Here is a 67,907-nt window from a genome sequence, read left to right as displayed (position 1 = left end):
GGTCGTAATCTCTGGATACAAGCAGTGTATAATGTGATGGAAAAACGGATACAGCCAGCAAAGGAGGCAATATGGACAATCACAATACATTAGTAAGTGCCTTGTATTAACTTCCTCTACGTGATAAATGCCATTGGCTGAAGAGAGACAACTCCTTTAAGGACCAGGCCAATTTTTTTTTTTTTTTTATTTCCTCCCCGCCTTCCAAATCCATAACTTTGTTTACTGTTCCGTTCACATAGCCTTGTGAGAGCTGAAAAATGGGGAAATAAATCTTTGTCGGGTGAAATGGAAAAAAAATGGGCTTTGTTTTTATGACATTCACTATGCGCTAAAAATGACATGACAAGCTTATTCCGCGGTTCACTACGATTACAGCGATACCAAATTTGTTTTTTGTTTTTACGACTTTGCATCGCCATGTTCTGACCGCCATAACTTTTTCTATATTTCTGTCCGCAGCCCTTTATGAAGGCTTGTTTTTAGCAGGGCAAGCTTTAGTGTTTTTTGGTACCATATTGGTGTACATACAACTTTTTTTTAAATCACTTTTCATTCAATTTTTTGGTGAAGTGCAAGGTGATCAAAGAAATGGCAAATTGTGCATTATTATTTTAATAGCATTCACTGCACAAAAATATTTTTGTGTTTTAATAGTTCTGACGTTTTCGGACACAGAGACACCAATTAGGTTTATTTTTTGTTGTTTATTTACTTTTTGATATAAAATTGGGAAAAGGGGGGTTATTAGAATGTTACATTTTTTTTTCTTTCTTTGTTTTTTATATCTTACTGTCATTTTTACATGTCACTTGTTTATACCTTACTGTCACTTGTATCCTAGACTGCAATAGAATATTATAGCATGAGATTTTGACGTGTTTCCTACAGGCTTAAGGCCTCTTTCACACGAGGGTGACGAATTGGCTCCGGATGCGTTCAGTGAAACTCGCACCATTTTGCAAGCAAGTTCAGTCAGTTTTGTCTGCGATTATGTTCAGTTTTTTCCGCGCGGGTGCGATGCGTTTTGATGCGTTTTTAACGCATGTGAGAAAAAACTGAAGATTTACAAACAACATCTCCTAGCAACCATCAGTGAAAAACGTATCGCATCTGCACCTGCTTGAGGATGCGATGCGTTTTACCTGAAGCCCCATTCACTTCTATGGGGCCAGGGCTGCGTGAAAAACGCAGAATATAGAACATGCTGCGTTTTTCACACAACGCAGAAATCATGCGTGAAAAGAAATGCTCATGTACACAGACCCATTGAAATTAATGGGTCAGGATTCAGTGCGGGTGCAATGCGTTCATGTCACGCCTTGCACCCGCGCGAAAGACTCGCTCGTGTGAAAGGGGCCTAACTGGTAACTTAATGTGACAGCCTGGGAGCCTTCACTACTGAACCGAGTCCCACAATTTCAGCACGGGGGGCTCCGATCTGAGGCTAACCACTCAAATGCCGTGGTTGCCTCTCATTATAAGAGATAACGCTAATCCCATTTTATAATCTGGTCGCTCACCTTTGAACCCTTTCCAGCTCTCCTATATACTTTTTTAGTATTGGTAGGCTGTAGATTCCGATAAACAATGTTCTACTTTATTGAAAATACATTATATACAGGGGCGGACTGGGAACTTAAAGTGGCCCTGGAAAAAATACTAAAAGTGGCCCCATTTTGTAGTCGGGTCCAAATTGATGGAAGGCAGGGCCAGCAATACCATATTGTGGCACCTTATACCACCCCAACAGAGCCAAATACCACAGTCCATCACAAAATTCTGCCAGCAGCACAAACTACATCCCCAAAAACTTCCACTGGCCGGGCCGTGAGTAGCGCTCAGGCGGCCCCCTGGGCATCGGCCCACCGGGAAATTTGCCTGTAAGGTTTATGGCCAATCCACCATAGTATGGCCTGGAGGTTGACTCTATAAATTATATGTATTCCAAAATATTCCTAGGATATGCCATAAATGTCAGATAGGTATTGGTCCCAACTCTGGGGAGCTGTTCCTATCTCCAGAACATCCCCGAAGTGAAGGAGAGCCCACCACACAAGCACAGCTACCTATACATTCACCGCTATGGGACTGCCAGAAATGGTGGAGTGAGTGGTCGGCAATTATCCAAACTCCTGTAGAAAGGAAAGAGAAGGTCTTTATGGACTTAATTAGAACTTTAGAATAAAAAAAAACTACTTGGTTCTGTTGCTCAGTGATGACTTATGACATTTATGACCTTTTGTTTATGATACTGAATCTGATTTGTTCTTGAGCTTGAACGGTAGCGGCACCACCCGATCTCTCGACTGCCCTATTACATACAGTAATTATTGCAAAAAATGATAGTAGCGTCACCTTATAAGTAGTGAACATTGAGGAACTGCAAGAAAACCTGCTGCAGCCTGCAAGGGAACTGAAACCTTGTAGGATTTATTCCCAACAACACGACGACACCAATCCTACACAGACATGGTTAAAACAACATTAATGACCTAGCGTAAGAAAAATCTATTTTACTTTGTGTCTGTTCTTGATGGGATAAACATTTATTTTTTGACACAGTGAAATGCAAGCTGAGTAAGTATGGTAAGTTTTTGTAAGAAGTCATATACTGGGTTGAACATTTAGTGTCAATTTTTTAAAATTGTGTCAATGCTATTTTCATTTTTTCATGCAAATAAATGAATGGCCACTACATGGCGCTGTTTACCTATAATTTTTTTTTATATTATATGTACTGGTACTATTGTTTTATAGTTCCCACACAGAATAGTGATAATTATGGTTTAGAGAGGAATAAACATGTCCAGGAAGGCAGAAACTAAAATAAATGATCGCCTCTTTCTGTATTGGGAGTCTGGTTGTCTCTGACAGTCACGGTACCTCTTCCCTTCAGCAGCACATATAGCACTGTAGAGAGCAGACCAGGTCGTAGTTTTACGTTAGACAGTCCATGTTAATGGGGTATTGTCAAGTATCCAATTTTCTCACATACAGGTCCTCAAACATCTTCTTTTATACCGTTTGTATACCCTTTTTTCTCTGCAGGTGAGTAGACAATACCAGTGGCCCCCAACCAACTGTTGCAAAACTACAAGTCTCTTTATGCCCTGATGCCCCGCATCCATAGGCTTCCTGAATAGGGGCAAAGATGGTGTCGGTCATGATGCATTGCATGGAATATGACATACAGTCAGGGGCGTAGCTAACAGCTCATGGGCCCTGGTGCAAGAGTTCAGCTTGGGCCCCCCTTCCCTCAGTGCGTTGTGTGTCTTCTTAAGTGGCACAAGGATCTTTGGGCCCCCTCAGGCTCCTGGGCCCGGTAGCGACTGCTACCTCTGCACCACCTATAGCTACGCCCATGCATACAGTCCTTAAAGGGATTATCCCACTAATAAAAAAATTTAAATCAGATATCATCTAGTACATGACAATCTTTTTCTAACAAAGCTAGAACCAGCCCTGTACCTCACATGGATCCAGAGATCTCCCCATTTATTGCTCTGCTAGATTTATATCAAGCTGGCAGCCCAGGGATGAAACTGAGCGTGTGCGGCCATCTCAGTGAGCAGGACAAACTAATAAGGGAAAAATAAACAGCAGGTGGCGCTATGAAGATACATTTTATTGAATAACGCAGTAGTTATGCAACATTTTTACTTGCATGCAATTACAGCACAATTCAGATCCACATTCTGCTTTGAAAACTGTTGAATATTTTTTCGTGGGCAAACCCCTTTAACCACCTCAGCTCCACTAGCTTAAACCCCCTTAATGACCAGACCACTTTTTACACTTCTGCACTACACTACTTTCACCGTTTATTGCTCGGTCATGCAACTTACCACCTAAATGAATTTTACCTCCTTTTCTTCTCACTAATAGAGCTTTCATTTGGTGGCATTTCATTGCTGCTGAAATTTTTTAATTTTTTTATATTAATCAAAAATGACCGAAATGTTTGCAAAAAAATTTAATTTTTCACTTTCTGTTGTAAAATTTTTCAAATAAAACTACATTTCTATATAAATTTTTCTCTAAATTTATTGTTCTACATGTCTTTGATAAAAAAAAATGCAATAAGTGTATATTTATTGGTTTGGGTAAAAGTTATAGCGTTTACAAACTATGGTGCAAAAAACTTAATTTACGCACTTTGACTTTCTGAGCACCTGTCATGTTTCCTGAGGTTCTACAATGCCTAGACAGTAGAAACACCCCACAAATGACCCCATTTCGGAAAGTAGACACCCTAAGGCAGTGATGGCGAACCTATGGCACGGGTGCCAGAGGCGGCACTCCGAGCCCTCTCTGTGGGCACCCGCGCCTTGGAAAAATCTATGGCGTACCAATATGCTTTAGACTTTTCCTGCCATTCATCAGCACAGGACGCACTATGAACAGCACAGGCAGCGCACTGAATGTAGGCTATTAAGCTGTTATAGCTAAATGATAAAGTACATGGAAGATATACTATATTGGTATTCAGGTTAAATTGCCGTGTTGGCACTTTGCGATAAATAAGTGGGTATTTGGTTGCAGTTTGGGCACTCGGTCTCTAAAAGGTTCACCATCACTGCCCTAAGGTATTCGCTGATGGGCATAGTGAGTTCATGGAAGTTTTTATTTTTTGTCACAAGTTAGCGGAAATGGAATATTTATTTTTTTCTTACAAAGTCTCATATTCCACTAACTTGTGACAAAAAATAAAATTTTCCATGAACTCACCATACACCTCACGGAATACCTTGGGGTGTCTTCTGTCTAAAATGGGGTCACTTGTGGGGTATTTATACTGCCCTTGCATTTTAGGGGCTTGGGAAGTAGTTTGAAATCCAAATGTGTAAAAATGCACTGTGAAATCCAAGTACTCATTGGAATTTGGGCCCCTTTACCCACCTAGGCTGCAAAAAAGTTTCACACATGTGGTATCGCCGTACTCAGGAGAAGTAGGGCAATGTGTTTTGGGGTGTATTTTTACATATATCCATACTGTGTGTAAAAAATATCTCTGTAAATGACAACTTTTTTCATTTTTATATACAAAGTTGTCAATTTACAGAGATATTTCTCTCACCCAGCATGGGTATATGTAAAAATACACCCCAAAACACATTACCTTACTTCTCCTGAGTATGGCGATACACTACAGAGGACAGTATACTCTCTCTCTATATATATATATATATATATATATATATTATAGTAGTAATATAATGTAGTAATAATATAGTACAGACCAAAAGTTTGGACACACCTTCTCATTCAAACAGTTTTCTTTATTTTCATGACTATGAAAATTGTAGATTCAAAACTATGAATTAACACATGTGGAATTATATACATGACAAAAAAGTGTGAAACAACTGAAAATGTCATATTCTAGGTTCTTCAAAGTAGCCACCTTTTGCTTTGATTACTGCTTTGCACACTCTTGACATTCTCTTGATGAGCTTCAAGAGGTAGTCACCTGAAATGGTCTTCCAACAGTCTTGAAGGAGTTCCCAGAGATGCTTAGCACTTGTTGGCCCTTTTGCCTTCACTCTGCGGTCCAGCTCACCCCAAACCATCTCGATTGGGTTCAGGTCCGGTGACTGTGGAGGCCAGGTCATCTGGCGCAGCACCCCAGCACTCTCCTTCATGGTCAAATAGCCCTTACACAGCCTGGAGGTGTCTTTGGGGTCATTGTCCTGTTGAAAAATAAATGATGGTCCAACTAAACGCAAACCGGATGGAATAGCATGCCACTGCAAGATGCTGTGGTAGCCATGCTGGTTAAGTATGCCTTCAATTTTTTATAAATCCCCAACAGTGTCACCAGCAAAGCACCCCCACACCATCACACCTCCTCCTCCATGCTTCACGGGGGGAACCAGGCATGTAGAGTCCATCCGTTCACCTTTTCTGCGTCGCACAAAGACATGGTGGTTGGAACCAAAGATCTCAAATTTGGACTCATCAGACCAAAGCACAGATTTCCACTGGTCTAATGTCCATTCCTTGTGTTCTTTAGCCCAAACAAGTCTCTTCTGCTTGTTGCCTGTCCTAAGCAGTGGTTTCCTAGCAGATATTCTACCATGAAGGCCTGATTCACACAGTCTCCTCTTAACAGTTGTTCTAGAGATGTGTCTGCTGCTAGAACTCTGTGTGGCATGGACCTGGTCGCTAATCTGAGCTGCTGTTAACCTGCGATTTCTGAGGCTGGTGACTCGGATGAACTTATCCTCCACAGCAGAGGTGACTCTTGGTCAGGGGAGGGCTGGCAGCCTTAGTCCTGGGGGGCAAATCCAGTCAAGTGGCCCATGTTTAGCCCCAATCATTATTAAAAGCCCCTCCTACATATAATAGGCCACTCCCAACAAACACTGTACAGCTGACATTCTATAGTTGAGGGCTGTCTCTACACATCATATGGAGAGGGGAGGACCTGTCCTGGCTGCACTGCCTGCTTCACATTATACAATAAACAGCAGGCTACAGCCAGGAAGCTCCTCCACTCTCCTCCCTCCCTCCCTAGATCCTGCTCAGGGCTTGTGGTTCCCCCCACCATCTGTCACCCGCCCGTGGCCTGCTGCCCCTTTGGCCCTCCTCACCCAGCTCTGAATCCTCCTTCTGCAAATGGCAGGGGGGGAGCCGGAGCATCTCCTCTCCTACATAGCACCACATACCTCTTACATCCAGTGATGTCACCTTTGTTGGATTCATTCTCCATTCAGACCAGACCGCCATGATGATTTTTCAGCCATCTCCCGTCTCTGCAGAGATTGACAAACAGACATTAGTTTCCCACATTTCCATCATCTTCACATCTTCTGAACACCCTTTTCTGCCACCCCCAATACTATACTGCAGAAACAGTCCCCCTGGAAATACTACTACCACACAGATAGTGCCCCCTTCAACAATTATTGGCCCACCATGCTCTAAAAAATAACTGCGCCCCGACACTAATAGTATAAAGATAATGTCCCTCAAAAATAATTGTGCTAAACTGATACTGTGCCAGGGTGCCCCCCAAAGTAACAGTCCTCCCCAAAATCCCACCAATAGAAATAATTCTCTGCCAGAGCACACTTAGTAGTAATAATGCCCCTATAGTGCCAATACTAGTAATTATGTTCCTCATAGCCCCCCCAGTAGTAGTAAAGCTCCCCATAATACCCCCTAGTAGTAATAATTTTCCCTATAATATAACAGTACATGAAATACCCCCGCTTAGTGCCCGCAGTTGAACTAATGTCCCCATAATGTATGCCAGTATAAAATACCCCTATATAGTGCCCCAATAAATGCCCTCATAGTGCTCCTCTCCCCCTTCCCCAAAGTGTTCCCCAGTAAAAAAAAAAATGCCCATTCTTAGTGCTCCTCTCCCCCATAATGTGCCAGTAAAAAATGCCCCTTCTTAGTGCCACCAGATGCCCCAATAGTGCTCCGATCCCCCATAGTGCCCCCAAATAATGCCCCATAGTGCCGTTCTCCCCTATAATGCCTCCCATAATGTGCCAGTAAAAATGCCCCCTTAGTGCCACCAGATGCCATAGTGCCCCTCATAATGTGCCAATTAAAAAGGCCCCTTTGGAGCCCCCACTTCCCCATAGTGCCCCCAAATAATGCCCCTATAGTGCCAACAGATGCCCCATAGTGCCCCTCTCCCCTATAGTGCACCCCATAATGTGCCAATAATAATAAAAAAAAGCCCCTTTAGAGCCCCAGATGCCCCAATAGTGCACTGCTCCTCTCCCCCATAGTGCCCCCCATAATGTGCCAGTAAGAAATGTCCCCATAGTGTACCCCCCAAATGGGCAAGAAATAAACGCCCCCAGAATGCCACCCCCAAAAAAATGGGGTTGTAAGAAATAACAGCTCCCCCCGCAAAGAAAAAAACACAAAAAACACTAATACTTACCTCCATCAGCAGCGATGTGATGCAGGCCTCTTCCAACCTGTGTCCCCCGCTGTGTGCTGCCTGGCTCAGGCGGCACAATGATAATGATGCCATCGCGCCGCCTGAGCCAGCCTCTGATAGGCTGCAGGCATTAGTGCCTGCAGCCTATCAGAAGAACAGGGAAGGGAGACGCCTCTCCTTCCCCTGCCGCAACACAGGCATCTGTATCGCTGTTCTGAGGACGGTGATACAGATGAATATGGAGATGAGCGCTCATCTCCTACTGCCCGCCACCACAATTACATCCAGGGCCGCGCCGCCTATGGTGATCGGCGGTGCGGCCCTGAGGGATAAAAATAAATTAACTTAAAAAATTATTTGCTAAAGACTGCCCAGCGGCCGTTTTGAGCCAGTTTCTTTGTAGCGCTTGATGGTGACTTTGTGACTGCACTTGGGGACACTTTCAAAGTTTTCCCAATTTTTCGGACTGACTGACCTTCATTTCTTAAAGTAATGATGGCCACTCGTTTTTCTTTACTTAGCTGCTTTTTTCTTGCCATAATACAAATTCTAACAGTCTATTCAGTAGGACTATCAGCTGTGTATCCACCTGACTTCTCCACAAAGCAACTGATGGTCCCAACCCCATTTATGAGGCAAGAAATCCCACTTATTAAACCTGACAGGGCACACCTGTGAAGTGAAAACCATTTCAGGTGACTACCTCTTGAAGCTCATCAAGAGAATGCCAAGAGTGTGCAAAGCAGTAATCAAAGCAAAAGGTGGCTACTTTGAAGAACCTAGAATATGATATATTTTCAGTTGTTTCACACTTTTTTGTTATGTATATAATTCCACATGTGTTAATTCATAGTTTTGATGCCTTCAGTGTAAATCTATCATTTTCATAGTCATGAAAATAAAGAAAACTCTTTGAATGAGAAGGTGTGTCCAAACTTTTGGTCTGTACTGTGTATATATATATATATATATATATATACACACATACACACACAATACAGAGGACAGTATACTGTATATATAATACAGAGGACAGTATACTCTCTCTGTCTCTCTCTCCATATATATATATATACACACACACACACACAATACAGAGGACAGTATTCTGTATATATAATACAGATGACAGTATATGCTACAGATGGATCTGGATATAATGGAGCTTGGGCAGAGAAGTAGCAGATGAGGTTTAACACTGACAAATGTAAGGTTATGCACATGGGAAGGAATAATGCAAATCACCAGTACATACTAACTGGTAAAACACTGGGTAACACTGACATGGAAAAAAAAGACGACTGAGGGGAGATCTAATTACTATGTATAAACATATCAGGGGTCAGTACAGAGATCTCTCCCATCATCTATTTATCCCCAGGACTGTGACAAGGGGACATCCTCTGCGTCTGGAGGAAAGAAGGTTTGTACACAAACATAGAAGAGGATTCTTTACGGTAAGAGCAGTGAGACTATGGAACTCTCTGCATGAGGAGGTGGTGATGGTGAGTTCACTAAGAGAGTTCAAGAGGGGCCTGGATGTATTTCTGGAGTGTAATAATATTACAGGTGATAGTTACTACAGATGGGTCATTGATCCAGGGAGTTATTCTGATTGCCTAATTGGAGTCGGGAAGGAATTTATTTTCCCCTAAAGTGAGGAAAATTGGCTTCTACCTCACAGGGGTTTTATGCCTTCCTCTGGATCCACTTGCTGGATAACAGGCTGAACTGGATGGACAGATGTCTTTTCAGCCTCTTAAACTATGTTAGTACGTTTGCTTGATTTTATCCACCTCTTTGCAATGTGGTAGCTGAAATGTCTGAACTCAATAATTTGGATGGGTGTGCACATACTTTTGCATATCTCCCAACTGTCCCAGATCTGGCCGGACAGTCCCAGAACAGTTTAAGTATTACCACCGTCAATAATCTCCGCATCTTTAGGACACAGAGACAGTTAACAGTGTGGGGGAGGGGCATAACTACTGTAAAGGGGGCACTACTGTACTGTGATATGAAACTGGCACGTGTGCACTACCATCAAGGGGTGCACACTGTGGGTATAAATACTGTACAGGGGCACAACTACTGTGAAATGGACACAATGTGGGCATAACTACTACAAAGGGGGCACAATTACTGTGAAGTGGGCATAACTACTGCAAATGTGACACTACTGTAAGGGGGGCATAACTACTCTGAAACAGGCACAATGTGGGCATAACTATGGTGTGGGGGCACTAAGGGGACTGCGTTGCATTGGGCAGTGTTAGAATAGAGGCTTAGTTCTAAAGAATTTGCCATGGTGCACTGCTGCTATTGTAGCTCTGATTTCCAAAAGTTGGGAGTTATGCCTTTGACCACCCAGTGTATGAGATGAAAGGACTGTACTGTGACTACTTGGCAATGTCAAGTGGACTTTTTAGGAAGCAAGTTTCTCCACTACATTTATTCTACATTTGGAAAATTCAGAGAATTATTTTATAAATGGCACTTCACAATGTATCATTCTGCTTTATAAGCGTTCCTGAGAAGTTCCTCATGCGGAGTGATGTCCTGAGCTTTTTTTGGTATGCTAGGAAATGGCGAGAGTTACATAGTTGTGCCTTTCCAGTTACGCAGTTATCTCATGGATGATGAATGCTTTAGAAGGAGCTTTCTGACCATGTTCCAAGCAGCTTAATCCACCTCTTCCAGGGGCCTTATTCCTCACACAATAAAACTCGTCTGTCGGGCTCTGCTTCTCATTTACAGTAATCGTGCAGGCTTGAAGTCACCATCTATCCATGTGATAGGTCTTCATGTTTATTCTATGCTGTTCCCAAAATGTTTTTTTTTTTTTTTGACAGATTACAGCCACCTTATTACAAGACGTATAAGGTCTATCCTATCTGAGGTTACATGCCAGCATCGCTAGACGGAGTCTATAATAAGAAAGCCTAGTACTTTATGGTCTTGAAAATTCAAAGTCTGATCGATCCTGCCAAACAGGATATGGGATAGCCCACATATCTAATGTGTGAGTGTACCTTGTGCAGACCTTCATATATTGCTATATCTCTACTCCCTTGAACCATGACAATATTGGCCTTAGAAAGAATGGAAACTTTTTTTTGTTTTGTACTAATGATTAGTGATGAGCGGCAGGTGCCATATTCGATTTCGACGAAATTCGCGAATATTCGATAGAATATTCGTCGAAATCGAATATTCGTCATTATTCTTGTTATCGCGATTAATATGCGATTTAAATAATCGAATTTCGATTTTAACTTAAAGGCTACTCTCCTATTGAAATCGCAATTCGATTTTTTCAAGTTATAATAATCGAATTGCGATTCCAACTTGGACCTGGTTTACTATATGGTTGGCTTCAATGGCTTGGTAGAATTAGCGAATTGACGAATATATTCGTTATATTCCACAAAACGAATATAACGAATGTATTCGTCATATTCCACAAAAGGAATATAACGAATGTATTCTGCATATTCCACAAAACGAAGATAACGAAGTATTCTGCATCTTCATTTTAGCTACCTATTCATCAATTTCGCTAATTCTAGCAATGATATAGGAAAGTTGACTATAGAGACAGCTAAGTATAATTCGCTATGCGATTATATGACTGCTTTTTTTTATAAATAGTATAATTATAATAATTATCAGGTATTATAATTATTCTATTTATTTTAAAAAAAGCAGTCATATAATCGCATAGCGAATTACACTTAGCTGTCTCTATAGTCAACTTTCCTATATCATTGCTAGAATTAGCGAAATTGATGAATAGGTAGCTAAAATGAAGATGCAGAATACTTCGTTATCTTCGTTTTGTGGAATATGACGAATACATTCGTTATATTCCTTTTGTGGAATATGACGAATACATTCGTTATATTCGTTTTGTGGAATATAACGAATATATTCGTCAATTCGCTAATTCTACCAAGCCATTGAAGCCAACCATATAGTAAACCAGGTCCAAGTTGGAATCGCAATTCGATTATTTCAAGTTATAATAATCGAATTTCGATTTTAACTTAGCACTGCTATATGCCATATTAGGCTAACTAATATGGCATATAGCAGTGCCAAGTTAAAATCGAAATTCGATTATTATAACTTGAAAAAATCGAATTGCGATTTCAACGTAATTCTCAAATCCGACAGTACATTCTAGTATATGGAGTCGTTCCCATGGTGATGGGGACGCTCCATAAGCATGGAATATGGCTTCAATGGCTTGGTAGAATTAGCGAATTGACGAATATATTCGTTATATTCCAAAAAACGAATATAACGAATGTATTCGTCATATTCCACAAAAGGAATATAACGAATGTATTCGTCATATTCCACAAAAGGAAGATAACGAAGTATTCTGCATCTTCATTTTAGCTACCTATTCATCAATTTCGCTAATTCTAGCAATGATATAGGAAAGTTGACTATAGAGACAGCTAAGTATAATTCGCTATGCGATTATATGACTGCTTTTTTTTAAATAAATAGAATAATTATAATACCTGATAATTATTATAATTATACTATTTATACAATAAAGCAGTCATATAATCGCATAGCGAATTATACTTAGCTGTCTCTATAGTCAACTTTCCTATATCATTGCTAGAATTAGCGAAATTGATGAATAGGTAGCTAAAATGAAGATGCAGAATACTTCGTTATCTTCCTTTTGTGGAATATGACGAATACATTCGTTATATTCGTTTTGTGGAATATAACGAATATATTCGTCAATTCGCTAATTCTACCAAGCCATTGAAGCCATATTCCATGCTTATGGAGTGTCCCCATCACCATGGGAACGACTCCATATACTAGAATGTACTGTCGGATTTGAGAATTACGTTGAAATAGCAATTCGATTTTTTCAAGTTATAATAATCGAATTTCGATTTTAACTTAGCACTGCTATATGCCATATTAGTTAGCCTAATATGGCATATAGCAGTGCTAAGTTAAAATCGAAATTCGATTATTATAACTTGAAAAAATCGAATTGCGATTTCAACGTAATTCTCAAATCCGACAGTACATTCTAGTATATGGAGATGTTCCCATGGTGATGGGGACGCTCCATGAGCATGGAAGTCGGCAGAAGCGGCAACGGGCACTGACTGGAGCAGCCAGGAAGCCAGGAATCCAAAGGACAGGTAAGAACAACTTTAGGGAAGTGGGAAAGAAAAAAATATAACATTAAAAAAAAAAAAAAAAAAAACACGAATATTCGAAAAATCGAATTTATATCACTATATTCGAAATATTCGCGAATTAGCGAAGTGCCGATATTCGCGAAAAAAATTCGATATTCGAATATTCGCGCTCAACACTACTAATGATGCTACCTAAAGATTTTTTTGCCTACAGTATATGTTGCAACATAGGCTATTATTAAAAATAAGGCAGAATCTCTTGGGTATTCCTGTTTTAGTTGATGTAATGTCTGCTTTCTTGATTCCGTCGTCTTCTCTGATGGGTCCCCGAATACATGACATTTCCCGTCATGCCTCTGGAGTTGTAGAAACAGAGGTGGCAGTATCCTCAAACTGCACTCGATCTGCATCAGTGACACAGAAATGATGTCCCCTTACACTGCAGATTCTCTGTGTATCCAGCTTGATGCTGCTTCAGTATGAAGCTGTGTATCTTATGACTGGAGATGAGATTCAGCATATAGGACACACAGATAATATAGATATAATTAGAGCTCATTGGGGGAGTTTTATAAATGCATAATAATTATTGCATGGGTTCATTTTTTATGTATCATTCCACCCCTGGTTCCCTAGATAGGCCAAAAAAAGTACAGTTGCAAGAAAAAGTATGTGAACCCTTTGGAATGATATGGATTTCTGCACAAATTGGTCATAAAATGTGATCTGATCTTCATCTAAGTCACAACAATAGACAATCACAGTCTGCCTAAACTAATAACACAAAGAATTGTTAATTTCTAACAATTTGTTTTCCCTTAGTCCTAACAGCAGCACAGATGGGGTTAACTGCCCCCCGTGGACTGGTAGGACCGGCTGAATTTTTATTGAGCCCAAAGATAAACCAATGAAAGAACTCCAGCTCCCTTAAAGGGAGGGGTTCGCCCCCCAGCCCACCGTGTCTATAGCAAGAAGTACTTAGGGTGGGAAAATTTGTGTGCTGCTCTTAGGACTAAGGGAAATTATCGATAGAAATTAACGATTCCCTCACGTCCTACCAGCAGCACAGATTGAGAGATAGGAAGAAGAATCCCCTAGGGAGGGTCCTCATGCCTGGCAGAAGTAAGAACGGTCTGCCCAAAGGCCGAAAACTCTGCCACCTTAGCATCTATTCTATAATGAGAGATGAAGGTTGACTCAGAGCTCCAGGAAGCCGCCTTACAGATCAACTCTAGGGGGGAGAAGACTTCTCTCCGCGACAGAGGTAGCTACGGCCCTAGTAGAATGGGCCCTCACAAACTCCGGAGGATCTAAGGATTGGGAGGTGGAAGCTTCCCAAATGGCTTCCTTGACCCAGCGACTAATAGTAGTTTTAGATGCCTTACGGCCTTTAGACTTACCGGCAAACAGGATGAAGAGGTTCTCATCTATCCTGAATTCTCTGGATCTATCCACATAGATCTGGAGGCATCTCAATATGTCCAGTGGATGTCTAACTGGAACATCAGAGGAGGAGGCGGAAAATAATACAGGTAGGGAAATTACCTGATTAAATAAAGGTAGAAATTTTAGAAGGACTCTGTCCTATAAAAAAAATAATGTATGGGTGTAAAGCGGAAAAGGCTTGCAGCTCAGAAATTCTCTTGGCTGAGGTTACAGCCAGAAGAAAAACCAGCTTGAGTGTTAGAAACTTAAAGCTTGCCTCCTCCAAAGGTTCAAAGGGGGGAGATGCTAACCCCTTGAGAACTACTGACAAGACCCATTGGGGAACGGGTTTCAGTATTGTAGGCTTTAATCTTTCTGCTCCCTTAAGGAAGCGTTTGATGAGCGGGTACCGAGAATATGGTCTGTTGAGACAGGCCGAGATGGCAAAAACTTGAACCTTCAGGGTAGATGGGGAGAGACCTCTTTCTAACCCACCCGGGAAGAATTGTAAGATCGCAGAGAGGGGCGGATCTGCAGACGCCACCTGAATGGAACTACACCATGAGGTGAAGATCCTCATGATCCGGGAGTAGGCCTTCTTGGTAGACTCTGCTCTGGAATGCGACAGGGTTCTCAGAACCGACTCAGAGAGCCCATCCACTCTGGGAAGGGACTGATCAACCTCCAGGCTGTCAGGTTGAATCTGTGCAGAGATGAGTGTCCCATGACACCAGGGTCTGCTCTGGGGGGTCTCCAATATTGTCCCTGACTCATCTGAATGAGCTGGGTAAACCAGGATCTCCTGGGCCAAAATGGTATGATGGCTATTACCGAGGCCTGATCCTGACGGATTTTCATCAATACCCTCGGAATCATGGAAAAAGAAGGGAAGATGTAAGCCAGCCTGAACCTCCACGGTATTGTCAGAGCGTCTATCGCCAGGGGGTTGTCCTCCCTGTATAGGGAACAGAATCTCTGCACCTTGGCGTTGAACCTGGTTGCCATGAGATTCACCTCTGGCATACCCCATCTAAGGACTAGCTGGCTGAAGATCTCCGGATGCAGTGACCACTCCATGGTCGGTAAGCCGCGACTTAGGCGATCTGCAATGATGTTGAGGGAGCCTCGGATGTGAGTGGCAGATAGATGGGATAGGTTCAGCTCTGCCCACCGCAGAATTACCCCAATCTCTGAAAGAAGGGGTAAGGATCTTGTGCCTCCCTATTTGTTTATGTAAAGCACGGCAGTCATGTTGTCTGACTGGACTTTCACTGCTTTGCCCTGAATCTGAGGGGCGAAGAGTGAAGGAGGGCTAGCCGGATAGCACGCATCTCGCAGAGATTTGAAGAAAGATGCCGCTCCTGAGGAGACCAAGATCCCCGAACTGGGGATCCGTCTAAATGGGCGCCTCAGCCTACAAGGGATGCGTCTGTAGTCAATATGAGCCAAACTGGTTGGGTCATAGACTTCCCTGCTGGTAGATGGAACCACCATCTGAGGGAATTCCGGGTTTGGTTGGACAGGGAGCACAGGGAATCTAGATCCGTAGGGCTGCCGTTCCATTTGTCTAAGACCTCCGACTGAAGAGGCCGGAGGTGCCATAAAGCCCAAGGGACTTCATCCGCAGCCGCTGACACGAGCCCCAACATCTTCATGAGAGTCCATATGGAGACTCGTGGGACGGAAAGGAACCTTGCCAGGTCCTGAATCCGCGCTCCTCTTTCTGGCGTCAACTGGAGGGACATCTCCAGAGAGTCGACTACAAATCCTAGATAATGGATAGAAGTTGAAGGGCTCACATTCGATTTGTGCCAGTTGATGATCCAGCCTAGGCGGAGCAGAAAGGAAATTGCGACATGAAGATGATGAGAATGTAATGGGACCGAAGAGGCTAAAAGAAGCCAATCGTCCAGGTAAGAAACAATGGTCAGTCCCTGGAGTCTCAGAGCTGCTACCACCGATACTACCACCTTGGTGAAGATAAGGGGGGCTGATGAGATTCCGAAGGGGAGGGCTGCAAATTGTAAATGCCTGCGCACTCCTGAAATCTGGACCGCGATCCTGAGAAATTTCCGAGATGAAGGATGGATCGGGATGTGGAGGTAAGCATCCTTGAGGTCCAGAGTAGCCATCATGTCCCCAGGGCTGAGGAGGTGGCTGACTAACCTTATGGTTTCCATCCGGAACCTGGTTCTCCTTACGAAACGATTGAAGAATCTCAAATCTATGATCATCCGGAGATCCCGTCTTCTTGGGTACCAGGAATACTGGAGAATAAATCTCTAGACCCCTCTCCCCTGCCAGTACCTCCTCCAGGGCTCCCTTGGAAATGTAGTCCTGAATATAGGATTCTAAGATCTTTTGTCTGGCCGGCAAAAAACTTTGAGTGGCGATGAATCTTTCTGGGGGGGAGAGAAACAAGGTCTATTAGATAGCCTGTAGCTACTATGCTTTGGACCCAGGGATCTGAGATTTCCTGGGCCCATACGTGCTTGAAAAAAGAAAGACGACCCCCTACAGGGAGGTGATTAAATGGCCAAAAAGAAAAGGGGAGAAGGCGCTCATAGGTGGTGGTTGACAAGAAATGTTGTTATTTGTTCCTAGCCAGGGTGAGTGGTTGCTACTCACCTTGGTTAGATTGTACTTTTGGTAGTACAGTTCTGGTGAAGGTAAAATCGTGGGGTGATGTGGGTTGGTGCAGCCGATTGACGTCCAAGTTGACCATGGGCGGGAGCCAAGCCGCCACCAAAATGATTAATTATATTATGTAGGCATAAATCGCAGTATAGGGATTATAAGTAAGCAACAAAAAAACAAAACGGTTTAGTGGGGTGACAGAAGCCCTTTAAGAAGGTAAAAGCTCCACCCAGGGGAGGGGGCCCTGTAACAGGCCCTCCCCCAGAAGTCACTGCCACAGTTATGTTATAAAACCTTACTGTGGTAACGAAGGAATACCATTTCCCTATCTCTTGACCCCCCCCCCCCCCCCCCCCCCGGTGGGAACAAAACCCCGGCTGGCAAGACCTAGTTTGCTTTACTAACAAAAAAACGCTGTCAGCCGAGAGACCGGAAGTGATGCTGCAGCCGGCTGCGCGTCACTTCCGGTCATGGCGGCGCCCATGCCACGCCAAAATCAGAGCGCAGCCATGTCCAGGAGGGGAGAGCTCAGCGGAACACATTACCCCCAGGTATCGCTAACCCAGGCCAGCTAAATGGGGGAATAAAACAATAGAATTAAGCGCATAGAAAAAGCGCTTAATCCTAAAAAAGAAAAGAGACAAATATACTCATAGAGTAAAATGGTCTCCAAATCCCAGAGAGGGAGAGACTCACCAGTCCAAAGGACAGAAAAAAACACGGTGGGCTGGGAGGCGAACCCCTCCCTTTAAGGGAGCTGGAGTTCTTTCATTGGTTTATCTTTGGGCTTCTTAAAAATTCTGCCGGTCCTACCAGTCCACGGGGAGCAGTTAACCCCATCTGTGCTGCTGGTAGGACGTAAGGGAATTAAATGTTACCATGTTTTTATTGAACACACCATGTAATCATTCACAGTATAGGTGGAAAAAGTATGTGAACCCCTAGACTAATGACATCTCCCAGAGCTAATTGGAGTGAGGTGTCAGCCAACTGGAGTCCAATCAATGAGATGAGATTGGAGGTGTTGGTTACAGCTGCCCTATAAAAAAAAAAAAACACACCAGTTCTGGGTTTGCTTTTTACAAGAAGCATTGCCTGATGTGAATGATGCCTCGCACAAAAGAGCTTGCAGAAGACCAACGATTAAGAATTGTTGACTTGCATAAAGCTGGAAAGGGTTATAAAAGTATCTCCAAAAGCCTTGCTCTTCATCAATCCACGGTGAGACAAGGGATTGGGAAGGGAGATATCCATATCTCCCCATAGAAACAACATAACGGTACCAGGTTTGGACTCTACTTGTAGCCGGAAACCCAGGCAGATCCGTTGGTCCCAGAACCATCTCCCTGTGACCCTCTGGTCTGGAGCTATGAACCCTAAAGAGTTTTGTGGGTCATTTGCTGCCAGCCCAGAAGAGGAGCATGGACCCCTCCCTGAGGCCGGCTACAGGTTAAAAGGCTTGTGCCAGCGAGCGGGGGCGTGTCTTTCTCGGAAGAAGGGTCACATCGTGTCATGTGTTTAGAGGGACCCAGGAACTAGCTGAGATCAAGGCCCTTCATGTGGGCTGCAGCAAAGAACACCTCACCGCCAAAAGGAACTTTCATCTACCCGGTAACTGACTTTTATACTGCTTAACCCCGTTGTAGCCATATAATCTGTATCTGTAACCTCAGACCACTGTATATATTCTCTGTGCATATTGTGTTAAATCTAGTGTGCCCTTACGGCGATTAAATATATAATTTAATCTTGTATCTCGATCACGAATCCCCACGTCAGTGTTTTGGCCTAGTTATAAGCTACCACGGGTTGGTTTCTGACCCTATATAATCCCGTTAGCGGACCGGGCCTATATCAAACAAGAAGCTGGTGGCAGATTTCCAGGGCTGTGACAGCGCTGTTTTCACTGCGGCAGTGAAAAGGCTCTCTCAGCTTGTTGCCTCTCTGTGCCCGCGTGGACAGGAGGGGTGTGTGTGTAAACTGTACCAACCTGACCTTACCTGCTCCTCTGGAGGGCGTAACGTCACGTTTTGGTAACCAGTGACAATACCGCATCTCGTGAGCTCGACTTAGTTGACGCCAAGCGGGCACGAGGTGTGGTATTTGTCACAGGTGTGTTCAATAAAAACATGGTAACATTTAATTCTTTGTGTGTTATTAGTTTAAGCAGACTGTGATTGTCTATTGTTGTGACTTAGATGAAGATCAGATCACATTTTATGACCAATTTGTGCAGAAATCCATATCATTCCAAAGGATTCACATACTTTTTTTTGCAACTGTATCTTCATCAACACTCCACGCATAGAGAAAAATACAGACAAAGGAGGAGCACACCTTCTCCAGCAGAGTGGGTAATGTCAGGAACCGCTGCAACCCAAAAGTCGGAATTTATGCCAGAAAGCAGATGGTTTCCACTGCAGTTAAGGGGGATTCAGTCGTTCCTGCCATTATCCAGTCATGCTGGATACGTTGAACTCTGGCAGGCTGTTCCTCTGCCAAAACAGCTTACTGGACTTCAAACTGCTGATGTGAACGTACCTTGACTTCACACCCACCTATGTGATACAGTTCTATACTTTGAAGAATTGATGTTTTATCTACTGTAGGCTCTGCTGTTGTGGGTAACCATCTTTAGAGTACATGTACAAGATACCACAAGAAGCACAAACTGCTATACAAGAGACTACCTCTCCCTAAAAACGCAGGCTGGTTTAGGCCCTCCTGATGAGACAGCATAAGAAATCCTTCTAGCTGTGTGATGAGTATTTTTTTGTTTAGTTTTCTGTCCACATGCACGGGCAGCACGGTGGCTCAGTGGTTAGCACAGGTGCCTTGCAGCACTTGGGTCCTGGATCTGAATCCAACCAAGGACAACATCTGCATGGAGTCTGTATGTTCTCCCTGTCTTTGTGTGGGTTTCCTCCCAAAGATATACCGATAGGTATCTTAGATTGTGAGCCCCATTGGGAACAGTGTGATGCTAATGTCTGTAAAGCGCTGCGGAATATGTCAGCGTTATATATGAGTAAAATAAATAATATGCAGGCTGTGTTTTGTACACAGGCTCATGAGCCCTCGATTGTGCCAAAGCATGCCTTCAATTTCATATGGAGGCCTTTATGTTGGGTTGGACTATGTATGTATAGAGGTTGTCTGACTAACAAATAGCATTTATCATGTAGAGAAAGTTATTACAAGCCATTTACTAATATATTGTGATTATCCATATTGCGTCCTTTGCTGGCTGGATTCATTTTTCCATCACATTATACACTGCTCATTTCCATGTTTACGACCACCCTGTAATTCATCAGTGGTGGTCGTGCTTGCACACTATAGAAAACAATGCCGATCTTTCTGGTGGCTGGGATCATGGAAGCGCACATAGGCTAGTGCTTTTTTTCTGCCAAGTGCAAGCACTACTGATGGATTGCAGGTTGGTCCTAACCATGGAAACGAGCAGTGTATAATGTGATGGGAAAATAAATCAACTCAGCAAAGGAAGCAATATGTACAATCACAATACATTAGTAAGTGCTTTGTTGTAACGGCTAAAGGGGAAGGGGAAAACACAGATACACACAAAAGGAAATAGACAACAATCTAGGCCTCAAAAGCTAAGGAAGAGGGATGGTGACCTCCTAGTTATCCCTAGGCCTTTCCCTAACTCCTGCCAATATGAGCAGATCCCGACGGTGGAAATGCTCATACACCGGATACCTATGCCCTGCTAAAGCTGACGAGCCCTAGGATGGGTGGCAGGAGTCGAGACAGCAGATTCCTTTCCAGATCAAGAAACCCACGTCTCCCTGACGCCTAGAACCAAAACACACCAGAGCACAACAAACAGAAAAGGCAACTAGTACTTAGCTTTGAGATGTATGGAGAAGCAGGAGATCCAAGACAAACAAGCACTAGTAACTCCAAAAGGAAATATCAACCGCATGGTCAGCAGTGTGAGGCGGACCTAAACAAAGCCTCATCACTGATAACAAGCAGAACCTGAGGAGAGGTGAGATCCTGCCAAACAACATACAAAGAGGAAATTAGAGAGACCTGTCAGATAGCCTCACGTGCAGCAAGTCTATCCGATCTTCTCACCTCTGTCACGGGAGGGACCAGGACACTTGTATTCACTTTATCTACATAATAAATGCTATTTACTGAAGTCAGACAACCCTTTTAAGGCTCTCCAATATATAGCCTTCCCACAGAGAGTAGATATGGCCAATTGACCCTGAAATCCTTGTATTGGGTCTAATCCGAAAAGGGTTTGAAGATAATACCAACTGTACTTGTGAGCTTTTCTGGAATTTAATATTGATGACCTATCCTCAGGATACAATGGGCGAGGGTCTGACTCCCAGACAACAGTCTGTTTGAAGGGACCCCAGCGCAGCCTGCCTTTTGTATAAAATGCACAGCACCAGACATTGTACAGCAGCTGCGTTTGGTATTGGCAGCTCAATTCCATTCTCTTCGGTTTAAAATTGTGTCAGGGTTCTGAAGCGTTCAGAGTCTGGCTTATGAAGACATCCATAGCTCACACAGCGATGTCACTAAAAGCACTGTCACAGAGCGCAAGCTTTTGGTATAGGGAAGGAGTATGGTCACCGTCCGGGGTATACTCTGAATACCCCCTTACCTGCCTTGCCACCCTGGATTTATACTGCCACAAACAAGAAAGCACGTGCCCTAGGAGGACAGTGCTAAGAAGAAGCCAGGTACTTGCTTGTTTCTACGTATTGGGCTGCAACAGTACCTCTTAGTGGATTGCGGCGGCGGGGAGGGGAGACAAGTACTTAGTGATTATGTGGTGCAAGCAGTTGTTTTATTTTGTTAATTATCCCTATTGCAGCAGTGGCGGTATTACCGCAGGACTGCAACGTCAAAATAGTGAAAGGTGTGACAGTATACTAGCGCCACGGCACCGCAGCATCAGAGTAGAGAAAGGTGTGACAGTATACTAGCTCTGTGGCACCGCAGCATCAGAGTAGAGAAAGGTGTGCCAGTATACTAGTGCCGCTGCACCATAGCCTCAGAGTAGAGAAAGGTGTGACAGTATACTAGTGCCGCTGCACCATAGCCTCAGAGTAGAGAAAGGTGTGCCAGTATACTAGCGCTGTGGCACCATAGCCTCAGAGTAGAGAAAGGTGTGCCAGTATACTAGCGCTGTGGCACCGCAGCATCAGAGTAGTGAAAGGTGTGCCAGTATACTAGCACCTGTGACAACTGGGAACTGACAGGGCTCAGGACATGCCGTGGTGCAAATTTCAACCACACCATTACATGTCCTCATACTCTAAAATATGCAAACCCATTGAGAGGTTAGAGATCAAAGGTGACAGTGAACATCATTTCACCAAGAGACACAACTCTGGTCAATTTCCAGATCTACTTTATAACATCCCTCTGATTCATTAGTACCAAAAACCTGCTGACAAATATATCTAATAAAATTCAGCCCATCTCTTCACAGTAATAAAAAAAAAAAAAAAATTATAATAAGATGGGACTGATTCTTCCAGGGACGGTCCATGAGGAGACAGTAGTGTCAGCTTCAGACTTCAGTGCAGGGTCCTTCAGCTCAGTGCATACATGGGAGGTTAGAGTTCTAGAGCAGAGATAGGAGGGCAGTAAACGACCAGCAAGGAGGAGGTTCGAGATCACAGGATGAAGGGGATGATGGGCGAGCGGAGAGGTGGGTAGTCCTTAAACTCCTTCAAGTAGCTGCGATGTTTTCCTTTGGCCCAAATTGTCATTTGGATGAATCCAACCAAGCAGAATAGAGCGACTATGACAAAATAGAGGGCGGGAGTTAACATGTGACAGTCTTAATAATGTAAGTAGATCAATGAGAGCCAGATGAGGCTGCGTGCAAAAAAGACAAAAAAAAAAAAAGCCTAATAATAATTCTTGGAAACACAAGGCAGACCAAACATCATCTTAGAAGTGAATCTGTGTCTGGTATTCAATTGAATGCGGCTAAGCTGTAATACCATTGAACGAATGTGAACGTACACCAAGCCGACACAGTTTTACCACACGTCACTGCAGACTGAAACTACAGTCACTAAGAATCATTAGAAATCAGCTCTGACGTGTTCGCTATGCGTGTCCGCAGACTTAAAGATGTACAAACACCAATACACAGCAGCTGGCAGTCAGCAGCTAACTGTAATAAATGACAGAATATGTCCGAACCAGCGGGGGTGCTGTCTTCAAGAAGCCATCCAACAAAAATGTCCATACTCACCAGGAAGACACTGGGTCATGATGGCAAATCCAAACCAAGAGCCAACCTGAGACATGAAGACAGAAGTTATGGTTGAAATAAAATGACAGTAAATAAAAACAAGGCAAGGCTTGAGCGGATTTAAATAGTGAGCTGTCCCTACGTTAAAGGGGTGTTACAAGACATTTTAAATGATGATCTACCCTCTGGATAGGTAATCAGTATCTGATTGGCGGGCAACACCCAGGACCCCTGCTGATCAGCTGTTTAAGAAGACACCGCCATTTGTGTAAGCGCCACGGCCTTCTCGCCAACTCACCCTAGGACAGGTGACATCACTTTCATTGGTCATGTGGCCTAGGCCCAGCTCAGTCCCATTCAAGTGACTGGGGCTGAGTTGCAATACCAAGGACAACCATTATACAATGTAAAGTGATGTGTATGGTGAGCACCAGTAACTTCTCAAACAGCGGATCAGCGGGGTGGGGGGTCCCAGGTGTTGGACCCCCAAGATTGATGCCCCAAAGGAAAATAGCACAAGTGGCTTACAATGGACCATTATTTAATTGCAATGTAAGTTAAAGGCAGAATAAGGATTGCATGTTAAGGGCCCCTATGGGGGGGCTTAATAAAAGTGTATAAAAAAAAAATAAAAAATTTAATATAGATCTAGACTCTTACCTCATATGTGTAGTTTGGGCAGGACACCAAAAGGAAGAGCCATGTGAATGGGTTACGAGTAGGGAAAGGAATCTTCCGTGTCTTTGAGCCTTTGGATAAAAACATAGTAAAGGAATAAATTAGGAATAAAACAAATTACTGCACAATGTGGGCTCTACCAACTGCTACCAATAGAAGCAGGAGATCTAACGCAGGGGTGCACAACCTGCGGCCCGGGGGCCACATGCGGCCCTTGATATCATTCTGTGCGGCCCCCAACCATCTGGTAACACACATGTATGCCTATGTCTTGTGGCTGCTCACATGTATTTTTCATGTATTTCTCCCATTAGATGGGAGTCCTGGAAGTGTAACTAGACATTAATGTTATATAATGTGTGTTCAATATGCCATAAGTACAATATTTCAGTTGTTAATGCACCTTTAAATTTTAATTTCGGCCCTCGTCATTGGTTCAGTCTGGCAATGCGGCCCCCAACCAGGAAACGTTGTGCACCCCTGATCTAACGGGAAGGCATTCCGACTGACAGAAGACACATGCTGATATAGAAAGGAGACCAGACAACAAGTCAAACCAAGTCTGACATATAAGGGTACTTTCACACTTGAGTCAAATTGCCAATTTTTTCCTAATGCATTCTGAATGGAAAGCAATCCGTTCAGTCCTTTTACGGTATTTAGACGGAGAAAAAAACGCAGCATGCTGTATTTTCCTCTCTGGCCAAAAATCCTGAACACTTGCTGGATCCTGCATTGTAATGTAATGTGCATCAAAATTGCCGCATTGACGGATCCGGACTGTAAAAAAAATAATAAATACCGGATCAGTTTTTCCGGATGACACCGGAGAGACTGATACGGTATTGCAATGCATTTGTGAGACGGATCCGCATCTGGATCAGTCTACAAATGGTTTCTGCCTGCCGGAATCCAGCAACGCAAGTGTGAAAGTCCCCCAACTCCTGAATCTCAATAAATAATCATTGGCACGATGGGAAACATCATTAGTAAAGCTCTGCAATAAACACATCACTACTTGTGTCATCACTTCAGCTGCATAGCTTACAACTTACCGGCTGGCCGTAGGTTCCTCAGAGCAATGTGTATGGAGAAATTGCCCAACTGACAGAACTGATAAAGAGAAAGAAGATGTGACATTAATATCTAGATAAAAGAGGTTCTCCAGGCCTGTGCCTAAGAGAGAGAAGACACTTTGAGCAGTACTTACCCATCGCTCTGCCAATACTTCAATCCTAGCTGGGGTCACGTGACCACCCAACGTGTTCTTCTTCTGGCGTCCTGACCGGATGCGTTTCCATTTTTTCCTCGTCAGCTAAATGTGCATTATGCAGCTGAACAGGGAGAAGAGGAGCACATTTGGTCGGGACCTCACAGTGAAGCCTGTAGACAGTCGGTGATCACGTGACCCCAACCAGGATCACAGATTTGGAGGAGTGGCAGAAGGGCAAGTGCTGCTGAAAGTGGATTCTCTACACAGGTTAGGGTACTCACACTAACGTCAAAGTTTTCCGGCATTGAGTTCCGTCACAGGGGCTCAATACCGGAAAAAAAAACTTTAACTTAATGCATTCTGAATGGAGAGCAATCCGTTCAGGATGCATCAGGAGGTCTTCAGTTCAGTCCTTTTACGGTATTTGGATGGAGAAAAAAATGCAGCATGCGGCATTTTTTTCTCTGGCCAAAAATCCTAAACACTTGCCGGAATGCCGGATCCGGTCTGCGAATGCGCAGACCTTTAAAATTGTAAAAATAAATGAATACCGGATCCGGAGAGATGGATCGGGTATTGCAATGCATTTGTGAGATGGATCCGCATGCGGATCAGTCTACAAATGGTTTCCGTTTGCATACAGATTGCCGGAATCGAGCAACGCAAGTGTGAAAGTACCCTTAGCTGAAAGACCAATTTTAGGTACAGGCCCGGAGAACCCCTTTAAAGGAGAAGTCTGAGAGCTCAGATTTGACTTTGCATTAATTCATAGGGGTTGGGATTTTATTTAAAGGCGTATTCCAGTTATAACAAGTTATAACCTATCCACAGAATGGGTGATAAGTATTAGATTATGGGAGTCCTACTGCTGGGACTCCCACTAATCACAAGAATGTGGGCCCCAAACCCTGTGGAGCCCCCTTAAATGGACGGAGTGGTAGGTCTGAAAAGCGCAACGTCATTCTATTCATTTCTATTGGAGCGCCGAAGATAGCCAAGTACAGGGCTAGGACCACAACGCTCTGATAGTTATCCTGCGGCTAGGGGATAACTTGAGGTCACTCATCGTTCTTGGCAACTGCTATTGGGATGTAGCAGATACCAGCAGAAAAAGATGGTGGACAGAGCGCTTGTAAACACTTTGCCGTCTCCTGGATACTACAAACCCGAGATTTTTCAGAACATGCAGTTTGCCCTCAGAGGCACTGAGAAGTACAGATGAGTGAAAAGAGCAGTAGTGCAGTCTTACCAAGAATATGGCGACTGCTAACTTCACCTGGTCGTCTCCGAACACTGGTAAAAATAATGTCATGGTTAACGTAGTTATGGATTATCAGCATTTACACCATACCTAGTACTGAAATACCTCTAAATCACTATAATTGCATATTACACCTAAAACCAAAAAAGTATTTAAAAAAACGTTGCTGCCAACAAAAGCCTCCTTTTCCGATTTTCAGTACAGGCCATGTCGCAATCACAACACAGGTTCCTCAATCTTCAGACAGGGACAGCCTCAACTTTATTCCCCATGTTTTTTAATTCTGGTTCATTGGAGAACAGCCATAATCAGAGAACCCAGGGAGATGCTCCGTCCCGTAATGATGTTTTATACTGCAGCTCTGCCCCTTTAGGTTGGCTGCTGTGTATATGTTCAAGCTCATCAGGAATTCAGTGCACGACGAGACAATTTCAGCGCAGCGAGGATAGGATGGCAATAAACTCCTCAATATAATGTGCAGCTTGTTTCTTTCTAATCTTGGTTACCCTGTGCAGTAATCCTCAGTTTTGCTCCTAAATTTTAGAAATTCCAACACCTCAGACTACGGTAATAGAGACTTCACGTACGAATAGTGACAACCTCACACATGTCATCAAGCAGAGTGTCAGACTACCAGATCCTTTTGTTCCTGAAAAGAAACGGCTGCCGGGTGTGTCTGGTAGCAGCTTTCGCCCCTTATCCAGTTAAGGATTCGTGCATACTGTACTGAGCTGAGTGCATATCTCTATGAGGGTCGGGGAGGCAGCTCACAATTACACTCAGAATTGCTGGTGTTTTTTATTTTTTGTGTATCTGGGAGTCCCCTTTAAAGCATTCCTTTAATAGCTTTATCTGCATTTCTGATCGATTGTACAATATGCAAATGAGTCAAAAAAGCGCCCAGCTGGGCATCTTCAATCTTTCAAATCTTGCTCCCCTCTGCTTGCGTCGTCACCTCTCCTCTGTGTACCTTTTCCTGCACGCCGACAATCTGCCTGGCCCTTCTCATTACTATAATGCAGGCATTGACCTCACTGTATGTACTACGCATGAGTCGCTGACGGTCACTGTGTGTCACCGGAACTGAAACGTAAGCCATCTCCACGGTGAGTGGCAGGGCACATGCGCAGTACATCCAGCGAGGGCGAGGTCTACAGTATATGTGCAGGCAGACTGCTTTGTCCAAATCCTGCGCAGACCAGGTGACATCAGAGGCTGGGGGCATCGGTGATGTTGCGGCTTTGTGTCTCATTTGCATAAAGGCATGATGTAAACAACGTTTGAGTGCTCACCCGCACCTTACCATCAGTTATACAGGTGAAATGTAGACCACTAATGCACAGCTCCACTATTCTCCTACCAGCCTCCCTCTGTACCCCTTTATAAGCCTCATGGGGACGGTCGCTGTAAAACAAAATATGAGGTGTAAGCACTTACCTGGGGGAGTATACAGGGGGTGATTGATGTAGTAAGCCATCCAGGCCGTAAATCCCCAGTAATACATACAGTTCTGCAACACACAACCATGGAAGGGACATGTGAGACAAGCGCCACAAGACTAAACGCACTGCAGTTCTGGCTCATTAATTCAAGGCATCGTCTGCATCCAGTTTTTATGTTCTTCCCATGTTCACACACAGGTATATTCCCATACATGAACGGAATGGATTCCAGGAATGTGCAAAGCTTAAAAGAATTGTAGGATATTAGAAAAAGCCATGAGCTGTCTGGTATCGCTGCTCCGCCCTATTCAAGTGAATGCTGCAATACCGGAGAGCCGATAGGCAAGAGTAGCGCCACTGCAGGGGAAGGGGCGCAGATTACCTCTCTTTTTTATTTCATAAAAACACTTCGAAAAGTTGATGTTGAATCAGGACCAGCAAACATTCTTTACTCTGTAAGCTTTAGAAAAACGTGGCTGCTTTCTTTGTGTATGGTATTGCCGCTCAGCTCTATTCCCTTCAATGGAGCTGAGTAGCGGTACCAGGCACAAACCATGGACAGGTGGCATCAAGAAAGCAGCCGCGAATTTAATTGTGGTCTCCAACAGAGATGACTAAGAGTCCACAGGTTGTGCATGGTTCTCCATTCAGTCCTCCAAGAAAAGGACTCTGTTTAGTGAAAGTGGAGTCCGCATGACATGGACACATTCTGTATGGAACGCACTGTAACACCCCCATTCTTTTTGAATATGTTTTAAAGGGGTTGTCTGGACTACAGATATAGATGACCTATCCTCAGGATGGGTCATCAACATCAGATCACTGGGGGTTTGTCACCCGGCACAACCACCAATCAGCTGTTTTGGGCAGTCGCATGAACCTATAGTGTGTATGGAGCACAGCTCTATACTTGGTGCAGTGGCCATGCCAGGGTAATGCAGCTCAGCTTCTGCACTGCAGTACACCGGTACCGGATACTACACAGTGTACAGAGCCTATTGGTTCCGTTCTGTACACTGTATCGTTTGCAGCGCAATGGCCAAAAGGTATGAGAAACCCCTCCGATCTGATATGGATGGGTTAAACTGAGGAAAAGTCATCAATATATGTAACCCAGAGAACTCTTTTAAACTCCAATTCAACAGGATTTACCTTGAAAATATTCCTGAGCGGCATGGTGCCATGAGAGAAGCGATGTACAAAGAGAGTTTCCAGGAGACGTTTAATATAGTGAAACGAATGACAGATACAGGCCAGGCTGCGGGAGACAAAAAAATAAAAAATACACAGTACAGCATAGGTCTATACAGACATACATAATCAGCAATACAACGGGATCATAAACATGAGGAAGGTGCACCAGAATATTCTGTGCTCTGTAAAATGATTAGAAGTCTATTCATACTGTGTTTGCAGTGCACATCAGGGGCATGTGCCGGGAGCATTTCCTGACGTGTAACACTGTATAGCCACAGGCGCCCAAAAAAAAAAAACTATGTATGCATTTTTTGCGAGGGGCCTCTGTATGGATAAGCACAGGAGACTGCACTATTCTATACAGTTAAAAAAAAAAAAGTTTAACATACACGCCAGGCGCCTTCCCGATGCACACGTGAAAAAGACACTGTAAACAGTCTTCAAAAGGTAAATAACTAAACCATCCAGCTATAATCTGGAGGTAAGACACCAAAATATTCGTTATATAGGCGCGTTGTAGTGCTAAAGCAGCGCCACGATCCCTTCAGTCTCAGGATTGATGGGAGCCCCAGCAGACAGCTACGAGACAGAGTGTGGCGACTAGCACTTTGTGACGGAAACCATACTTTAGTTCCCCTGTCCACTGCAGACTCTGTCCCAGACTATACAGCAAAGCTGACTAGTAAGCTGCTTATAGCCGCAAGTGTCCAAACTGGAATATTTCAAGATGTATATTTTTTTTTATGCATAGCCATGCAAAAAATAAAATTTAAATGAAAGAAATATTTATAAGCGAAATCTAATTTAAATAATAATTTAAAGGGGTTCATCCGGGCCAACTCTATTAGCTGGCCCTTTAAACTAACATGTAGAAGGAAGCACTTCAGTTGGATGCTCACCCTGACTCACATGAGTGGACTTCACAGGCTTTCTCTACTTCCTGCGATGTCCCGTCTTCTGGGCCACTGCATTCGACAGGACGTCGTCACTGGCGTCACCATCGACTGCTGCTGGGAAGACTTTGGGGGGGGCTTGCATTCCCGACGCATGCCCAGTACTATCATAGTACTGAGTGAGCGTCAGGGCCACTGCAGTGAACTAGAGTTGTCACAACGCCAAAATTTTCATTTGATACCATAAAAAACTATTGCGACACTCAATACCATTCAATAAAAAATAAAAAAAAGCTGCGTGTATTCAGTATTTTATTGAACGTCCGGCCCATAATAGAACAGTCCTATCCTATTTTTTGGGGGTATAAGGTGACAAAAAAAAAAAAAAAAATCATTAAAGGGGTTGTCCAGGTTCAGAGCTGAACCCGGACTTACCCTTATTTTCACCCCGGCAGCCCTCCTGAGCCTGGCATCGGAGCATCTCATGCTCCGATGCGCTCCCGTGCCCTGCGCTAGATCGCGCAGGGCACAGGCTCTTGTGTTTACAATAACACACTGCCGGGCGGTAACTTCCGCCCAGCAGTGTGTTCGGTGACGTCACCGGCTCTGAGGGGCGGGCTTTAGCTCTGCCCTAGCCGTTTTACTGGCTAGGGCAGAGCCAAATCCCGCCCATCAGTGCCGGTGACGTCACCGGGGTTCCTGTCAGCCCCATAGAGAGCCCCGGTACGTCACCGGAACTCAGAAAAATGCCTTTGCCCTGCGCGATTTAGCGCAGGGCAAAGGAGAGCATCGGAGCATGAACTGCTCCGATGCTCATGTCAGGGGGGCTGCCGGGGTGAAAATGGAGGGATGTCCAGGTTCAGCTCTGAACCTGGACAACCCCTTTAAGTTTTATTTATTTTTTTACTTTCTGTTACGGTGTTCACCGCATATGAGATTTTTAAATAGTTCAGACATTTTCGGATGTGACGATACCTAATGCGTTTTATATTGTTTATATATTTTTATAAGTAAATTTGGAAAGGGGGTCATTTAAAATTGTAATATTTTGGCGTTTTTTTCTTTTTAATTTTTTTTATTTAATAACTATTAGCCCCCTTAGAGGGATAGAACCTGGGATTTTTTTATCCCTTGTCCTATTCACCCTAATATTATTAGTGTGAATAGGATTTTACACTGTCCCTGCTGCCCTGGGCTTTGTGCACACAGCAGCAGGGAGCTTACCATGGGAGCCGTGGATGGCGATTTCACTGCTGGGGCTCCGATCGGAAATGAAACGACTTATCTGCCATCAATGAAGATAATTAACATTATTATAATACTGAGGAAGGGGGGCTGTTAACACTGCACCACCAATGCATACAATTAACCCTTAAATACAAATGTAGGCTGCGGGTGCCGGCTGTATCACACAGCCGGCATCCGGCCTCAGTGAGGGGTGGGCGGTGATCCCGCCAAACCGCGTCAATTGACCCCTCAGGTGCTGCACCTGAGAGTTAATTGACGGGGTTCAGCTGGATCCCTGTCATTGAGGCCGGATTCCTGCTGTGTAATACGGCTGGCAGCCGCAGCCTACATTTGTATTTAGAGGTTAATTATTTGCATTGGTGGTGCAGTGTTAAAAGCCTCCCTCTCCTCAGTAATATGATAATGTTAATTAATTTCATTGGTGGCAGCATCACAGCCCCCACCCCTCTCTTCTCATTGGTGGCAGTGGCGACCGCATCACAGTGGGGAGGAAGGGACTCCCTCCTTCTCCACTGTGCCGGCTGATGAGAACATGGTGCGCGCCGAGGCACTCTAACAGATAATAGGCTGCGCAGTAGGGGAGTCTAGTATCGAAAAATAGCAAATCCCGGTATCGTATTGATGCGGGTACAAAAGGATCACTTGGGTATGGAAAGTTCGATACCCAGTGCAACCCTACAGTGAACGGAGCGCCTCAGCTGACAGCTCAGTTCAATTCTGCAAGAAGCCTGACCTCTGGGCTCAGCAGTGTAATTGGCTGTGTGTATATGTAGATACACACACAGAAATATACATATATATAGGCCTATGACTCATCACATTGCAATGCAAGCTAGCTGGTTTAGAAATAAAGCTAGGTGGTGAAGCAAACAGGAAGTCCTGGATGTCATTATTCCTTGTGAGCTGCTTTGATGCCCAGACTGGGGGCAAACAGGTATTGGGGTCATGAGTATGAATTGTGAGGGGTGTTGGGAGCACATCAAAATTTGATTTTGGGACCAGACAACCTCTTTAATTTTTCGGCATCTGTTAAAGGTATTTTCGAGCAAAAAACTAATACATTTGTGTAAAAGTAAGATCTAGAGAATGAGGTCAGTAATACTCACTGTACCACAGAATGTCGGCTTGTGATGAAGTCATATTTGGGGCCATAAATAAAAGGGACTCGGAAGTAGAAAAGCAAGTAGATGACCAGCGGCCCGGCGTACTCGGTGAGGAACACCTGGAGAGGGATCAAGCACAGTTCTCATTAGACAGTGTAATCGAGACCTCTAATGAAGGGCGATGCCCACGCACTGCCATGTACACCATATAAACATCTCCTCAATGTGCTACATTTTTCCAAAGGGAAGAGGGGACAGCAAATCCACAACCCAGTGTAATGGGAGCTGGCACTTACAATTACACAGCCAGGCCCAGAGTGCAGACACTTGTGCTGCGGTATGTACTGCAATCAAGAGGATATTTGGCCTTGACTTTGATGTACAATGATGCAGGTCGGTCTGGCAGCACAAGAAACATTGGTATACCGCACTCATTACTCTGCCCGGCTGTGCCAGAACCAGTATAACTACCCATACATTTGTATCTGTATGAAAATAGGCAGGTCTGTCCAGCGATGTATTATCTGCACGCTTCTCTCCATGCAGTGTGCATACATGACCTATTTGCATGCTACCCTCTGTACAGTTTGTATACATGTCATATCTGCACGTTTCCCCTGTACAGTGGGTATATATGTAAGGCTACTTTCACACTTGCGTTTTGGGTGGATCCGTCATGGATCTGCAAAATTGGATCAGTTACAATAATACAACCGCATGCATCCGTCATGAACAGATCCGTTTGTATCATCTGTAACATAGCCAAGACGGATTTCTATTGTGTCAGAGAAAACGGATCCGTCCCCATTGACTTACCGTTTAGCTCCGCTTCGTCAGGCGGACAGCAAAATGCTGCAGGCAGCGTTTTGGTGTCTGCCTTTCAGAGCGGCATGGTGACTGAACGGAGGCAAACTGATGCATTCTGAGCGGATTCTTTTCCATTCAGAATGCATTAGGGCAAAACTGATCCGGTTTGGACCGCTTGTGAGAGCCCTGAATGGATCTCACAAACGGAAAGCCAAACGCGAGTGTGAAAGTAGCCCAATATCTGCACGCTTCCCCCTGTACAGTGGGTACACAGGTAATATTCTGCACACTTCCCCCCGTACAGCGGGTACACATGTAATATTCTGCACGCTTCCCCCCGTACAGCAGGTACACATGTAATATCTGCACGCTTCCCTCCGTACAGCGGGTACACATGTAATATCCTGCACGCTTCCCCCCGTACAGCGGGTACACATGTAATATCTGCACACTTCCCCCTGTACAGTGGGTATATATGTAATATCTGCACTCTTCCCCCTGTACAGTGGGTATACATGGGTGTAAAAAAAGGTAACAATTCTAGGCAAAACAGATGTTTTTAAAGATGTGCAAAATTTAACAACTGAAAAGCTATCAGTGAACCTATCAGTGAGCCGCTTTGCTCGGTTGATCTTTAGCCCTCATCTCTCAACTCCTGGTAGCTCAAACACTCGTTTACGCTGATAGAGGTTAGATATGAGCCAGTGTTCATGAGCTGTTAGGAAGGTACAGACAGGGGTGCACCACCAATGAGGCCAGGTGAGGCAGCACCAGGTAGGGGCAAGAGAGGCAGCGGAATGGGCATGGGCAATGAGTGCTTTTATTGTGGTAAAGGGATTAGGTTAAGAAGTTAGCATGGGGGGGAGGGGCAGTTTTAGTGTTCGCCTTAGGCAGCAGAAAGGCTAGGTGCACCCTTAGGTACAGATAAGAGCTACAGATCGAACCGTCAGAGCAGCTCCCTGGCAGATTCACTGTGAAGCAGAAAGCAGATTCACTTTCAGTGTATCTGCAGACAGTGTTAGGCCTCATGCACACGACAGTATTTTTTCACGGTCCGCAAAAACGGGGTCCGTAGGTCCGTGACCGTTTTTTCGTCCGTGGGTCTTCCTTGATTTTTGGAGGATCCACGGACATGAAAAAAAAAGTCGTTTTGGTGTCCGCCTGGCCGTGCGGAGCCAAACGGATCCGTCCTGAATTACAATGCAAGTCAATGGGGACGGATCCGTTTGACGTTGACACAATATGGTGCCATTTCAAACGGATCCGTCCCCATTGACTTTCAATGTAAAGTCTGGAGTTCTTTTATACCATCGGATTGGAGTTTTCTCCAATCCGATGGTATATTTTAACTTGAAGCGTCCCCATCACCATGGGAACGCCTCTATGTTAGAATATACTGTCGGATATGAGCTACATCGTGAAACTCAGATCCGACAGTATATTCTAACACAGAGGCGTTCCCATGGTGATGGGGACGCTTCAGGTTAGAATATACAAAAAAACTGTGTACATGACTGCCCCCTGCTGCCTGGCAGGTGCTGCCAGGCAGCAGGGGGCAGACCCCCCCCCCCTGTTTTTAACTCATTGGTGGCCAGTGGGGCCCCCCCCCCCTCCCTCCCCTGTAGTTAACTCGTTGGTGGCCAGTGTGCGCCCCCCCCCCCTCCCTCCCTCTATTGTAATAATAGCATTGGTGGCAGTGTGCGCCCCCCCCCCCGCCCCCCCTCCCTCCCTCTATTGTAATAATAGCATTGGTGGCAGTGTGCGCCCCCCCCCGCCCTCCCTCTATTGTAATAGCATTGGTGGCAGTGTGCGCCCCCCCCCTCCCTCTATTGTAATAATAGCATTGGTGGCAGTGCGCACCCCCCCCCCCCACCCTCCCTCTATTGTAATAGCATTGGTGGCAGTGTGCGCCCCCCCCCCCCCCCCATCATTGGATCATTGGTGGCAGCGGAGTAGAAGCATCATACTTACCTGGCTGCTGCGATCTCTGTGTCCGGCCGGGAGCTCCTCCTACTGGTAAGTGACAGGTCTGTGCGGCGCATTGCTGTCACTTACCAGTAGGAGGAGCTCCCGGCCGGACGCAGACATCGCAGCAGCCAGCAGGTAAGTATGAATCTTCTACTATTGCTAAGGCTGAGTAACCATGGCAACCAGGACTGCAGTAGCGTCCTCGTTGCCATGGTTACCGATCAGAGCCCCAGCGATTAAACTGGGACTCCGATCGGAACTCCGCTGCCACCAATGATCTGGGGGGGGAGAGAGGGGAGGCCGCACACTGCCACCAATGTATTAAAAGAATAGAGGGAGGAAGGGGGGGGGGGCGCACACTGCCACCAATGTATTAAAACAATAGAGGGTGGAGGGGGGGGCGGACACTGCTACCAATGTTAATGCAATAGAGGGAGGGAGGGGGGGCCGCACACTGTGCCACCAATGCTATTATTACAATAGAGGGAGGGAGGGGGGGCGCACTGGCCACCAATGAAATTTAAACTGGGTAGGGAGGGGGGTCTGCCCCCTGCTGCCTGGCAGCCCGGATCTCTTACAGGGGGCTATGATAGCACAATTAACCCCTTCAGGTGCAGCACCTGAGGGGTTAATTGTACGGATCACGGCCCCCTGTAAGAGATCGGGTGCTGCCAGGCAGCAGTCATGTACACAGTTCGTTGTATATTCTAACTAGAAGCGTCCCCATCACCATGGGAACGCCTCTGTGTTAGAATATACTGTCGGATCTGAGTTTTCACGAAGTGAAAACTCAGCTAGAAAAAGCTTTTATGCCGACGGATCTTCGGATCCGTCTGTATGAAAGTAACCTACGGCCACGGATCACGGACACGGATGCCAATCTTGTGTGCATCCGTGTTCTTTCACGGACCCATTGACTTGAATGGGTCCGTGAACAGTTGTCCGTCAAAAAAATAGGACAGGTCATATTTTTTGGACGGACAGGATACACGGATCACGGTCTCGGCTGCAAAACGGAGCATTTTCCGATCTTTCCACGGACCCATTGAAAGTCAATGGGTCCGCGAAAAAAAAAAAAGAAAACGGCACAATGGCCACGGATGCACACAACGGTCGTGTGCATGAGGCCTAAGGTGTAGAGAAAAAACTGCCTGAAATTTTTTTTATAAAGAGCAAATGAAAAAATTATTTTTGCCCAAAATAAGCAGAATCCATATATATTTTTTAAATGCCCAAACGCTGTGCATACATAGCCTTTAACTCTAAAATTAGAGGACCTTTCACCTCTCCTGACATGTCTGTTTTTATAGCTTCATGCATTCCCCATGTAATAACAATTCTGGGGCTTCTATTCTTATGTCTCTATGTTGTGCCATTCCCTTATTATTTCTACTAGAAGTTATGAGTGAATTGCTAGCAGTCTGCAGTAAGGGTACAGAGGGGTGTTACCAGTTGGGGGAGGTGTACCTGCTCAGTCTTCCTCTAGCCAATCAGTGATGCCATTTTCAGACTGTGCAGGGACACCCCCCCAATTGGTTACCTCCTCTCTGTACCCTTACTGCAGACTGCTAGCAATTCATTCATAACTTCTAGTAGAAATAATAAAGGAATGGCACAACATAGAGTCATAAGAATAGATGTTCCTGAATTGTTATTACATGGGGAACGCATGAAGATATAAAACAGGCAGGTCAGGAGTGGTGACAGCTCCTCTTTAAGTAAGACAAAAATAAATAAAAAATGTCATGATAAATTTACCCGTTAGTATTTAGTGTATAAGTGGATAAAAGTGGATCAAAGTTTACTGCAATGGTCTCCAGCCTGTGCCTCTCCAAGTATTGCAAAACTACCATGACCCAGGATGCTGGGCATGCCGAGAGCCATAGTGTGGAGACCATGGTTATAATGATAGCCACCACGCTGTATCCATTAATGGCATGTACTTACAGTGACCCAGCTGATCTGTGCTCCCAGGTCTCTAAAGTACAGGGTGGCCGTGGTCCCCACAGGTAGATTCTGCAGAATGTCCTCGTCTTTCAGCGACCTTCCCTCTGTGACACACAGCAAAAGAGCATTGATAAGGTGGTACAAGTGCAGCGCTCAGTGTTTATGCTTACAGATGTTCACGTTTTCAAAGAGGTAACAGAGGAGGGAATGTCATTTGACACCGTTCCTTTTGTTATTAATATGTTTTACACAGGACAGCAGGCAAATCAGTGATCTTTACCCAGTGTGCCAAAAAAAAATAAAAAAAGCAGCAACAAATGCGATGATAAATTCAGCTCTGCTACATCTCTCAAAGTGACAAAAGCCCCTGAATATTTTCTGGAAGCTGCAAGTCACACCGGTAAGACAATATCAAGAGCAGAAACAATAGCGTTAGGCTTCTCACACCCCACACGGTCCAACTTACTGGGATCCAGGCGCAGAGACTGCCGGGCAGGATACCACTCAGGATCTTAAAAAATAAAAAGAACACAATGAACAACCAGTGTATTCAATCTTGATTGGTAATTGCATGACTAACAACTCCTCGACATACTATTAGGCAGGACTGCTTTATCACAAGTTCCCTGGCTGCCATTCAAAGTCAGAAGCATGGGCAGCCACACTGGTTGTCACCAAGTTTGGCAACGGTCCGTAATTCTTGGATATTCTGTAAAAATAAGGAACGTTTCTCCACTTCCCGAAAAAAATAATAATATTGACGTGTCTAATTTTACAGATCACGGTGAATGCTGTTAATGTCTTCATGCTGTTTGCAGCCTCTATTAGTTTGTCTGAGATTTTGATACTGATGGCCTATCCACAGGACGGCCCATTGATATCTGATCAGCGAGGGTTTGACTGCTAGCACCCCCACTGATCAGCTGTTTGAAGAGGACACGGCACTCGGGTGAGCGCTGCGGACCCTTCACAGCACCGTACATTATATAGTGGTTGTGCTTGGTACTGCAGTCCAGGCCCATTCACTTGAGTGGGACTAAGCTGTGCCTGGGCCATGTGATTTATGAAAGTGACGCAACTGGGCTATGAGGAGGCCGCAGCGCTCACTCGAGCAGTGAGGGTGCTGGGAGTTTGGCCCCCATAGATCAGCTACTGATGACCTATAATTCGTATCAGTCATCAATATCAAAATCTTAAACAATCCCTTTAATAGGCCAGGGCAGGAGCATGACCTGGAACGAGGGCAGGAATTTTGGAGGGGTGTGAACTAGTTCATTCCACAAGAAGTGGATACTTATCCCTCTGAATTTTTCTGCCCCAAAGCCAGCTGGGTCACCCTCTTCAGCGTGCTGCTCCCTTGGTGTGGGAAGCTAAGCTGGAAAAATGGGAACTTGATGAAAGGCAACACGTTTGCTGGCGGGTTACGGCAGATTTTGTGGTCTGCTGTACCTGGTGGTCTTCCTTGACCATAGGGTAACAGGGGGCTTTTACCTCCTGTATTGCCAAAAAAGAAAATGGTAGCAGACCTGCAAGGAGGAATGGGTTTGCTCAGTCACTGCAGGAGGGGGTATAGCAGATAGGAGGATCTTACATTTTATCTGCTTAGTGTTGCCTCCTAGTGGCAGCAGCTATCTCCATGGTCTTCTGTGTCCCCCAATGATGCATGTTGCTGTGGGTGTTACCTGCATCTTTCAACCTTTGCAATGCAAAGAGCAACAGCAGTAGTGGACCTGCCGCGACGCTGCCACAAAAAGCAGAACACGTCAGCGTGGTTCTTTTCTAGAGTGCCCACGGAAAAAAAAGCTATATTTAAGAATGCCAAAAAAGCCACAAAAAAAAACCTCAATAAGTGTTTTTTTTAATGCCATTTTATCAATGGTGTTTTTGTTTTGTTTTTTGCTGAAAAACGCAATAAAAACACACCAGGCTCTGGCTGCAAAAAAAAAAAAGGGGGGGGGGGGGGGAATGAAGTTGAAGGGGTTATCCAAGATCTATAATGCCCCCCCCCCACCCCATATGCCTGGGCCCTTCACAATGGTTGTAGTTACCTTGATCTCCGTTGTGGGTGTTGCTGCGCGCCCCCCCCCCCCCCTCAAATGTTTTAATCCGCGTGACGGGGAGATGCAAAGGTGGCTGTGCCGGCATCAGAAGCGAAAAGGGTGGCGGGGAGCTGGGTAAGTATAACCTCTGAGGGGCCAAGGCATATGGGGGACATTATAGATCTTGGATAACGCTTTTAAAAGGAGCATTCCAGGATTTTAATCTTCAGGATAGGCCATCAAAATCTCATTGGTGGGGATCCAATGCCCCTCACGCCCGCTGATCAGCTGGGAGCAGCTGTGCAGTAACCAACATCGCCAATTACAGGGAACAGAGCTGTGGAGTTCCTGCATCTGAGGTACTTGGGAACCGCTGATTGGCGGGGGTGGGGTGTTGGACCCCTGCCAATTAGATATTAATGGTCTAATCTGAGAACAGACCGTATTAAAATCCTGGAAAATCCCTTTAAAATGTCTAACTCTGTTACAGAGCCTCAGGAGAATGGGGCTCTCATCTGCTGGTGTCAGCTGGAGAATAGGTCTTATTGCTTTCATTACTCAGGTGGTGGAACACAGGGAAATCTGTGTGTTCTGGCTGTAATATCATTAGCAGCTTGGAATTGCTGTGGTCACACATGGACAGGGGTCAGGAGGACACTTCCTTACTACGTACGGGACTTGGTGAACATGCTCTTGATTTCTGCTATAGTAGCATTGGGCTCCACCTAGAACACAAGGAGAATATACAGCAAATCAGGACCTCATATTACTACGTACAACTCACATCAATTCACACAAGTCTCTCAGAAAGATATTGGTGGACAAAATGGGCTACAACACAGACAGCCCAGTCGAAAAGCTATGTTCTCAATATCTTAAAAGGAACAGGTTACGTTCAAAACAGGGTCTAATCTGAAGGCAGCATGATGGAGGAGCTGACCAGACTGGTGTATAGTTTTGTTATTATACTGCTGGACAATCCCTCTAACACGAAGCTCCAGGGGCCCCTTCCATCAGGCGTCAGGTGTGGCTGAGCTCAGGTAACCTTACTGATCTTATCGTGAGAGAGGATTCAACGCCACGTTCCAATGCATAGTAATGAGGGGGATAACTGCATGCAGAAACAACACAAGACCCCTCTCCAGACTGAATGGACGGGCATCTGTGAGCTTCTCTTACAGCTACATTTGGGCCAAATGTGTTTCGCACAACATGCACGCTGGTACATAGTCCTAAACCGGATACTCATGTAATGAATCCCTGGAATGTATATATCATGTAATGAGCTGGTGTCCTGCAGTAAATCTCCTGCTCCAGGCCAGAGTTGGGCAACAAGCTCAGGACTATGTCACTCACTGTTGTATTATCTACTACTGAGCCCATTAGGCACATTCTTTTAAAATGTGGCCAATGTGGTGACCTTTTCCCTGTTCCAGCAGGTTCTTGATATACCAACGTCTGCCAAGGATTACCATTTCCACAAAGCTTCCCAAACTACTCATGTCCTTCATATGCATCTCTTACCATCCCTCTTCCCCTTTATTTCTGCCCCATTCTTAGTGACCAACCCCTCCAATTACCACTGTTCACTTTATGTCCATCCTCTTCACCCTAAAAGTCTACCTCGTCTGGTGTCCTCTCCCCTACTTGCACATCAGGCCTAACATCTTCAATCCCATCCTTTACCATTCCATCCTATGGCCCACAGATCTGCTGCCTCCTCCCAGTATCCATGATCTTCTCTTCAACAACTCCCCAACCACCAAACATTCATCTTCATTTGCAGCTGCTCCCATGGACATTCTCCAAGTACGAGCCCACTTGCTGTCCAATCTCAAGTACTTACAGCACATCATCTACCATGCCAACCAATGTCCTCCTGCTATTGCTGTTCCCCCCACCTGTGACCTAAGCATATATTGTCCCCAGCCTACTGTATCATCTTCATCATCCCAAAAACCCTAAAAGGCACCCATCTACTTTACTCCAAGGACAAGATCTCCTGATGTCTTCTGTTCTCCACTAGTTACCATGAAGCATCCATCAGCTCCAGTAGGTACCACATGCACAGCTTGGACATCTTCTGCCCCCTCCACCCAATGCTCAACCTTATCACTGTGCCTCACCCACCTCTGTTCACTCTTATCTCCCTAATATCACTTCTACTCCAAGACTTCTGATGTCCTCTCCATTACTTGCCAATGTGGAATTATCTATGGTACCCGCCCACACAATATGGCCTCCCCAGTAGCACCTAAGCAATGTATTGGGCATCACTCGCACAGTGGCTCCTTACCTTGTCCAGGAAGCAGAGCTTCTCCCGCGTCTTGGCATCCAGGATCTCCACCTCAAAATAAACAGTAGCACGTTTAGCAGGGGCTTTTTTCTTTGAAGTTTTAGCAGCCCCACGTCTGGCGCTCCCTGGACTATCGTTCTGAGATTTAGGCCGTCTTATTTCCGAAATCACAGAGTTAATATCCATAGCGGAAGATACTCTTGAAGAAAATGAACTGACTTTTCTTATACCCTCAAGGCAAGCTCCTTCTGTATTGACCGATGTCTCCCCTTTCCTTAGTGCCTCCTGACGATCTTATTTTCAGGGATATATTACTATCCCAGCAATCTTTTTGCTTCCTCAGCAGTCTCAATCTTTAAACCCAGACCTCTGCCAGTGGAAGCGGTCTCTATGACAGGTGTAGAAGTTTAGGGCAGTGCTTGGCTATCACTTTCTTATGTGTCCTATGTAGTTGCTTCCATCAACTCCCTCTCTTACGGTCTAAATCTCTTCTCTAGAGTGCTCACAGCCTCACATACAGGTTCTCTCTTCCATGTTCGCCCCCCACTGGCTGTCTCACACCCGGACTGTCCAGATGTAATATGAAGCAGATCTCTATATTTATCACTCTCTGGACTATTTCACATCTGTCAGTGTTTCTACACTTCCGAGACTCCCACCCACTGAGACCCCACACATGGACACTATCATCTCCTCCGTAGACCACATCTTCTCGCCTCTGCCCACCCTCGCTGGGTGTGCCAACCTTCTTGAATGATCATCGCTTCCTCACCTAACTTCTGCCATTTCTGTGTATGATCCCCGGACATGCTGTACTCTTTTTTGCCTCTCAGCCCTCCCTCTAGCCGAGGATGTCTCTCTACACCTCTGCGGTTGTCTCTTGGCATTCATTGATCTCAGCAAATATCTGGGCTCAGTCCCAGGAGCCTAAATATAGGCTGCCCCCTATACTACCTCCCCCTACGTGGCAAACACAAGACCCCCACACAACATGAGAGGGAGAAAACACACAGCATGAGAGGCAACCCCCTAAAGAGACCCTCCAGCAAACGACGAGACCTACCGCACCAGAGGTGAGTACTCTTTGATTGACAGATGCTTTGTTAACCCTTTCACAGCAACAGGATAGCTATATCTACAATATTACCTTGTGAAATCATATATCAGAGCAAATCCTTGTGGGTGAGCACCTAGCGGCGTCTAGTCCTCCTGCGATAGCTAAATTGGCTCAGTCAGGCAGGTCTGGGTTTTTGGGTTCTTACTTTTTTTTTTACCATTCAAAAGGCATCACAGGAGCAATGCTCTGCAGATATGGTCACTTGAACGACACCCTAAATAAATGGGATCCCAATATACAACCAAGAAGCCTTCATTAATGGTTTTCTGATGGGTGAGGTCAATGGCTCTGAAATACTGTAAGTTGTTTGGATTTCTAGAGACATGTAAGCACACACAGATGGTCAGCTACTGCGACCAGGACCGACATCTTACCTGCCAGACCCCCGATAAGAATTTAGCTATAATAAGCGTTTGTGAGCTGTCAGGAGTTCAGAGATAAGGGCAAGAGACTGAGGTGAGCACCTCACTGACGAATTCAGTGTCACCTGTAGAGAGGCATTGAAACTGAAAGCTGTAGAGGAAAAACTATTTTTTTTTACGACCAATTGAAAAAATTAGTAAAATGCAAGGAGTAAAAAAAAAATGGCCCTCAAGGGCATCTGTCAGCAGATTTGTCCCTATGACACTGGCTGACCTGTTACATGTGCACTTGGCAGCTAAAGGCATCTGTGTTGGTCCCATGTTCATATGTGGCCGCATTGCTGAGAAAAATGATGTTTTAATATATGCAAATGAGCCTCTAGGAGCAACAGAGGCGTTGCCATTACACCTAGAGGCTCTGCTCTCTCTGCAACTGCTGTGCCCTCTCAACTTTGACAGGACCAGACATGATGGAGAAGGTGCGGCAGTTGCAGAGAAAGCAGAGCCTCTAGGTGTAATGGCAACGCCCCCGTTGCTCCTAGAGGCTCATTTGCATATATTAAACATCATTTTTCTCAGCAATGCGGCCACATATGAACATGGGACCAACACAGATGCCTTCAGCTGCCAAGTGCACATGGAACAGGCCAGTGTCATAGGGACAAATCTGCTGACAGATTCCCTTTAGGCTACTTTCACATCTGCATTTTTGCTGTCTTGTTTTGAGATCTCAAAACCACAGAAAAACGCATTCGTTTGACTAATACAACCGGCTGCATCTGTTCAGAATAGATCTGGTTGTATTATATCAAAAATGAAGAAACCGTGCCGGATCCCTCTTTATTCCTGTGCCCGCAAAAACCGAATCCAGCACCATTAACTTACATCGTTTTTGGTGCCGGCATGTTCAGTTTTCCATACCGGACACAAAACCGCGGTTTGCATTCTGGTGACTCGGTTCCGGTTTGTTCAATTTGGTCCCCACTGACAATGAATAGGGACAAAACTAAGGCTACTTTCACACTAGCGTTCGGGGCTCCGCTTGTGAGTTCCGTTTGAAGGCTCTCACAAGCGGCCCCGAACGGATCCGTACAGCCCCAATGCATTCTGAGTGGATGCGGATCCGCTCAGAATGCATCAGTCTGGCACCGTTTGTCCTCGGCTCCGCTCAGCAGGCGGACACCTGAACGCTGCTTGCAGCGTTCGGGTGTCCGTCTGGTCGTGCAGAGGCAAACGGATCCGTCCAGACTTACAATGTAAGTCAATGGGGACGGATCCGTTTGAAGTTGACACAGTATGGCTCAATTTTCAAACAGATCCGTCCCCCATTGACTTTCAATGTAAAGTCAAAACGGATCCGTTTGCATTATCATGATCCGTTTTGTTCATGGTAATGCAAACAGATCCGTTCTGAACGGATCTAAGCGTTTGCATTATAGGTGCGGATCCGTCTGTGTAGATACCAGACGGATCCGCACCTAAACGCAGGTGTGAAAGTAGCCTAAAACGTTTTCCTCCGGTTTTGAGAGCCTGTGCCAAGTCTCAAACCGGAAAGGAAAACGCAGATGTGAAAGCCTTAAAGTATAACTGTCATTTTTTTTTTGGGAGTATTGGATTGTGGTGATTAATATCTCCTTGGTGGCCCTATTTAAACTTTTCACTGTGTATTCAATTACCCCTTAATTCCACAGTTTTGTTCCCTGTACTGCCTATTTTTACCTGTGCTTAAAATCAGGTTGCTAGTCATGGTCCGTCTATGTGTTGAAGGACGGAGGATGCAGAAGCACGCTGCGTGCAGGGTCAGATTACAGACAGCCAGGGAGTGTAAGTAAATGATTAAAGCCAGGTCCTCCCCAGCAGCTGATAACAGTGCCTGGGCTGTGTGCACTTCTCCCTGTCCCTGCGCTTGGCAGACGCTCCCTCACTCAGCAGACTAGGACAATGCAGAGTGGAAGCAGCGCAGACCAGGGAAGGGAGATCTGCCATCTGCTCAGTGTATACATCAAAGCAACATGTGGTAAGAGGACCCCTTTGTGCTGCAGGAGATTAACCCTTTAGGTGGAGGGCTCTGGTTACTGACACTTTTGGGGGGCTATTGTTACTGGATAGTGAGGGCAGGCGGGATTAGCCTCAGGGGGAGGGCAGTGGCGGCCCTCTTAACTGAATAGTGAAATTGCAGTTTTATGCAGACTGGTTGCTAAGGGCTGAATCTTATTAAATATGGGGTAAGTCCGTCTAATAGTAACTGATTCTGGAATATCATGTTATTAGTAACTACATATATGAAAATTGAAATTAGGGTCTAAGTGTGACAGTTATCCAAGACTATAAAAAGCTCCCCCATATGCCGGGCCCCCCTCACACTGAATATACTTACCTGGCTCCCCGCACCGCCGCTTCTCCCCGTGCGCTGATGAAGACATCCGGCGTCAGGGGGGAGCAGCCAATAGCAGGTGGTGACGAGCCTCCCTAGCATCGCGGGTGACGTTAGCAAGGCTCGTCCCCCGCCTGCCATTGGCTGCTCCCCCCGCCCACCCCCGATGTTTTTATCCGCACAGGGACCAGGAGCGGTGCGGGGAGTCAGGTAAGTAGAATCAATGTGAGGGTCCCGGCATATTGGGGAGCTTTTTATAGTCTCGAATAACCCCTTTAACCACTTCAGCCCCGCTAGGTGAAACCCCCTTCATGACCAGAGCACTTTTTACACTTCGGCACTACACTCCTTTCACCGTTTATCGCTCGGTCATGCAACTTACCACCCAAATGAATTTTACCTCCTTTTCTTCTCACTAATGGAGCTTTCATTTGGTGGTATTTTATTGCTGCTGACATTTTTACTTTTTTTGTTATTAATCAAAATGTAACGATTTTTTTGCAAAAAAATGACATTTTTCACTTTCAGCTGTAAAATTTTGCAAAAAAAACGACATCCATATATAAATTTTTCGCCACATTTATTGTTCTACATGTCTTTGATAAAAAAAAAATGTTTGGGCAAAAAAAAAAAATGGTTTGGGTAAAAGTTATAGCATTTACAAACTATGGTACAAAAATGTGAATTTCCGCTTTTTGAAACAGCTCTGACTTTCTGAGCACCTGTCATGATTCCTGAGGTTCTACAATGCCCAAACAGTAGAAAAACCCCACAAATGACCCCATTTCGGAAAGTAGACACCCTAAGGTATTCGCTGATGGGCATAGTGAGTTCATAGAACTTTTTATTTTTTGTCACAAGTTAGCGGAAAATGATGATGATTTTTATTTTTTTATTTTTTTCTTACAAAGTCTCATATTCCACTAACTTGCGACAAAAAATAAAAAATTCTAGGAACTCGCCATGCCCCTCACGGAATACCTTGGGGTGTCTTCTTTCCAAAATGGGGTCACTTGTGGCGTAGTTATACTGCCCTGGCAATTTAGGGGCCCAAATGTGTAAGAAGTACCTTGCAATCAAAATGTGTAAAAAATGGCCTGCAAAATCTGAAAGGTGCACTTTGGAATATGTGCCCCTTTGCCCACCTTGGCAGCAAAAAAGTGTCACACATCTGGTATCGCCGTACTCAGGAGAAGTTGGGGAATGTGTTTTGGGGTGTCATTTTACATATACCCATGCTGGGTGAGAAAAATATCTTGGTCAAATGCCAACTTTGTATAAAAAAATGGGAAAAGTTGTCTTTTGCCAAGATATTTCTCTCATCCAGCATGGGTATATGTAAAATGACACCCCAAAACACATTCCCCAACTTCTCCTGAGTACGGCGATACCAGATGTGTGACACTTTTTTGCTGCCAAGGTGGGCAAAGGGGCACATATTCCAAAGTGCACCTTTCAGATTTTGCAGGCCATTTTTTACACATTTTGATTGCAAGGTACTTCTTACACATTTGGGCCCCTAAATTGCCAGGGCAGTATAACTACGCCACAAGTGACCCCATTTTGGAAAGAAGACACCCCAAGGTATTCTGTGAGGGGCATGGCGAGTTCCTAGAATTTTTTTTTTTTGTCGCAAGTTAGTGGAATATGGGACTTTGTAAGGAAAAAAGAAAAAAAAAGAAAAAAAAAGAAAAATCATCATTTTCCGCTAACTTGTGACAAAAAATAAAAAATTCTAGGAACTCGCCGTGCCCCTCACGGAATACCTTGGGGTGTCTTCTTTCCAAAATGGGGTCACTTGTGGCGTATTTATACTGCCCTGGCAATTTAGGGGCCCAAATGTGTAAGAAGTACCTTGCAATCAAAATCTGTAAAAAATGGCCGGTGAAATCCGAAAGGTGCACTTTGGAATGTGTGCCCCTTTGCCCACCTTGGCTGCAAAAAAGTGTGACACATCTGGTATCGCCGTACTCAGGAGAAGTTGGGGAATGTGTTTTGGGGTGTCATTTTACATATAACCATGCTGGGTGAGAGAAATATCTTGGCAAAAGACAACTTTTCCTATTTTTTTTATACAAAGTTGGCATTTGACCAAGATATTTCTCTCACCCAGCATGGGTATATGTAAAATGACACCCCAAAACACATTCCCCAACTTCTCCTGAGTACGGCGATACCAGATGTGTGACACTTTTTTGCAGCCTAGATGCGCAAAGGTGCCCAAATTCCTTTTAGGAGGGCATTTTTAGACATTTGGATCCCAGACTTCTCACACTTTCGGGCCCCTAAAAAGCCAGGGCAGTATAAATACCCCACATGTGACCCCACTTTGGAAAGAAGACACCCCAAGGTATTCAATGAGGGGCCTGGCGAGTTCCTAGAAATTTTTTATTTTTTGCATAAGTTAGCGGAAATTGATTTTTTTTGTTTTTTTCTCACAAAGTCTCACTTTCCGCTAACTTAGGACAAAAATTTCAATCTTTCATGGACTCAATATGCCCCTCAGCGAATACCTTGGGGTGTCTTCTTTCCGAAATGGGGTCACATGTGGGGTATTTATACTGCCCTGGCTTTTTAGGGGCCCTAAAGCGTGAGAAGAAGTCTGGAATATAAATGTCTAAAAATGTTTACGCATTTGGATTCCGTGAGGGGTATGGCGAGTTCATGGGAGATTTTATTTTTTGACACAAGTTAGTAGAATATGAGACTTAGTAAGAAAAAAATAAATAAAAAAAATCCGCTAACTTGTGCCAAAAAAAATGTCTGAATGGAGCCTTACAGGGGGGGGGTGATCAATGACAGGGGGGTGATCAATGACAGGGGGGTGATCACCCATATAGACTCCCGGATCACCCCCCTGTCATTGATCACCCCCCTGGTAAGGCTCCATTCAGACGTCCGTATAATTTTTACGGATCCATGGATCGGATCCGCAAAACACATGCGGACGTCTGAATGGAGCCTTACAGGGGGGTTATCAATGACAGGGGGGTGATCACCCTGATGACCCCCTGTCATTGATAACCCCCCTGTAAGGCTCCATTCAGACGTCCGCATGTGTTTTGTGGATCCGATCCATGTATCCATGGATCCGTAAAAAATCATGCGGATGTCTGAATGGAGCCTTACAGGGGGGGTGATCAGTGACAGGGGGGTGATCACCCTGATCACCCCCCTGTCACTGATCACCCCCCCCTGTAAGGCTCCATTCAGACATCCGCATGATTTTTTACGGATACATGGATACATGGATCGGATCCACAAAACACATGCGGACGTCTGAATGGAGCCTTACAGGGGGGTTATCAATGACAGGGGGTGATCAGGGTGATCACCCCCCTGTCACTGATCACCCCCCCGTAAGGCTCCATTCAGACATCCGCATGATTTTTTACGGATCCATGGATACATGGATCGGATCCACAAAACACATGCGGACGTCTGAATGGAGCCTTACAGGGGGGTGATCAATGACAGGGGGGTGATCAGGGAGTGTATATGGGTGATCACCCGCCTGTCATTGATCACCCCCTGTAAGGCTCCATTCAGACGTCCGCATGTGTTTTGCGGATCCGATCCATGTATCCATGGATCCGTAAAAATCATGCGGACGTCTGAATGGAGCCTTACAGGGGGGTGATCAATGACAGGGGGGTGATCAATGACAGGGGGTGATCAGGGAGTGTATATGGGTGATCACCCCCCTGTAAGGCTCCATTCAGACGTCCGCATGTGTTTTGCGGATCCGATCCATGTATCCATGGATCCGTAAAAATCATGCGGACGTCTGAATGGAGCCTTACAGGGGGGTGATCAATGACAGGGGGGTGATCAGGGAGTGTATATGGGTGATCACCCCCCTGTAAGGCTCCATTCAGACGTCCGCATGTGTTTTGCGGATCCGATCCATGTATCCATGGATCCGTAAAAATCATGCGGACGTCTGAATGGAGCCTTACAGGGGGGTGATCAATGACAGGGGGGTGATCAATGACAGGGGGTGATCAGGGAGTGTATATGGGTGATCACCCGCATGTCATTGATCACCCCCCTGTAAGGCTCCATTTAGACGTCCGTATGCGTTTTGCGGATCCGATCCATGTATCCGTGGATCCGTAAAAATCATACGGACGTCTGAACGGAGCCTGACAGGGGGGTGATCAATGACAGGGCGGTGATCAATGACGGGGGTGATCAGGGAGTTTATATGGGGTGATCATGGGTGATCAGGGGTTTATAAGGGGTTAATAAGTGACGGGGGGGGGGGGGTGTAGTGTAGTGTGGTGTTTGGTGCGACTGTACTGACCTACCTGAGTCCTCTGGTGGTCGATCCTAACAAAAGGGACCACCAGAGGACCAGGTAGGAGGTATATTAGACGCTGTTATGAAAACAGCGTCTAATATACCTGTTAGGGGTTAAAAAATTCGGATCTCCAGCCTGCCAGCGAACGATCGCCGCTGGCATGCTGGAGATCCACTCGCTTACCTTCCGTTCCTGTGAGCGCGCGCGCCTGTGTGCGCGCGTTCACAGGAAATCTCGCGTCTCGCGAGATGACGCATATATGCGTGACTGTGCGCCAGCCTGCCACCTCCGGAACGCGAATCTGCGTTAGGCGGTCCGGAGGTGGTTAAAGAAGCAGATCTAGGAACAGCTCTGAGAAGTGCTGCAATGGAAAACACTGGGGGAAGATTTATTAATGGTTTACAAAAGTGGCGTTTAAAAAAAAATCGCAAGTTATGATGCATAAAGTATCCGCAGTACAATGTGACCCCCAAGTGGGTGGGGCTTAGGAGGAGGGCGTGGTCTCCACACAGCCCCACATATTGATGTATTATCATTTACGCCAGAAACGTTCCAGCTCACAGCTGTTGTAGGATTCAGCTTCTGGCGCACAAACTGCCAGGAGATGCGCCAATATTATAAAGATGCCTGTGGGCATCTTAGGGCCGATTCACATGAACATGGTCAACCTGAAAAACATGGTCCTTGTGCCGGCCGCACCTCCCGGGCGTTTAATGATAGTCAGTTTATGTCTAATCGCAGATCTATTGTACTTTGCTTATGATGAGAGTCCAATACAAGAGACCCCCTGTAACAGAAGCCCACTGTTTGTCTGTTTGAATATTGTGGATTTTGGGGTACTTCTTAATGCATATAAAAAAAGAAATGTGGTTTTACTGTCTGAGATCATCTCCCAGTCAGCGGGGAGACATTGTACGTCCTGTATGGGGGTCTTTATACACAGTGTGGTTTTACTGCCTGGAGATGATTAGGATACCTACAGTGTCTAACCTGATTATCTCCCAGTCAGCGGGGAGACATTGTACGTCCTGTATGGGGGTCTTTATACACAGTGTGGTTTTACTGTCTGGAGATTATTAGGATACCTAGTGTCTAACCCGATTATCTCCCAGGCAGAGGGGAGACATTGTGCGGGACTGTCCCGGATTGTGTGATTATTTCCATTGGTCTGTGTGCTTGTCACGCAGTTCTCTATCAGGTCCCCAGGGGAGGTCCTCTTCCATGGAGACTGGTATATAAGGCCAAGGGTGGCACCAATAAATGTTGTTCTTCTTACCCTCAACTCGCAGCCTCGTCTCATGTTGTAGGGAACAGCTATATCACTACTAGCTCTTGTATTCACAACTCTGCTTGGAAGTCTCTGGAGCAGCTCTACAGCGCCACGCTGACCAGGGGACCGTTACACCCCCATCTGATAGGAACGCACTAGGGCTGCAGCTAGCGACTATTTTTGTAATCGAGTATTCTATTGATTAATTGAGTACTCTAATAACAAAAAACGAATTAGGCGCCCCCACCCCCCCCCCCCCGTGCCACCAGCTTCCACCCCAGTGCCTGCCACCCCTTCCCAACTAGTGCAGTTAGCAGTTCAGCATGGTTGAAAATTGCTGACAGGCTGCCTTTAAGGGGTTGCCTCACCTCAAACATTGGGAGATAAGTTCGGGTCCCAGAGGTTAGACACGCACCTAACTTTAGAACAGAGCCCGCAATTCATTTATTCCTGTAAGAGCAGTCAAAAAGTTTCCGCCAGCCCCATAAAAGTGAATGGAGCAGTGGTGCGCGTCCCATTCATTTCAATGGGACTGCCAAAAAAATAGCCAGGCCTCCTTCACTTTGCGCGCTCCGTTCTGGAGATAGGTCTATGCCCCAGAGGTGGGACACGCACTTATCAGACATTGGGGACACCCCCTTTAAAAAGGTGTTATCCAGGAATTAAAAAAATGAAAAAATACTTAAATATTATTTTATAATAAATATATTCACAAATACCTTTCATTACTTAATAGGGCTTGTTTTGTCTAGGGAGCAATCATTAGGAGAAAAAAAATGGCCGCCGTCCTATCAGTACACACAAAACCTGTCCTAATCATACAGGAGGACAAGTTACTTCACCACAATGAGCCATAGTGCTGCCTCATCCTCCTCTCTGCTCTGCTTGTCAGGAATCATGATCCTGAATACAGGTGAATATCTCTGGGAATGGAGAGGATGACGAGACATGAGAGGAGGGTGAGGTGTGGGTAATAAGCAGCAGCTCTTGTCCATCCTCTCTGTACTTCATGTCTCCTCATCAACTCCATTCCTACAGAGATTCCGCTGAAGTTCTTATCATCTGTATTCAGTATCGTAATCCCTCACAAATAGAAGAGTAGGAGAAGGAGGCAGCTCTTTACCTCAGTGTTTTAAAGTAACTTGTCCTCATGTGTGATCAGGGCAGGTTTTGTGTGAACTAATAGGACAGCGGCCATTTTGTTTCCCCTGATGATTGCTCCCCAGACAAAACGAGCCATTATAAATAATGAAAGGTATTTGAGAATATATTTATAATAAAGTAATATTTAAAGGGAACCTGTCACCGGGATTTTGTGTATAGAACTGAGGACATGGGTTGCTAGATGGCCACTAGCACATCTGCAATACCCAGTCCCCATAGCTCTGTGTGCTTTTATTGTGTAAAAAAAACACGATTTGATACATATGCAAATTAACCTGAAATGAGTTCTGTACGTGAGATGAGTCAGGGACAGGACTCATCTCAGGTTAATTTGCATATGTATTAATTTGTTTTTTTTTACACAATGAAAGCACACAGAGCTATGGGGACTGGGTATTGTGGATGTGCTAGCGGCCATCTAGCAACCCATGTCCTCAGCTCTATACACAAAATCTCGGTGACAGGTTCCCTTTAAGTATTTTCATTTTCTTAATTCCCGGAGAACCCCTTTAAGTAGGATCTGTCATCTCTTCTGACACGTGTTTTTGTAAATCATTTTGGAGACTATTTACTCATAAATCTGCATCGTACCGCTACTCTCCTATTCCTCTTGGAAATGTAATCATCTATTGATATCTGGGTGTTACCATGCCGTTTGTCCCTACGTACGGACAGCGTCCAATCAGGCTCTGTAGTAGCACACGCTGTTGCGAAGGGGAACAATTATCTCCAGAATTCAAAGGAATCAATCAATAATTCTGGAGGAATGGATCAAGACAGTTCTAAGAAAAGTTGCTCCAGATATGCAATGTCATGGGGAATACTGGTACTAAAACAGGCCTACCAAGAGAAGGAACAGGTCCTTTTTAAGCTCAGTACAGCCTGTATTCCGCGCTCAGCTTGCCATCCCACATATACACATCTGATATCACTGACTGTATATATTAGGTTACTCTTACACGAGGTTCCCCAATTTCAGTGGGTTCGTAAAAGGTGACCCACCACCAAAAAGGTAGCTCATTGAGCACCCAGTACGCTAGGAGAGCGGGCCGGGTGAGGAGCACAGTAGCCGGAGATGTTCCGGGCAGCAGTAATCTCACTAAGGTGTTAACAGCATTTCCACATAGCGGAGGACAGGCAGAACAGCAGGGGGTCCAGGCCAGGGGTAGCAGCTGCCCCCTCCAGCTCTCGCCCGTTGTGACAGAGTTACTGTGCGTTCACGACCGAAGGACTACTCACTGAATGAGCACCATTTCAATCTGGCATGGCGCTGGTCCTATCACCTCCGCATGGTGGCTGGATGACATCACAAGAGCATGAGATGGAGCTCGAACAAGATACAGTGGATATAAAAAGTCTACACACCCCTGTTAGAATGTCAGGTTTCTGTGATGTAAGAAAAAAAAAATGACCCAAAGAAATCATTTCAGAACTTTTTCCACCTTTAATGTGACCTATAAACTGTTCAACTCAATTGAAAAATAAACTGAAATCTTTTAGGTAGAGGGAAGAAAAAATTTAAGAATAAAATATGATTGCATAAGTGTGCACACTCTTAAACTAATACTTGTTGAAGCACCTTTTGATTTTATTACAGCACTCAGTCTTTTTGGGTATGTGTCTATCAGCATGGCTCTTCTTTGCAAAAACACTCCAAATCTGTCAGATGCGAGGGCATCTCCTGGGCACAGCCCTCTTCAGATCACCCACAGATTTTCAATCGGATTCCAGTCTGGGCTCTGGCTGGGCCATTCCAAAACTTTAATCTTCTACTGGTGAAGCCATTCCTTTGATGATTTGGATGTATGCTTTGGGTCGTTGTCATGCTGAAAGAAGAAGTTCCTCTTCATGTTCAGCTTTCTAGCAGAAGCCTGAAGGGTTTGTGCCAATATTGACTGGTATTTGGAACTGTTCATAATTCCCTCTAGCTTAACTAAGGCCCCAGTTCCAGCTGAAGAACAACAGCCCCTTGGCAAGATGCTGCCACCACCATGCTTCACTGTGGGTATGGTGTTCTTTTGGTGATGTGCAGTGTTGTTTTTGCGCCAAACATATCTTCTGGAATTATGGCCAAAAAGTTGAACCTTGGTTTCATCAGACCATAAGGCCTCTTCCACGCAGGTGCAATGCGAGAGGTGAACGCATTGCACCCGCACTGAATCCGGACCCATTAATTTCTATGGGGCTGTGCACATGAGCGGTGATTTTTACGCATCACTTGTGGGTTGCATGAAAATCGCAGCATGCTCTACTTTGTGCGTTTTTCACGCAACGCAGGCCCCATAGAAGTAAATAGGGCTGCGTGAAAAATCGCAAGCAAGTGCGGATGTGGTGTGATTTTCACGCATGGTTGCTAGGAGACAATCGGGATGGGGACCTGATCATTATTATTTTCCCTTATAACATGGTTAGAAGGGAAAATAATAGCATTCTTAATACAGAATGCTAAGTAAAATAGTGATGCAGGGGTTAAAAAAAAAAAACACATTTAACTCACCTTAATCCACTTGTTCGCGCAGCCCGGCTTCTCTTCTTTCTTTCTTCTTCTTCTTCGAGGAAAAGGACCTGTGGTGATGTCACTGCGCTCATCACATGGTCCGTCACATGATCCATCACAATGGTGGTGGATCATATGGTGGACCATGTGATGAGCACAGTGACGTCACCACAGGTCCTTTTCCTCACAGAATAAGACAGAAGAGAAGCCGGGCTGCACGAACAAGTGGATTAAGGCGAGTTAAATTATTTTTTTTAACCCCTTCAGCCCTATTTTACTTAGCATTCTGTATTAAGAATGCTATTATTTTCCCTTATAACCATGTTATAAGGGAAAATAATAAAATCTACACAACACCTAACCCAAACCTGAACTTCTGTGAAGAAGTCTGGGTTCGGGTACCAAATATGCCGATTGTTTTCATGCACGTGCAAAACGCATTAAAATGTTTTGCACTCGCGCAGGAAAAATCATGCATTTTCCCGCGATGCACTCGCATCCTATCCGGCCCAAATCCATGACGCCCGTGTGAAAGAGGCCTAACACCTTTTTCCACATGCTTTTGGGAGACTTCAGATGTGTTTTTGCAAAATGTAGCCTGGCTTGGATGTTTTTCTTCGTAAGAAAAGGCTTTCGTCTTGCCACTCTACCCCATAGCCCAGACATATGGTGAATACGGGAGATTGTTGTCACATGTACCACACAGCCAGTACTTGCCAGATATTCCTGCAGCTCCTTTAATGTTGCTGTAGGCCTCTTGGTCGCCTCCCAGACCAGTTTTCTTCTTGTCTTTTCATAAATTTTGGAGGGACGTCCAGTTCTTGGTAATGTCACTGTTGTGCCATATTTTCTCCACTTGATGATGACGTCTTCACTGTGCTCCATGGTATATCTAATGCCTTGGAAATTCTTTTGTACCCTTCTCCTGACTGATACCTTTTACAATGAGATCCCTCTGATGCTTTGAAAGCTCTCTGTGGACCATGGCTTTTGCTGTGGGATGCAACTAAGAAGATTTCAGGAAAGACCAACTGAACTATATTTGGGGTTAATCAGAGGCACTGTAAATGATGGCAGGTGTATGCTGACTCCTATTTAACAGGATTTTCAATGCGATTGCTTAATTCTGAACACAGCTGCATCCCCAGTTATAAGAGGGTGGGCACACTTATGCAACCACATTATTTTAGTTTTTTCTGTTTTCTTCCCTCCACCTTAGATATTTCAGTTTGTTTTTCAATTGAGTGTTACAGTTTATAGGTCACATTAAAGGTGGAAAAAAGTTCTGAAATGATTTATCTTTGTCACATTTTTTTACAGCACAAAAACCTGACATTTTAACGGGGGTGTGTAGACTTTTTATATCCACTGTATGTTATCAAAGGAACAGGATACAGCCGCATCGGACGCCCCCTCCTGTTCTGTGCCCCTGGGATCAGTCTGGCCACCAAGCCACTTTTATGGGGTCATGTGACCCTTTAAGGGGTTTTCTGAGATTCTGATTAATGATGACCTATCCTCAGGACAGGTGGGGGTCCAAAACCTGACACTCCCACCGATCAACTGTTTGAAGAGGCCAGTGACGTCACGCACATCGGTCACATGGCCGAAGCACACCTCAGTCCCTTTCAGGTGAATGGGGCTGAGCTGCAATACCAAGCATAGCCACTATCTGATGGACGACGCTGTGCAGCCGCGACCTCCTCAAATGGACAATTCCCCGGTGACGAACCCGTCGATCTGATATTGATAACCTATCCTGGGTATAACCCCATTGAGATTATAGGGGGTCCTTAATTTTATATCCAGTTAGGACCATATGTATTTTATTCGGGGCTCGTTCAGATGACCATATGAATGGGTCCACACCTGATACGCAATTTTGCGGAATGGGTGTGGACCCATTCATTTCACCATGTGCTGTCCGCATCCGTAGTACCATTCCGCGGCCCCACAAAAAAAAGACAGAGCATGTCCAATTCTTCTCCGGACAAGAATAGGCATTTCTATCACTGTGCCGGCAAAACGCACACGGGCCGGTATCAGTGTTTTGTGGACCCACAGTTTGCAGACCACAAAACACTACGGTCATGTGAATGCGCCCTTAAAGGGAACCTGTCACAGGGATTTGGGGTATAGAGCTGAGGACATGGGTTGCTAGATGGCCGCTAGCACATGTGCAATACCCAGTCCCCATAGCTCTGTGTGCTTTTATTGTGGAAAAAAAAAACGATTTGATACATATGCAAATTAACCTGAGATGAGTCCTGTCCCTGACTCATCTCACATACAGGACTCATCTCAGGGTAATTTGCGTATGTATCAAATCGGTTTTTTTACACAATAAAAGCACACAGAGCTATGGGGAAGGGATATTGCGGATGTGCTAGCGGCCACCTAGCAACCCATGTCCTCAGCTCTATACACAAAATCCCAGTGACAGGTTCCCTTTAAAGAGAGTTTTCATGATCGCCTGCATCCTAGTTAAAGAGATTTCCTTATAAACAACATTTATCCACAGGATAGGTGACAATTATACCACCGCTGGGGGTCTAACTGCGGGAACCACCACCGATCATGTGAACGCTGGCCTGTGTGAATGGAGCAGTAATGTGCACTCCACTCAATTCTGAAGACAGCCCAGTGCTATATTCAGCAATCCCATTGAAATCAATGGAGCGGTGATCATGCATGAGCACTAACGCTCCACTCACAGAGAAGACTCAGGGAACCCCAGTCTCATGATCGGCAGGATCAGAGAGGTCGGACACCCTGCAATATCCTGTGGACAGGTGATAAATGTTGCTTATGGGGAAGCCTCCTTAAAGGAGATGTCTGGGACTTTGAAGACCTATCCTCAAGATGGAGGGTCCTCAGTCCTGGGACAAAAGCCGTGTCCTCTTCATAGTACACCGAGCACAGCGCCGTACATGGTATAGTGGCTGTGCTTGGTACTGCAGCTCAAACTCATTCATGTGAATGGGATTAAGCAGTCAGAAGGCCATGTGACCGATAGACGTCATAGACTAAGGATGAGATGACTGGCAGGGCTGCCGGGAGTCGGACCCCCCTCCGATCTGATATTGATTGGTGGGGGTAGAGGACTTAGGGTAAATGCACACGTTGAGGATTTGTGTGCGGACAATCCGCAGGTGTTTGCAGGTAAATCAGTGTAGCCAATCCGCATCAATTTGTGCAGATTTACATGCAGGTTTGATGTGGATTTTTACTTTCCCCATTGAAGTGAATGGAGAAAATTCGGTCAGGAAAAATAAAATACTTTGACATGCTGAAGTTTTTAAAATCTGCACGGAAAAAAAAAAAAATCGGCATCGACTTCGCGTGCATCTACCCATATGGTTACTGGAGTGAATGGGAGCGTTGCTGTAGTAACCAGCCCCCTCCACTACAAGGTGGGTGGCGCTGTGTATTTTAGAGATGGAGCTACTGCAGAGGAGCCGATACGTGGCAGATCTGATACTGAAGGCCCATCCTGCTGAGCACAGGTCACCCATATATAAACACTGGACAACCCCTTTAATGACCAGACAGTTTTTGCTCATTTAGCTCATCTTGTGTTTTAAGATGTTGGCATATCAAATTAATTTATGCAACAGTTAATTATGCTGACAAGATTTATTTTTCTTAAAATTTTTTTTTCCTGGGTATAACCCCATTAAAATTATAGGGGTCCTAAATTTTATATCCCGTTAGGACCATATGCATTTTATTAAGGGCTCGTTCAGATGGGCGTATGAATGGCACATAATATGTCCCCCAAGAAGTCATTAAAAGACGACTTTTTTTGGACTGTAAAAGTCCTTTTACATGGACCGATGTATGAGGCAATTATTGGGAATGAACCAGAAATTACTGATAAATGCCTGATTGTCAGCAGAGATGAGGGCTGCATTTACACGCAGCAATCACCTCCGCTGTACGGGGACAAGCAATCACTACAGTCATCGCTCATCCCCGTGGCGATCTGCTGCCCAGAAAGACGCTGAGCATTCGCTCGTTCCTATAGTGATTGCCGACACAAAGGTCAAATTATCGGAAACAAAGATTTCTAAAAACTTGCATCCCCAATAATTGCCCCGATTGTCAGTCTGTGTAAAGGGACCTTTCTACGGTAACTGTGGCATTCGAGGGATGAAATCAGGTGAACGGGTGAAATCAGCCGCCTCGACAGTCAGTGAGCAGGAGAACGAGCTGCAATCATATGGCGTACGTGTACGGTGCTCTGGAGTGCTTGGTCATTAACAGGTTAAGTTCCGCATTAAAGGGGCTATCCAACTTTATTTTTTTTAGATCACAGAGTGGCCGGTGACCTGTAACTCATGCGGCACATCACTGGGTGACAGGCCACTGCTGAGGCCAGTGATTGGCTGCAGCGGTAATGTGCCAATCATCAACAGGAAGACGGGAACTGCGGAGCTGGCGGTGGAGACACGGTAAGTAAGTAGGATCCCCACTGGCCACTAAAAAGAAAAAAAAAAAAGTTGGATAATCCCTTTAAATCTCTGTCAAACACGCAAATCATGTATTGTGTATGGGGGAGGCCGTGAACAGAAATGTCGGGGGAGGGAAGGGTCAGGCATGTTAGATATCACCAAGCCGCCGCCTGATCCGTCTGGCAGTGGCTTATTCTCTTCTTCCCATTCAAGTTACGTAAAAGGTTAAAGGGGTTTTCCGGGTTCAGAGCTAAACCTGGACATACCCACATTTTCACCCCGGCAGCCCCTGTGATATGAGCGCTGGATCGCGCAGGGCGAGGGCTGCTCGTTTACCTCGGCACATTACCAGACGGGGGCTCCCGCCCAGCAGCGCAGTCACTGACGTTACAGGCTCTGTTGGGTCAGCTTTAGCGGTTTACAGGCTAGGGCAGCGCTAAAGCCCACCTATCAGTGCCGGTGACATCACCGGGCTCACTGCTAGGCCCCACGGAGAGCCCGGTACATCACCGGATCTCCAGAAAATACCTTTGCCCTGCGCGATTCAGCATCAGAGCAAGTATAGGACTGTGCTATCAGGGGCCGACCCTTCCCTTCCATAAAATGTGGAATGCACACAGCTGGTATCCGCGTTTTCCAGATGTGCAATGAACACATACTGCCATACCCCTGCATCAGCGACAGCCTGTAGGCTGCCCATTCACACGGCACAGCAGGCAGTAGGGATTAGCTGCACAGATTAACTTTAGGGGCCCTTTAAGACTTTTGCATGGGTCACCCATTCCCCACAAGGTTGGGCTGGCTGCACATTAGACAGCGGGGAGCCCAACCACATCTCCTGACCCTCCATACACCTGCATCCTCAGCTCATCTATGCATGTCGTGAATGGGGAGAAAGCAGTTGCTAGACACCTCTGACAGCGACCTATGTCCCCAAGTAGAAAAGGATCGGCAGCTCATCTACTGTTGGGGAAGGGGGGGGGGGGGGGGGTGGCGGGGGCCAATCCTGCAAATGAGCAGCCTCAGCCAACACTTATCTAATGTGTATGAGCAGCTTCCTGGGTGACCTGTACAAATATGGGTGTCATGTCTCTGACTGACAGTGAAGGGTTAACAAAGCAGCACCATTATCAAGGGACTTTACCCTCCGGTACTGGGAGACATCAGGTGATCAGCGACCGCCCGATACTGGGAGACATCAGGTGATCAGCGACCGCCCGATACTGGGAGACCTCAAGGGATCAGAGACCGCCCGGTACTGGGAGACATCAGGGGATCAGAGACCGCCCGGTACTGGGAGACATCAGGGGATCAGAGACCGCCCGGTACTGGGAGACATCAGGGGATCAGAGACCGCCCGGTACTGGGAGACATCAGGGGATCAGAGACCGCCCGGTACTGGGAGACATCAGGGGATCAGAGACCGCCCGGTACTGGGAGACATCAGGGGATCAGAGACCGCCCGGTACTGGGAGACATCAGGGGATCAGAGACCGCCCGGTACTGGGAGACATCAGGGGATCAGAGACCGCCCGGTACTGGGAGACATCAGGGGATCAGAGACCGCCCGGTACTGGGAGACATCAGGGGATCAGAGACCGCCCGGTACTGGGAGACATCAGGGGATCGGTGGCTTCCCGGTACTGGGAGACATCAGGTGACTCAGTAGTGCAGCCTCAGGATTCATTCCTGCAACTTCAAGTGACCATATCTTGGCAGAATTGTGACCAAATCTTGATAAATAGAAAAAAAATGATATATATATATATTCTGTGATAAACCAAAAACTGCCAGGGACTACATCATAGAAGGTGTCACGGGCACGAATTACACCTGATTAAAAGGTGCCAGTCGTGGATTGTCATGGCATAGAAACCAATTATCGCAGAGCCCGGCTACAGATGCCACGGCTCAGCACTGGCATGGCCATGTCACATACTGTCCTGCCAGGCATTAGAGGGGGGCTTCCCAATTCTGCCAACACTGCTTCATGCCCACATACCATTGTGCCCAACTCATGGCGGCACAATACATACCACTAAATAATAAAAAAATAAAAAACTGCTGAAGGGCTATGATGAAGGCTGTCTGCCATGATCTCCCAGTAGCACTGAGCGACCCTGACTAGCTGGCAGCCCCCGCTATACCTCACTATAACTCTACTTCGCGTCTCGAATACTTTTGACCCTCCGCGGCCCCCCGTCTACCAGTTCCCAGGCCCTCATTCTCCACAGCCACATTTCCTACAATCATCTCTGTACAGCCCCGTTTCCGCGGCCCTCCCATCCCCCCTCACATGCGCCCGGACACCTCACATAGCCCCCCCAGCCCTCAATTTACCTCATAGTACTTCATGGCTCCGCCGAGGGCTTACGCCACACTTACAGTCAGCCGTTACCTGCCAAGGAACCAGCCAGGGGCAGGGCAAACTGCTCGACATGGTGACGGACAGCAGCTACAGCCAATCCGATGGTGAAACCAGAGTTAATGGGCGGGGCTATAGAACGCTCAGCCAGTCGCAGTTTCAGTTCCTTGTATGGGCGGAATTAGACGACCGTGCAATAGGCGGGGTCAAGGGAGGGGCTTGAATGAGTGACAGACAACCAACCAATAGAAAGCATGATGGCACGTTTCTACCCATCCAATGGGCGTCGGAGGTGTGCCGGGAATGATTGACAGAAGTCGGGCTATTTGTAGCGGGGCACATGGGAGGGGGCTGGGTGCGCACTGCCTCATGTGCGCGGTCTGTGGCCACCATGGATTGTCCCTTGTACTAGGCCGGTTGCTATGGCAACAGCATAGCCTTTCTTTTAATAAATAACTAAAACCCAGAGAAAAATCCTAAATGGAAAACAACAATGTACTGACAACCACTATTAATCCGTTGTGACTTCCCTCACACAGTTCTGTTTTTTTTTTTTTGCAGCCTTTTAGGTTTGTGAAGACACAGCCATTTTTCATCTGAAGGACCTGGCCATTTTTTTGCAAATCTGACCTGTGCCACTTTATGTGGTGATAACTTTGGACCGCTTTTACCTATCAAAGCCATTTGTTTTCTCGTGACACATTGTACTTCATGTTAATGGTAAATTTGAATCGATATATTTCACCTTCATGTATTAAAAAAAAAAAATTACAAAAAAATATATGAAAAATTTTTTGCAATTTTCAGAATTTGAATTTCTCAGCTTTTAAGGCAGGTAGTGATAGCACATAAAGTGGTCGTTACTTTACATTCCCCATAGATCTACTTTATGATTGCCCCATTTTGTAAATGTAATAAAAAAATATATATATTAGGACGTTAACCGCCTCTGGACCGCCTAACGCAGGATCGCGTTCCGGAGGCGGCAGTCTCGGGGAAAGAGTCACACATCTATGCGTCATCTCGCGAGATGACGCTCAAAGCCGGCCCACGCATGTGCAACGCGGGCCGGCAAAAGTTCGAGGGGGGGTTACATCATCAGCCTGCCAGCCAATGATCATCGCTGGCAGGCTGATGATTTTCAAAAAAATGAATCACAAGCAAGTTAACACTTTATATTTATAAATATAAGGTGTTAAATGGCTTCTCTGCTCCTCTGCTGGTCCTTTTGGTCGGTTGGTTCCAGCAGAGGAGCACAGTTCACAGTGAGTACACCAAACAGCACACCTAGCCCCCAGATCACCCCCCATCACCCCAATTAACCCCTTGATCGCCCCTGTCAATCACCTAGTGAAAGGGAAAAAAGTGATCAGTGTAAACTGTCACTTTTTTTTCCACTGGTATTGACTGATAGTTTTAGGGATAGTTTAGGTCCCTTGGTTAGATGGTTAGCGATCGTTTAGCGCCCAGCCCACCACACCGCAGTCACTGATTCGCTGATTAGCGTATCGCTAATCAGCATTTGTACTTTTATAGTATCTGTAAGTGATCAAAACTGATCACAGTCAGATCTATAATAGTATTAGTGTCACCTTAGCTCGCCCTCCACCCAAAACGCAGTGTTTGCCCGATCAGGCCTGATCGGTCGCCCACACGTGCGTTCACCCACACCCGCCCGCCGCAGTGACAACATTTTTTTATTTTTTTTGATCACTGCACATTCACTTTCCAAGCGCTGCGGCGATAAAAAAATCTGTTTTGATATTTTTTATCAACCGCAGCGGCCTCCGGTACTTCGCTAGCCTCCCATTTGTAAGACAGGCTTGCTTTTTTTTCTTGGGTAGTCTCAGGGAATACCCCTAAATTTAGTTGCCCACATGTCAAACAGGGGGTATTCTTCTGAAGAGGCCTACAGGCTTCTGACCTAGTCGGATGAGGAATGGGAACCCTCATCTGACGAATCCAGCGGGTCAGAATATGAACCTGTAGAAAGCAGTGGCTCTCTGACCCAAAGTTCGGACGAGGAGGTTGAGGTCCCTGATACCACCAGGCGTACCCGGCCCCGTGTCGCTAGACCACAGGTTGCGCAGGATCCGCTTCAAGGGCAGCAGAGTGGGGCTGGCGTTGTCGGATTATGTGGTGAGGCATACACCAGCAGCGCAGCCCACCCTGGACCTAGTACCAGCACTGCCGTACAACATGGTGAAGTGGCAAGCACCAGAAGGGCAGTTGAAGCTGGTACGGTGGCACATGCAATAGTTACCCCGTCGCAGCCACCGCACAGACAGGCCTGTAGAGCCCCTAGAGTCCCTGAGGTGCTGGCAAACCCTGATTGGCAGTCCCCAACTTCAGCCGCACCTGTAGTTCCCCCTTTCACCGCCCAGTCCGGAGTTCGGGTTGAGACAGCTCAGATCGGTTCGGCCCTGGGATTTTTTTAGCTGTTCTTGACTGCGGAGCTCTTGGACATAGTCGTGGCAGAAACAAATCGGTATGCCACTCAATTTATAGCCGCCAATCCGGGAAGCTATTATGCCCAGCCTTTCCGGTGGAAACCCGTCCAAGTTTACGAATTAAAAAAATTTCTGGGCCTTCTCCTCAACATGGGTCTAACCAAAAAGCATGAATTGCGGTCATATTGGTCCACAAACCCAATTCATCACATGCCCATGTTCTCTGCTGCCATGTCCAGGGCACGATTTGAGACCATCCTGTGTTTCCTGCACTTTAGCGACAACACCACCTCCCGTCCCAGAGGCCACCCAGCTTTTGACCGGCTCCACAAAGTTCTGCCCCTCATAGACCACTTCAACAACAAATTTGCAGATTTGTATACCCCTGAGCAAAACATCTGCGTAGACGAGTCCCTTATACATTTTACTTGGCTTCAAACAATACATCCCAAGCAAGCGCACCCAGTATGGGGTCAAATTGTATAAGCTCTGTGAAAGGGCCACAGGCTATACCCACAAATTTCGGATCTATGAGGGTAAAGATCAGAGCCGGTCGGTTGCCCTGACTACCTGGGGAGCAGTGGGAAGACAGTCTGGGACTTGGTGTCACCCTTATTTGGCAAGGGGTACCATCTTTATGTGGACAATTTCTACACAAGTGTGCCCCTCTTCAGGCATTTGTTCCTAGAACAGATTGGCTGCTGTGACACCGCGCGACCTAGTCGCCGGGGCTTCCCCCAACGGCTCGTTACCACCCATCTTGCAAGGGGGGAGAGGGTTGCCTTGTGTAACCAAGAACTGCTTGCGGTGAAATGGAGAGACAAGCGTGACGTTTACATGCTCTCCTCCATTCACGCAGACACGACAACACAAATTGAACGAGCAACCAGTGTCATTGAAAAGCCCATCTGTGTCCACGACTATAATTCGCTCATGTGAGGGGTGGACTTCAATGACCAGATGTTGGCTCTGTATTTAGTTTCCCGACGCACCAGACGGTGGTATAAGAAGGTGTCTGTATATTTAATTCAATTGGCTATGTACAATAGTTTTGTTCTCTACAGTAAGGCTGGGAGAACAGGATCCTTCCTCAAATTTCAGGAAGAGATCATCGAGAACCTCCTGTATCCAGGAGGTTCCGTGCCCCCAACCACCAGTGTAGTGAGCCATCTACACGAGCGACATTTCCCCAATGTCGTTGCTGGTACCTCAACCCAACCGTCACCTGTCAACCTGTCGTGTCTGTAGCAGGGGTGGAATAAGGCGTGACACCCGCTAATTCTGTCCTGACTGCCCTGACCACCCTGCCCTATGCTTTGGGGAGTGTTTCCGTAAGTACCACACACAGGTACACTTAGCATAGGGATTGCATCTCACAGGACAGGCACACAGGGCTATTAGGGCCCATTCACACAGAGCTGCTGCAAACCTCTCCTTTCACCTGGGACAAAGTGCATAATGTACTTCGCCACATCTTTGGGCGATTTGCGCTTTGCACATTGTCCCATGGGGAAGGAGAGGTTTGTCCTATAAAGGTAAAAAAACAAAAACAAAAAAAAATCACCGGTAAGCAAAAAAGTTAACGTTCTGTTCAAAAAGTTAAATAAAGTTTATATGTTCCGTTCAAATGTTATTAGAAAGTTAATAAATGTATTGCGTTGCGGCCTGGTTTTTTCTTTTTTGTTTAGTTTTTTTACCTTCCAGGTGGACCAACCGATCGACTAGCTGCAGCACTGATGTGCATTCTGACAGAAGCATTGTGCTGCTGTCAGATTACACACAAGTCAGTGTATGCGGCGCTGCAAGATGAGATTTCTCCTCTGCAGTAAAAGATACGTTTGCCGAGGCATATGAACTGAGGAGGCGGCGGTGTTCATATGCTTTGGCAAAACCCTTGTGATATAAAAAAAATTAAAATAAATCCCGGCAATGATTTATTCATCCACATCGATTGATGTGAATGGAGAAATCAGGTTTGCCACGGCATATGAACTAAGTGGGTATGGATGTTGGGCGGAGCTCCTATGTCCTGGCAGACGCCTTTCCCCTCCTTTTTTTTTTTTGGGCAGAGATTTTTTCATCCACCTTGATCAATGCGAATGAAGAAATCTGTGCCGTTCATTTTTTCTTTCAGCCCAGAGGCTGAACGGAAAAAGAAAATCTCATTACCTGTATGCTCAATATAAGGAGAATAGCAGAAACTCCTAATGCTGGCCATACACGTAATGATTGCGGAGACCCTCAAATGCCAGGGCAGTATAAACACCCCACAAATGACCCCATTTTGGAAAGAAGACACCCCAAGGTATTCGCTGAGGGGCATATTGAGTCCATGAAAGATTGAAATTTTTGTCCCAAGTTAGCGGAAAGGAAGATTTTGTGAGAAAAAACAAAAAAAAATAATTGCTGCTAACTTGTGCCCCAAATTATTTTTTTCTATGAACTCGCCATGCCCCTCATTGAATACCTTGGGGTGTCTTCTTTCCAAAATGGGGTCACATGTGGGGTATTTATACTGCCCTGGCATTTTAGGGGCCCTAAAGCATGAGAAGAAGTCTGGGATCCAAATGTCAAAAAATGCCCTCCTAAAAGGAATTTGGGCCCCTTTGCGCATCTAGGCTGCAAAAAAGTGTCACACATGTGGTATCGCCATACTCAGGAATGTGTTTTGGGGTGTCATTTTACATATACCCATGCTGGGTGAGATAAATATCTTGGTCAAATGCCAACTTTGTATAAAAAATGGGAAAAGTTGTCTTTTGCCGAGATATTTCTCTCACCCATCATGGGTATATGTAAAAAGACACCCCAAAACACATTGCCCTACATTGCCCCACATGTGTGACACTTTTTTGCAGCCTAGGTGGGCAAAGGGGCCCACATTCCAAAGAGCACCTTTCGGATTTCACAGGGCATTTTTTACACATTTTGATTTCAAACTACTTCTCACGCATTAGGGCCCCTAAAATGCCAGGGCAGTATAACTACCCTACAAGTGACCCCATTTTGGAAAGAAGACACCCCAAGGTATTCCGTGAGGGGCATGGCGAGTTCCTAGAATTTTTTATTTTTTGTCACAAGTTAGCGGAAAATGATGATTTCTTTTTTTTTTTTTCTTACAAAGACAAAGTCTCATATTCCACTAACTTGTGACAAAAAATAAAAACTTCCATGAACTCACTATGCCCATCACGAAATACCTTAGGGTGTCTTCTTTCCAAAATGGGGTCACTTGTGGGGTAGTTATACTGCCCTGGCATTTTAGGGGCCCTAATGCGTGAGAAGTAGTTTGAAATCAAAATGTGTAAAAAATGCTGAAATCCTAAAGGTGCTCTTTGGAATGTGGGCCCCTTTGCCCACCTAGGCTGCAAAAAATTGTCACACATGTGGTATGGCCGTACTCAGGAGAAGTTGGGGAATGTGTTTTGGGGTGTCATTTTGCATATACCCATGCTGGTTGAGATAAATATCTCAGCAAAAGACAACTTTTCCCATTTTTCTATACAAAGTTGGCATTTGACCGAGATATTTCTCTAAATTTCGAGCTGAACCCGGACATACCCTTATTTTCACCCAGGTAGCCCCCCTGAGCCTAGCATCAGAGCATCTCATGCTCCGATGCGCTCCCTTGCCCTGCGCTAAATCGCGCACGGCACAAGCTCTTTTGTTTTCAATAACACACGGCCGGACGGAAACTTCCTCCCGGCAGTGTGTTCTGTGACGTCACCGACTCTGATGGAGCCCCAGTACGTCACCGGATCTCCCAAAAATGCCTTTGCCCTGTGCGATTTAGCGCAGGGCAAAGGAGAGCATCGGAGCATGAACTGCCCTGATGCTCAGGTCAGGGGGGCTGCCGGGCTGAAAATGGAGGTATGTCCGGGTTCAGCTCTGAATCCGGACAACCCCTTTAAAGGGGATGATCACTCCTATGGCCTTTTCGGCAGATATCCCCAGCATGGCCGGACCTGCGGAGGGAATCATACTGATCTGATGACTGCTGCTAGGTTTCGGCTCCGTTGTCAGGTCTTACTGCATCAACCATTTTG

At 45.6% G+C, this 67,907-nt stretch overlaps 1 protein-coding gene across 4 annotated transcripts; it reads right to left on the bottom strand.

Annotated features, from left to right (window-relative positions):
* Positions 1–22,533: 22,533 nt before the first annotated feature.
* Positions 22,534–61,492, bottom strand: LOC122927359 (very-long-chain enoyl-CoA reductase-like). 4 transcript variants are annotated; one of them, XM_044279135.1, is made up of 13 exons: positions 61,387–61,492; positions 41,506–41,556; positions 39,883–39,934; positions 37,637–37,681; positions 37,171–37,274; positions 32,452–32,567; positions 29,160–29,265; positions 28,003–28,075; positions 26,554–26,597; positions 25,147–25,204; positions 24,074–24,162; positions 23,414–23,459; positions 22,534–22,951 (listed from the first exon to the last, which is right to left on the bottom strand). In XM_044279135.1, the coding sequence occupies exons 1-13, from the start codon at positions 61,399–61,401 to the stop codon at positions 22,824–22,826; spliced, it is 927 nt and encodes a 308-aa protein (XP_044135070.1). In that variant the 5' UTR covers positions 61,402–61,492; the 3' UTR covers positions 22,534–22,823. The 4 variants fall into 4 exon arrangements, with proteins under 4 accessions (XP_044135070.1, XP_044135072.1, XP_044135069.1 ...); XM_044279137.1 differs by lacking the exon at positions 61,387–61,492 and adding an exon at positions 42,278–42,321; XM_044279134.1 differs by lacking the exon at positions 61,387–61,492 and having other exon boundaries at positions 41,506–42,197.
* Positions 61,493–67,907: the final 6,415 nt, after the last annotated feature.

This window comes from Bufo gargarizans, chromosome 2 (assembly GCF_014858855.1).
Source record: "Bufo gargarizans isolate SCDJY-AF-19 chromosome 2, ASM1485885v1, whole genome shotgun sequence".
Lineage (NCBI taxonomy): Eukaryota > Metazoa > Chordata > Amphibia > Anura > Bufonidae > Bufo > Bufo gargarizans.
The sequence above is the reverse complement of the archived record's forward strand: the minus strand, read 5'-3'. Positions and strand labels throughout refer to the sequence as shown.

Bases quoted from the DNA above. Each gene is read 5' to 3' on its own strand.
- LOC122927359 (XM_044279134.1), bottom strand. From the start codon at position 41,691: ATGGATATTAACTCTGTGATTTCGGAAATAAGACGGCCTAAATCTCAG. The intron at 39,935-41,505 runs GTAAGGAGCCAC...CTTGTGTTCTAG, and splicing joins AGCTCTGCTTCCTGGACAAG to GTGGAGCCCAATGCTACTAT. The intron at 28,076-29,159 runs GTAAATCCTGTT...TGTGTGTTGCAG, and splicing joins CGCTCAGGAATATTTTCAAG to AACTGTATGTATTACTGGGG.